The following is a 72,089-nucleotide window of genomic DNA, read 5'->3' as shown; positions in this document are numbered from 1 at the left end:
GAAATCCTATCTTCAGTGTATTAACAGCCACTTGCCTGTTCAATGGCTATGAGGCAGCCATTCTCACTCTGGGTAGTCATCCCCCACAGCCGCATACCGACTTGTCAGCCGGGGGAGGGGGCGCGGGTCTCCAGCACTCTTTCTATTTACAATCATTATTAGTCTGAGCAATAATCATCCTTCACAAGAGAATTTCACTTTTTAAAGTTTTCATTTGTATTTTACATTTTCTTTATTTCCCCGCCTTCCAAGTTTATTTTTTGGCATTCTATTCCCACCTCTGTTAATCACCAGCTGGTTGGCAGCCCCGATGGACTCAGGCACATTCTCATGTGTCTCACGTGCCCAGATGTTGGGTGATATAAGGGCAATGGCTCATTCTTGGCTGTAGCTAGTCCTTTGATCTGTACTATTATTTAAGTTTTTTGGGAATTCTGAGTATGTTCCCTAGATCTGTTCTTTTTTTTACTTAATTTGCTTTTAATCAGAATTAAAAATTGCTAGCAAAAATGTATGCTCTCTGCCACCCCTTCTCCACCAGAGTCAGTATCTTTCCTATTGCTGACTTCTCCTCTCTTCTCCCCATCTCATGCTCACTGCATCCACTTCCCTGAACTCTCCCCAGCCTCCCTCTTCCCTCCAGCCCATTCCTCTCTCCAACCTCACCCTGTCCTTCTCCTTCATCCCCCTAAGTCCACTTCATCTGAGGATCACAGTTCGTCATTCCTCCCCATATGTAACACCATGGCATATCAATTGGTAATAACATAAAATCAAAATGCTATACAATGATAAGGACAGAATATACGTCTTTAAAATTAGGAATTGAGTTAAACCTGCTCATCCTGTACCAGCTACTCCCAACCGTCTAACCCTGCTCCATCTGCCCACTACACTTGGGGGAGAATTTTCTCCCCGTTGAGGGGAGGGGGTTGGGCAGGAGCGGCCGCGGGCGGGCATGCAGCCAATCACCGCCCGCGATCAGCTGGGCGCCGCCATTTTACATGGGCAGGCCAATTAAGGTCTGCCCAGCATGACGCACACCTGGAAGCGCTGAGCACTCCCTGTGCAGGTGGGGGCAGAGCTGCCTCAGGGAGATTAGTTTAAGTTCTGAAAATTTTAATAAAGAAAAAAACAAATTTAAGACATGCTCCCGCATGTGAAAGTGTCACATGACATGTCCATGAATGTTATTAAAAATTTTTATAAAACTTTAAATGTCTTCATGAAATCTCATCCCACCGGTGGATGAGGTTCCATAAGAAATGCAAAGGCCGCCTGGGCTCTTCGCCTACCCACCAACCTTAAGGTTGGATGGGCAGCTCAGTTTATTGTTTTAATTGATATTTAAATGGCCTTAATGGGCCTTTGACAGTTCGGCGGACATGCACCCGAGTCAGCTGCGGGCTCGCCAAACTGAAAATCCGAATGACGCGCAGTGACATCGGGATGCACACCCGACGTCACCCCGTGTCATTTTACACATTGGCAACGGGCCACGCCCCCGCTCAATGACCAGAAAATTCTGGCCCCTCTTGAATCCCCATTTGAAATATCCTGGGGTACTGACCTCTATACACTAAACACTTCCTGGCCTTTGTTCTGAAAATTTCAGTGCAACATCCATCAGACAACCATGCCGTGAGTGATGTATCCTTTTTCGCAGGCCATTGCCATACACTAATTATCTCTCCTTGCTTTCATAGGCACATCTGCCAAACAGCTGACAGAGTCCATTACCCAGGACCTCCAATCAGGCTCCTAAAAAACCTCTGAAGAAGAATCTGAAGGCACCCTCCCTGAAGTCTCGTCACAACGTTCACCCACACCCTCCGCCAGCGCAGAGACACACACCTCAGTGGGACCTAGCTTTAGGCTAGCCACAGGATCACAATCTGGTGAGCACATCGCACTTTGTGACCCACAACAGGTGGAGGCAGGGACTTCCCAATCCCCGGCACTCAGAGGATTGCTGGAGGCCACAACGTTGCTGAGTTCAACTCAGATCACGAGCGTCTGGTCTCGGTCATGTCACAGTTGCTGGAGCTGCAACGGCAAGCTAGGGAACAACAGGAAGGGATGTCCGGTGCACTCCTCAGATTGCAAGGCATGATGGAGGAGTCCGTCCATCTTCAGGCTGAGATGCTAGCTCCGGCATTGCAACGCACCAAGGTCAACACTGGCAGGATGGCGGCTGCCATGGAGACCTTGGTCCAGGATGTCACTCCTGCATTGCTGTGAGGACTTAATTCCATCGCTGATGCCATAGTTGGTCTCCAACAGTGTATACGAGAAAGGAGTGCTGGACAGCATGATCTCCCTCCAGCTACCCCTTCCACTCACAGAGTCAGCCAGGGGCCCTTGGGCACCCATAGGGAGGAGGATCAGCAGGTGCACACTCCGGGGCCATCCACCCAGGTGACCCTGGGAGTGACCAGCCCATCTGACTCCCCTCTTTGTGTGACCTCCGCTGATCCAGCTTCACAGGCCGAGGAGGGTGCCACTGCCACACAGCAGGACCCAGAAAGCAGGCTGGGGCCCTCCAAGTCTCGGCCCTCCAGAGGACGCCCACTAAAGTCACCATAGACAGGGCGTCACAGTCAGCAGGCCGTCTCCACCTCTGCTGTAGATATCCGGGACACATCAAGACGTAGCGACAGGGTTAGGAAAATTAGGTAAAAGTAGTTGCACGGCATGGCCACAGGTGTTGATCACTTGTACACACTGTTCACTATTGTCAATAAACTCCTAAAATGTCTCCCTGCCTGTGGCTCCTTGTTCTGATGAGTAGTATTCTTGTCACTCAGATGTGAAAGCTTTCTGCACAAGATAAAAGATAGGTGTCTCAGTCCAGGGCCTCTTCCCTGTGCTCTGTGCAGCCTTCAGACCACAGTGATGGTCCAGCCTCACACTCCCTGGAAACATTACTGATGCCTGCACCTCGGCAGTGCTGGTCATTGCTGCCATAATGTAGTGGGCAGATGCCACAGAGTTCTCTCATTCTCTCTCTGTGCTCTCAGCACCTTTATGGTGGGGCTGGCCCCCATCACACCAGCATCTGTGACCAGTGGTGCTGTGCACCAGCTTCTGAAGGGCTGAGGTGCTGAAGGCAGACACAGCAGCAGATGCGTCTAAAGTTTCATGGCTTAGATGGCCCTGATCATGGAGCGCAAGCGAGCTGCCCTCGGCCAGATGGGAGTCAGTCATTCTCGGAGGCTATGTGAAGATCTATGGAGTGTCCTCACTGCATGTTATCATCATCCTCCTGCAATCAAGCAACTATTATGGCCTCCGTTGCATCTCCATGACAGGAGCATTCTCACAGTCAAACGTTCACAGCTGCAACGTGAGGATCTATGGGGACACCTCACTGCTTGTTATCATCATCCTCCACAAATCTGGCAGCTATGAGGGCCTTCCAAGTATGCTTGCCTCATCTAGCCAGTGAGAGAGCCTCATCCCTGTCATTGTCACCACCAAGGAACCCCTCACCTTAATCCCCGTCGGCATCCTCCTCATCGGAGGAGACATGCAGCTCCCCTATCTCCTCCTCAGCCAGCTCCTCACCCCATTGCAGCGCCAGGTTGTAAAGGGCGCAGCAGATGACAACGATGCGTGACACCCTCTGTGGACTGTATTGCAAGGCTCCACCAGACCAGTCCAGGCACCAGAACTGCCTCTTCAGCATCCCAATGGCCTGCTCCACCAAGTTGAGAGCTGCCGCATAAGCCTCATTATAGCACTGCTCTGCTGCAGTCTGAGGCCTCCACATGGATGTCATCAGCCACGGCCTCTGCATGTAGTGCTCGTCCCCAAGGAGCCAACCCTGCAGCCTCTGTGGACCCTGGAAGACTGCAGGGATCTGCGAGTGACTCAGGATGTAGGCGTCGTGCACAGTTCCTGGAAACTGTGTGCATACCTGCAGGATACGTTTCTGGTGGTCACATATCAGCTGCATGTTCAGTGAGTGGAAGCCCTTGCAGTTGATGAAGTCCACTAAGTGTAGCGATGGAGACCTGAGCACCACATGAGTGCAGTCAATCGCACCCTGCACCTGGGGGAATGCTGAGATCAGGGCAAATCCAATGGCCCTTGCATTCTGGCTGTCCCGGTCCCGGGCGAAATGCACAAAGTTGTGTGCCATGGAGAAGATGGCATCCGTGACCTCATGGATGCATTTGTGGGTGGCAGATTGTGAAATCCCACAGAGGTCACCTGTGGAGCCCTGAAAGGGACCACTGGCATAGAAATTGAGCACCGCAGTCATTTTCACAGCCACTGGTAGTGGATGCCCTCCATATCCCCTTGGTGCCAAGTCCTGCAGTAAGCGGCAGATGTGAGCCACCAGGTCCTTAGACATGCGCAGTTATCGGCGACACTCGGTCATCTGCAAGAATGGTAGACGGCGTCTATAGACCCTGGGTGTCGCTAGGCACCAAACAACCACAGCTCGTTATCACCCTGGGCAAGGTGTGCGGGAGCCCCTGCTGCCCCTTCTTCATGAGGTTTCTGCTCCTGCCTTTGCGTGGCCAGGTGCCTCAGTCGATCCCCCCTCCATCTTCTATGGTCTCTGTAGGCCATCAGGCATACAGCTAGGTCACCAGGATCCATGATCCTGACATGGTCCCCCTGCAGCATCAAAGAGAGAGAGAGAGACGTGGTTACCATGGCTGTACTTAGCACCTTTCCTGGCCCTGTGTGACCGCCACTTAATGCTTCCCAGAGAGTGCTGTTCACCCCTCGGATGGCCAGAGGTGCATGCGCTGCATGGCTGCCCTGCCAACCTGCGACATAGGGAACACTGGTCCAAACCGAGATGGTGAGATTGCAAGGGGCTGTGAGCGCCTCCAGCAGTGACTGCTACATGGCCAGCGTTGGCGAGGAGATTGTACAACATGTGCAGTCCAACTGCTCTGTGGTCCAATTAAGTGGTGGCGGCCTCGAAGTCTGTGGGTGGGGGAGGGCGGAGAGGGGGTAAGGCATGGAGCACTTGGTGGCCCTTTGGTGTCTCCACGATGCTTGTGTGGGCGGGCAGGCTAGGAGCCTGGCCCCAATCATATCACTGTGGCTGCGCTTGATCAGTCTTAGTTGCAGAGGCATGGTCAGTTTATTCAGGTGCCCCTAATGCGTGGCCACTCCCCTCGCTTACCCTGTCCCCCGCCTCAATTGCCTGTGCACGGGATGCAGCGCCAGGGCAGCACCTGGCCTCACCCCCAACTCCCCCCTCAGCAATTGCCTCCAAGCCTGGCCAGCACTTGCCCCCAGACAATGCCCCCCTCAGCAGTCACCTCCTAGGCTGGCCAGCACATGGCCCTGGACAACCCCCTCCTCAGCAGAAACCTGCAAGGCCTGGCATCAGTTTCCCCCACCTCCCCGGCGCCCCTGAGACCTGTAAACAATGGGTGAGCTGTAGAGAACGCTGCTGCTCACTCACCTCAGTTCCCCTAAAGAGAAGGCCGCCAAGTGCACATCACCTGCATGCTGTTGTGAAACACATCGGCGTGCTTTCTCGCTGATGTTAACGAACGATACGACGGGGTTCGAAGAGGATGGCCTTTTAATTATACGCTAATGTAATACAATTAGTTCCCTGCCGATCGATGGCGGGAAACACGGCCTGCTATCGGCAGCCATCGGCAGAAGATCAGAACCTGCTTTCACACCGTCGTGAAGTGGGTCCCGCCATATTTCCGCACACACCACCTATCACGCCCGCCACCAGCAGGCTTGGAAAATTCCGTCCAATGTTTTAGGCCTATGATCTTTCATCAGAATTCAGGTCACAGAGACTTGAAACATTAACTCTGTTTCTATCTCTCCACTTATGCTGCCAGACCTGCCGAGTATTTTCTGTAGTTATTCAAATTTTCAGCGACTGCAGGATTTTACTTCGCTATAAAGATGAACCCACTAGCAGAGAGTGGTGAAGTTACAACGCTGGCTTGGGATGTTCCAATATAAAACACAGATATATACAGGGGGAAATTTCTAAAGATCCACTTAGTCAACTTTGCTCACAACATCTCAAAAGTATTTTTAAGCTTTTTGAGGCTTACTGTTACTAATCAGCACAAATCAAATTGGCCCTAAACCACATTTCATAAGCATTGCAAACCTCTCCCATTGCACAGCGGGCTGAAAATTCATGTGGGACATTCTATACTTGGAAGCAGATTGCTGTACTCTCTAAAGTGCTAAGAGTGTCCAATATGCTGCAAAAATCCAGTTTTGAACATTGGATTTTGCTCACCACCGGAACACCATTGTGTAATTTGTTCTGGGAATGGTGATGCTAGGTTCTATGGCTGTGCTCTAAAGCTTCCCACAAAATCATAGATTATGAAAACCATAGGTTTTTTCTTTAGCCAAAATTATGGCAAAGCTTTGGAAATGGATATGATGCATCTCTCATAGAATATGCTATCAACTTAAGCCATCAATTTGCTCCTTGCGACATAAACATATGTGTTATTCTAAAGGAACACATGTTCAGAAGATATAATAAAACCAGCCACACAACTTGCTTGTTCATTATTACAGGAGTGGATTTGGAAGAACTGAACATGGAGTGCAGGAGTCATGTAGTTTGACCAGGAACTAATATAGGTCAGCGAGCACAAGGGTGAAATGTGAATAGGACTTGGTGCAAGTTAAAACACGGGCAACAGAATTTTGGATGGCCTCAAGTTTACCAAGGGGAGAATGTAGCAGTGCTTTAGAATAGTCAAGTCTAGAGATAACAAAGGCATGAATGAGGCCTTCAGCAGCAGATGAGCTGGGACAGGGCCAAAGCCAAGCATTGTTATCAAGATGGAAATAGGTGATCTTAGTGATGGTGCATATATGTGGTTGAAAGCTCATCTCATGGTCAAATATGACACCAAAGTTGTGGTTTAATCATAGACTGGTGGCAGGGAGAGGGGTGGAGTCAGTAGCTAGGGAACGGAATTTGGAGAGCAATCAAAAACAATGGCTTCAGTATTTAACTGGGGAAAATTTCTGCTCATCCAATACCGGATGTCGGATAAGCAGTCTGATAAATTAGCAACAGTAGAGGAATTGAGAGAGGTAATGGTGAGGCAGAACTGGGTGTTATCCTGTGAAAGCTAACACTGCTTTCAAATAATGTCACCGCATGTAGATGGGAAATAGGAGGGGATAGAGGGTTGTTCCTTAGGGGACACCCAAGTAACGATGCGGGAACAGAAAGAGAAGATATGGTAAGTGATTCTCTGGCTGTGATTAGATATATAAAAATGGAACCAGGTGAGGGCAGTCCCACCAACCTGGACGACACTAGAGAGGCCTTGGAGGAAGATGATGTGATCAGTTATACCAAAGGCTGAAGACAGGTCAAGAAGGATGAGGAGGGATAATTTACTCTTGTTACAGCCACACAGCGTGTCATTTGTGACTTTGATCAGAGCTGTTTCCGTGCTGTGGCAGGGGTAGAAACCTAATTGAAAGGGTTACACCATGGAGTTTGGGGGAAGATGGACATGAGTTTGGGAGGCAGCAACACATTCAAAGCCTGGAGAGGAAAAGAAGTTTGGAGATTTGAAGGTGGTTTTCATGGCGGTGAAGTCAGGGATTTTTTTTTTAGAAGAGGGGCAATGACACTAGATTTAAAGGAGAGAGGGGCAACACCTGAAAGAGAGAACCATTAACAATATTGGCTTACATGGGGGCCAAATGCGGAATTTGGGTGGTCAGGGTTTGGTGTGAATAGGATCAAAGGAGCATGAGGTGGGTCACATGGACAAGATGAGCTCAGAGAGGGCATAAGAGAATATAGGGGGGGAAACGAGAGAAAGGTGTGAGCTTAGGGCTAGAGCAGGGAATTAGAGGAAGTTTGGCCAAGTGGACCAGTGGAAGGAAGGAGCATAGCAGAGGCAGCTGATTGGATGGTCTCAATCTTAGTATCAAAGGAGTCCATCAGCTCCTAGAGCTCAAACTTATTGAGGTGAGGATGGGGGATACAGGGAAGAGGGATGTAAGAAGACACTTTGCAGTAAATAAAAGAAGCTGGAAGTTATCTTTACTTTCCAGGATTATCCTGGAATAGTGAGAAGTTTTAGTAGACTTGTTAAGTTTCTCATCGAGACCATTTCCTTTTAAAAGAGATATGAATTTCCCAGTGACCAACCCAAAGGATAGTACAACAGGATTTACATCTTAAGACTTCTACTGTAACAAACTAACTAAAATCAACAGAGATAAAAGCAAAAAACTGTGGATGCTGGAAATCCAAAACCAAAACAGAAACAGAAATACCTGGAAAAACTCAGCAGGTCTGGCAGCATCAGTGAAGGAGTCATGAGGACTTGAAATGTCAACTGTGCTCTCCTTCACCGATGCTGCCAGACCTGCTGAGTTTTTCCTGGTATTTCTGTTTCTGTTTTTGTAACTAAAATCAACATTGGCTAACCATTAATTAGTAGGCAACTAATACACTAAACTACAGAAAAAGTATCAAAAGGCAGAATATTTCAGGTGCTGGAAATCTGAAATAAAAACAGGCAACACTGGAAACAATCAGTAGTACTCCTCAGTAGTAAAAAGACAGTATTGAGGATAATTATCAAGAGGATCATCATGCAACTTTTGCCGTTAAGAGATGGCATGTTTACGACATTGCCCAGCGTGTGTTCAGAAAATGCTGCACCAGCAGGTGGGGCATGTGACAAACTGATATCTTGTAATGTATTTACTGTTGGAGTAGATCAGAGCATAGAAAATTATAGAAGTTTTGTGTTCAAAGGTAAAGTGATCCCTTTTCTTGGTAAAGCAGGCAAGCAAATTAATATTATTAGAGATGCGGGGCCAGCTCAATCAGTGATGGTGACAGGTGCTTCCTTCCAGAAAATTCACTATGTAAAAACGTATTGACACAGGGTATTAATGGGGGTTGTTAATCCACTCTGTTGTATAGAGTTAATTTAAAGTGTGGTTTAATTTCAATTAATTATTGTAATTGTAGGGATTGTGCCTAAACCTTATTAAAAGTGTTGATTTTCTATTAGTAAATTATCGAGCTGGTGATCAGGTGTTACCATATCCAGTGATGTCAGAAAAACCCAGTGAAGTTGTTAAAAGTGAAAATGTACAAAGGAAATCAAATGATGTACAAAAATCCATGACTTGCTGTAATCCTGTTATGGAAATTACTGTTTCTGTTAAAGATGTGCCCAAAGTGTCAAAAGCTTGAACTGCTAATGTTAAAGGGGCATCAGACTAACAACAAAGTGTTAATGGTGGCTGGAGATGAATTAAGACTGTCTGAAATAAATATGCAGGCAGAACGAAAGCAAGAGGTGTCACCACAGATAGCAGCAGTACTCAAAGCAGATGATGGAACAAAGGAAAACATTGATTTGAAACCGAAAGACTCAGTAACAACTAATACACTAATCAAAAAGCAGAATACTGCTTTTTAAATGTTTATTTTTATTTTGTTTTTATTTCAGATTTCAACCATCTGAAATAATTGATGATTTCAACCATCATTTGTAGTAAGAACAGAATTCAAGTAAAACATAAATTTTCTTTGTTAAGGATAGTTGTTTATGTCATTTCACCTATTAAACCAATTTTATTTAGAAATAAAATGAATTGCCCATCCCATCCATAAAGACCATAAAGTTTTTAAGATAAGAGCAGCTGCTGTAATGGCTGAGGGTTATGAATAGCCTTGCAAACATGCTAGTAGCAGACCATTGTTTGTGAACTCACACAGTGAGGAAGATAGCTATCTTTTAGCTATCTTCCTCACTGTAACCAGTGTTCTGTTCTTTTTCAACATCTTATCTCTCTAGTTTCTGTGTGAGTTCACAAACAATGGTCTGCTACTAGCATGTTTGCAAGGCTATTCATAACCCTCAGCCATTACAGCAGCTGCTCTTATCTTAAAAACTTTATGGTCTTTATGGATGGGATGGGCAATTCATTTTATTTCTAAATAAAATTGGTTAAATAGGTGAAATGACATAAACAACTATCCTTAACAATGAAAATTTATGTTTTACTTGAATTCTGTTCTTACTACAAATATGAGTTAATATTTAGTTGATGCGGAAACATTTGTGAATTTAATAATTTTGTTCTTCTTTTGCAGGGCATGTAATGGTTTCCCGAAGATTGTTTTAGCAGATGCAGGGTTAATTTTACAATTCCTGCTCACACCTCGGCGGTAGAGGACAATGGAAGAGGATGGGATGAGGCAGGAGAGAAAGGAGTAGGAAAGTAATTGGGGTGGGGGAGATGGTGGTGAGAAAGGCAGTGGTGAAGATGGGGAGATAATTTTATTGGGTGTGGACTGAGGCATGGACGGAAAATGCAATTTATGGGGAGTCACATTGAAAGGGGAATTGGTGGTATACAGATACCGCTGGGTGGGGGCATTAGGTTGAAACTTATCTCATGGTGCTGAGGGAGGGGATGGTGGTGGTGTTGTGAGTACTGAAATCCTGCTCACCCTGGAGTGGGGAAACAGAACCATGCTCAATGGAGGAATGGAGGTTTAAGATCAGCATCCTGGCTCAGTTTCAACAGGCAGAATCAGTGTACAAATCTTTATCAGTGTGAGGGAAGCAGATGTATTTATTTGGCTAATTGGGCAGGATTGGAAGAGTTACTTTGACAGTGGGCGGAAAGGGTTTTGGGGGGGATGGAGGGTGGGGAGGGTGGTTGGGTAGGGTGGTGGTGTATGGGCTTGTATTTTGGTGCTTCTTTCTTCTTCTATGCACTTACCTGAATATCATGTACTTCTGGGTCAATTCCTGTTAGCTTTCTTCATAACTGCATGACCAGTTGTGTTTGATGGGGATGTGCTCACTTATTAAGTAGTGCTTTTCGGCAAAGCACCAACAATGCTTTCTATCGTATTTTGATTTTTCTGTTTCTGTTTGAGGGTTACGTTGCTTCTTTGCTTTGCTGTAATAATTATGAATTTTTCATCAGGTTCCTTTAACTCCTTTAGGTTCAAGGAAGAGTGCAGGAGGGCATGCTGGGAGCAGCACCAAGCATACCCAAGAAATAAAGTGCCAGCTCGGCATGAATGCTAAACAGCAGAAGCACCAGGCGACAGACAGGGCTAAGCAATCACACAACCAACTAATCAGATCAAAGTTCTGCAATCTTGCAACACCCTATCATAAGTGGTGGTGGCAAATAAACAACTAACAAGAGGGGGAGGCTACACTAATTTCCCCATCCTTAACGATGGGGGAAGCCTAGCACATCAGACAAGATGGCTACATTTGAAACTATCTTCAGCCAGAAGTGCTGAGTAGGTGATCCATCTCAACCTCTTCTTGAGGTCCCCAGCATCTCAGATGCTAGTCTTCAACCAATTCGGTTCACTCCACGTGATATCAAGAAACAAGGGGGATGGAGTATAAAAGCAGGGAAGTCTTGCCACAACCGTACAGGGTATTGGTGAGACTTCACCTAGAGTACTTTGTACAGTTTTGGTCTCTACTTAAGGAGTATTCCTGCATTGGAAGCAGTTCAGAGAAGGTTCAGTAAGCTGATTCTTGGGATGAAGGGATTTTATTACGAGGACAGATTGAGGAGATTGGGCCCATACTCATTTATGTTTAGCAGAATGAGAGGTGATCTTATTGAAACATAAGATTCTGAGGGGACTTGAAAGGTTAGATGCTGAGAGGGTGTTTCTCCTCTTATGGAATCTAGAACTAGAGGACATAGTTTTAAATAAGGGGCCCTGCATTTAAGACAGAGGTGATGATGAATTTCTTCTCTCAGAGGGTTGTTAAACTTTGGAATTCTCTTCCCCAGGCAGCAGTGGACGCTGGGGCATTAAATATATTTAAGGCTGAGTTAGACAGATTTTTGATCTATGCGGGAGTGAAGGGCTATGAGGGTTGGCAGGAAAGCGGAGTTAAGCTCACAATCAAATCAGCCACAATTTTATTGAATGGCGAAGCTGGCTCAAGGGCGGAATGGCCTATTTCTGCTTCTGTTTCTTATGTTCTTATGAGTCAGTTAAAGGCAATGGATACATCAAAGACTCGGGGCACTGACAACTTCCTTTCTGTAGTACTGAAGAATGGTGCTGCAGAACTAGCCACACCCCTAGCCATGCTGTTTCGGTTTACCTACAACACTGGCATTTACCTGACAACGTGGAAAATGGCTCAGTTATGTCCTTCATACAAAAAGCAGGCCAAATCCAATCGGACCAACTACCACCCCTTCATTCTACTCTCAATCATCAGTTAAGTGATGAAAGTTGTCATCAACAGTGCTATCAAGTGGCACTTACTCAACAATAACCTGCTTACCAATACTCAGTTTGGCTTCCAACAGGCCACTCAGTTCCTGACCTCATTACTACCAAACATGGATGAAAGAGCAGAATTCCAGAACTGAGGTGAGAGTGACTACTTTGACATTAAGGCAACATTTGGCTGAGTGTAGCATTAAGCGGCCCTAGCAAAATTGAAGGCAATGGGAGTCAAGGGGAAAACTATCCACTGTTTGGAGTCATACATAGCACACAATAAATGGTTGTTGCTACTTTCACTAGGCAGCAGAATTATTGCATGTGTTTATGTCTGTGATTGAATTGCATTTTCTCCAAACAGTAGTATGAAATCTTGACTACAGGGCAGCTCTGGGATTGTGGGTGAAAGAATCAAAACCATGTATATTGAGCTAAAGGCGTACTCTGTGCTATCAAACCACCCTGACTTCATTTTTTAAATCATCCTATTATTATGCTTGTTGTGTTGACCAGTGATTCTGGAACCAGCTAAATAATGTAATGTCTCAAAAATTTGTCTGTTAAAAATTGTCTTACTTACATAGACTAAAGTTAATGACTTGAAGTTTCACATTTTCATTACAAACCTTCTCAGATTTGTCATGTAAATTTTGGATAGCAGCACATTTACTTTACTTGAACAACAGTTATAAATGTATACTTGTATAAATAATAAAGAGAGTTGCTGGTTGCTTCATAGAAATGGTGGAATATAGGGATTATTTCATTTGTCATGTTGGTATTCCAATAAGGAGTTTCAGCCAGTAAGAACACAAAAATGTTCTCTTCTCCAACACTATTGTTGAATGGCACTATTTGAAGAAGAATAACGGCAAAGGGGCAGGCATCGCATGATGTCCTGTCCAATATTTCTTCCTAACCAATACCACTAAAACATAGTAGCTGATCATTTTTCATATTGTTGTTTGTAAGACGTCACTGAATGCAAAGTGACTGAGACTTCCTGTTTAAAACAGTGACTACATTTCTAAAGTGATTTATTAACTGTCAAGCACTTTGGGAAGGAGAATCTCACCCAATATGTAAAAAGCCCAACAAGAGAGGGAGAACTGCTGGATCTATAGATAGTCATAGAAAATTAGCAAGAACAGATAAGAGAAGTAAGTGTGGGGAAAGATCTAGGCAATAGCAGTCACAATATAATAAGGATTAAGATAAAGAGAGAGAAAGATACAAGTAAAACAAAGACCAAAGTAATAAGTCGGGGAAAAAAAGCATGTTTAAGGAAATGTGAATGAAAGGGAAAATAAACTGGAAAGAACAAGCAAATAGAACAGCAGTTGGAAACCTTTAAAACAGTGATTAATCGAATTTGCGAGAAATACATCCAACTAAAAGGCAAGAACAACAAGCCCATGAATGACACACCATGAATGAATAAATAAATAAGGGAAAAGTTGAAACTAAAGAAAAAAGGTATAAATTAAGCAGAAAAACAACAAAGGAGGAGATAACAAAAGGTATTGCAAAAAGGAAAAAAAAAATTTTAAAAAGCACAATTAGGGAGGCAAAGGCAAACTACAAATTTAGATTATCAAGGTATATAAAGAGAAATGGTAAAATATTTCACAGACACATCAATAACAAAAGAAAGTAAAAATAGGGATGGCACCACTAAGGGATAATTATGTTAACCAATAGATAATGACAACGAAATGGTAAGAATATTAAATTATTACAATGCCTCAGTATTTATCAGGAAGACTAACATGGTGGACCTGACATTAGAGAAAGAGATGTTGAGGTATTGCATCAAGAATTCAGGGAGCTAGACAGCAGACTAAAAAGCAAGACCTCTCATGTTGTAATCTCTGGATCGTTCCCAGTGCCACGTGCTAGCGAGCTCAGAAATAGGATAATAGTGCAGATGAATACGTGGCTTAAGAGTTGGTGCAGGAGGGAGGGTTTTAGATTTCTGGATCACTGGGACTGTTTCTGGGAAAGGTGGGACCTGTACAAGCGGGACAGTCTACATCTGAACCAGAGCGGGACTAACATCCTTGCAGGCGGGTTTGCTAGTGCTGTTGGGAGGAGTTTAAACTAATTCAGCAGGGGAAGGGGACAGAGAATGTTAGCAGAATAGGGACACATCATGATACAGTAAAACAATCAAGTCAGAGGGAGTACAGCTGCATTAAGTTTCAAGGGAGTAAGGCAAGGCTGGATGGCCTCTACTTTAATGCCAGGAGTATTACAGGTAAAATGGATGAGTTAAGGGTGAGGATTGACATGTGGAATTGTGATATAGTAGCCATCACCGAGATGTGGTTGAGGGAGGGGCAGGATTAGCAACTCAACATTCCGGAATATAGAATCTTCAGGCGAGACAGGGGAGGGGGTAAAAGAGGAGGAGGCATTGCATTATTAGTTAAGGAGTCCGTTACTGCAGTAAGGAGAGATGATATCTTGGAGGGGCATTGAATGAACCTTTGTGGGTAGAGTTTAGGAATAAAAAAGGGGCAGCCACATTGTCAGGTATTTATTATAGACCCCCAGATAGTCAGCGGGAAATTGAGGAGCAAATATGTGCACAATTTGCGGAAGTGTGTAAAAACAATAACAATAGGGTAATTATATTAGGTGATTTCAACTTTCCAAACGTTAATTGGGCTAGACATAGTGTTACGGGCTTGGATGGAGTGGATTTCTTGAAATGTGTACAGGAGAGCTTTTTAGGTCAATATGTAGAGGGTCCAACAAGGGACAGCTCAGTGCTGGACCTAATTCTGGGGAATGAAGCCGGGCAGGTGGCTGAGGTGGTGGTGGGGGAGCATTTTCGTGATAGCGACCACAACATGGTACAATTTAAGCTTGTTATGGACAAATAAATAGACAAGTTTCAAAAAAATGTTTTGGATTGGGGGACAGTGGATTTTAGTAAAATAAGGCAGGATCTAGCCAAGTTAGACTGAGAACAGCTACTTGTGGGGAAATCTACAGAGGAGCAGTGGAGGGCGTTCAAAAAGGAAATGGGGAGGGTACAGGCTCAACATGTTCCCTCTAGGGTGATAGGAAGGATTATCAATCCCAGAGAACCATGGATGACCAGAGATATTCAGGATAGGATGAGAAGGGAAAGAGAGGCTTTTAGCAGCAATAAGGGGAGCAAATCAGTGGAGGCATTAGTGGAGTACAGAAAGTGCAGGGTGGAACTTAAGAATACAGGGGTGCTAGGTGGGGGCGGGGGGGGGTCAGTCCGGAAGTTGACCACCACCCGCAATTGGCACTACACCGCAATTTTACGTGGGTGGGCAATTAAGACCCACCCAGCATGGAACGCGAGTGGCAGCACTCAGTGCTGCCTGTGTGGGTGGGGGAGGAGTGTGAATGGGCCTAGCGTGAACCTCGTGCATGCATGCTAAAGAGTGCTTTAATCTCCCTAAGGCAGCTCCATGACCAGGGAATATGTTTTTAATTCAAAGTGTGAAATTTTTATTTTATCCTTATTTGCTTTAGGAAACCTCATCCTGCCCATGGATGAGGTTTCCTAAAAAGTCCAAAGGCCGCTTGGCATTTTCGCCTGCTCACCAACCGTTAGGTTGGGCGGGCAGCATAAATTTGAAATTAATTATCTTTATAATGGTCTTAACAGGCCTTTTAATTGTGAGCGGGTGCGCTGCCTACTCTGGCGCATGCCCAACGAACGAAATATTGTGGGACTATATGATAATGTCGGGACACTCGCCTGACGTCATCGTGCATCATTTTACCCTCAGCCAGGTCAGGAGCGCGCCCACCCGCCAAACTCAATATTCTGCCCACTGTCTCTGAGCTCGAAACTTAAACAGCTGTTCATCATAAGTAGGTATGAATGGCCACCATCCATTCCCCATTGTGTAGCAATGGCTTCTAACTTCAAATAATTCTGGGTGGGCAATATAAGTACTGATCATGTGGTCACATGGCTGAAACTGACCACAGATAATGAATGTTATTACCCCAAGAACCAGGCAGAAACCTGCCAGATGCAAACCAAACAGCAACAAACAGTAACAAAGGCAACATCATCTATGGCTTTAAATTAGAACCTGCAACATTGTAAGGTCTCCATGTCAGTTCCTTTTCCAGTACACCCATGCAGAAAACTGACCTCCTAGTAATAAGACTACAGGAAACTAACTCCATGACCTACTAAAAATTCACCTCTTTGAGGGAATCCTGCAACGGCTTTGACATATGCATTTGCTTTTTGAATTCACCTAGCTACACATCAAGAGTTGTAAAGAACCCTCTCTTCAGCAGGCCTGCACTGAGACGAACAGTGACTTATGATCTATTCCTTTGTTTGTAACTTGTAAAAGTGCATTATCTTCCTTAACTGTTTTTTCCTCGAATGTGCATGCGTATGTGTGAGTGGATGAATGAGCGACGGAGTGTTAGATTTTTGGGGTCAAAGTGCGAAAAAATAATCCTCTTTATTTAAATCCGCAGAAAGCATACTGCTGGTTATTCAAATTGACCATACACTCAGGGGCTAAGAAGCACTACATCTTCCTTTTCAAAACCACACTGATTACAGACAGTTAGGGAAGGGGACAGGGGTTTCAGTTCTCTTTCATCCCTGTCTGTAACACTATATAGAAAAACAAGATAGATCAAGTCCAGGAGCTATAAACAATTATCTTAACATTGGTGGTAGGAAAGGTAATGGAATCTTTACTCAAAGGTGTAATAAGAAAAATATCTAGATATTTAAAATATAATAAAGAGTAGTCAGCATGGATTTCAAAAAGGAAGGTCGTGTTTAACCAACCTTATTTAATTCTTTGAAGAGTAGAAAGAATAGATAAGATTAATGCAGTAAACGTAATACATTAGGGCTTCAAAAAAAACCTTCGCTGAGGTACCACATATAGACTTATGACTAAGGTCAAAGTATGTAGAGTCAGGGAGCAGCAGCAGCACGGATAGTAAACTGGCAACAGGACAAAAAACAGAGGGTAGGGGTTTCAGGTAGTTACTTGGATTGAAAAATGATGGGAAGTAGTATTCCACAAGGATCAGTGCTGGGACCACTTTTGTTCACCATTTGGCTAAATAATTTGGACTTGGGAATCTGAAATACAATTAATTTCAAAATTGACACTGAATTGATGGGGAGGGATGGGGTGCCTAATTGGAAGAAGAAGTGCTGTTCCTCCAGTTTGCATTGGACTTCACTGGGGCATTGCAGCAGGCCATGGACGGGCATGTGGGCATGAGAGCAGGATGGGGTGTTGAAATGGCAAGCGACAGGAAGGTCTGGGTCATGCCTTTTATTTGGAGGAAGTGAGACAAGTTTAAGGGGAAATTGTTCAGACCCCTGTTCACGGAAGAAGCGGAGAGCCCTCAGACCATCTTGGTGGGGGATGGAGGTGTAGAGGGATTGGGCATCCATGGAGAAGAGGAGGCAGTGTGGGCCAGTGAACCGGAAATTGTTGATATGACGTACGGCATCAGAGGAATCGCGGATGTAGGTGGAAAGAAACTTGTCTCACTTCCTCCAAATAAAAGGTGTGGCTATGGGTACCTGCATGGGCCCCAGTTATGCCTGTCTTTTTATGGGGTATGTGTTCCAGTCCTATTCAGCCTCCGCCCACAACTTTTTTTCGGTACATCAATGACTGTTTCAGTGTTGCTTCATGCTCTCGTCTGGACCTGGAAAAATTTATCAATTTTGCTTCCAATTTCCACCCCTCCATCACCTTCACACGATCCATCTCCAACACTTCCTTTCCCTTCCTTGTCCTCTCTGTCTCAACTTCTGGTGACAGACTATCCACCAATATTCATTACAAGTCCACCGACACCCACAACTACCTCGACTACAACTCCTCACACCCTGCTTCCTAGGACTCCATCCCATTCTCTCAGTTCCTTCGCCTCTGTTGCATCTGTTCCAATTATGCCACTTTCCAAAACGGTGCTTCTGACATGACTTCCTTCTGCCTTAACCGAGGTTTCCCACCCACTGTGGTTGACGGGGCCCTCAGCCGTGTCTGACCCATCTCTCGCGCCTATGCCCTCACATCTTCCTCTTCCCTCCCAGAACCATGATAGGATCCCCCTTGTCCTCACTTTTCCCCCCACCAGCCTCCGCATTCAAAGGATCATCCTCCGCCATTTCTGCCAACTCCAGCGTGATGCCACCACCAAACACATCTTCCCTTCACCCCACCTGTTGGCATTCCGTAGGAACCATTCCCTCCGAGACACCCTGGTCCACTCCTCCATTACCCCCAACACCTCATTCTCCTCCCAATGCAACCTCCCATGCAATCGCGGAAGGTGCAACACCTGTCCCTTTACCTCCTCCCGCCTTACTGTCCAAGGGACCAAACACTCCTTTCAAGTGAAGCAGCGCTTCACTTGCATCTCCTTTAATTTGGTCTACTGCATTCACTGCTCCCAATGCAGTCTCCTCTACATTGGAGAGACCAAACGCAGACTGGGTGAACGCTTTGCGGAACCCCTTCGTTCTGTCTGCAAGCATGACCCAGACCTTCCTGTCGCTTGCCATTTCAACACACCATCTTGCGCTCATGCCCATATGTCTGTCCTTGGCCTGCTACAATGGCCCAGTGAAGCCCAACGCAACTGGAGGAACAGCATCTCTTCTTCTGATTACGCACTTTACAGCCTTCTGGACTTAATATTGAGTTCAACAACTTCAGATCATGAACTCTCTCCTCCATCCTCACCCTTTTTTTATCCCCTTTTTTCAATATTCATTTTTATTTCTTAATTTTTATTTTTTATTCATTTATTTTCATTTTTATTCATTGTTTTATCCACGTTTTATCCTATTTTCAATCTTTTTCCCACCACTTTTCCCTCCCTCCACCCCACGAGCCATCTGTCACTTGTTCTTTCCAGAGTGCTTACCCTTGTCCTGCTATTATCACATTCTGCTTCTGACCTTAATGCCACCATCAGCACCTCCTTTAGCCAGTACCACTACCATTAACACCCCTTTGTCCTTTTGTTCATGACATCTTTGGCAAGCTGTCCTTTGCCGCACCTATCGGTGGCCTTCTATCCAGCTTCACCTGCTCCACCCTCCTTCCACAGTATAAATTTTATCACATGTTTATTTCTCTTTAGCTCTGATGAGTCATATGGATTGGAAAAGTTAATTCTGTTTTTCTCTCCACAGATGCTGTTAGACCTGCTGAGTTTTTCCAGCATTTTCTGTTTTTGTTTCAGATTTCCAGCAACCGCAGCATTTTGCTTTTATTTTGGCTCATTCCTGTGCCGTAGATTCTATGTAAATATATAAACTTATTTGTACAGCTGCTTGGCAGCACAGTAGGCACTCTCCCAGCTTTACCACAAATTATTATGGGAGACTCCTTCGTTCATTAGAGTCGCCAATACTGGTTGCATGTATTCCTTTCCCGGCGGTTTAACCACAGGATTTTCCACCTTCAACTACCCCGCCCAGTCAATCCCTTTTCCCCTCCAATATCTTTATAGATTTCCAATATTTTTTACAACTAATAATTAAAAAGCTTACAAAAACAAACACAATATCACAGAATTGTTCGAGCGCAGGAGACCTCTATCGTCTACTTCCTACCTGTAGGAAACTCGTTCGAGTTACCAACAGTCACAGATTGCAACTCTTTTCGAGTACAATCACAGTTCTTGGTTTCCGGGAGTGGGACATGAACCCACAACCCTCTGATTCAAAGGCGAGGGTGCTATGAACTGAGCCACAGCCGGCCCATCATGTCAGTACGCTCTCCGAATGAGCAAATCACTCAGTACCATTGCCCCCACCTTCTCCCCGAAACGCTGCACAGTTTTCCTATTTTTCATATCCTTGTGATATTGCTCCTAGGTTGCTCGCAGCAGAGCCCAGATTAATCTTTAATTGCTGGAGACTGCAGGATAGTGCTGGATCGTTAATGCATTTTTATTTCTCTCCATGTAAGCAATACTAATCCTTCGGGCAGGAGTTCAGCATTTCCATAACCAATCAGCAGTTAGTCTCCTGGTTTCTTTGGCCCTACAGGTCACATGGTGAATGGATCCGCCCGCTTTCCAATCTACTGTTTGTGGAGCACTTGCTGGTGACGTGTTGACGTCCAAGGGAGTAAGGAGCGGGAGATGATTGCGGGGGCCCGGTGCTTTGGGGGTTCTTTACCTGAAGGGGTATGTGCAGTGGGGTTCGCTACTGTCTTTCCAGTCCCCGACTGAGAGATTGGGGGGGGGGGTTGGTGTGGGTAAATGCTGCTGTTCGCGGCGGCCAGGGTTTGTTGCTCTGCCCTGCTCTGCTCTGGGGATGGCGTTCCTGCCGCAGCCTCGATCAGCGCGTGACCCTGTTTGCTTCCATCGGCTGCCGCTCCCCCACATTCGAAGGAGGGAGGGCATCTGCCGTTGCCGTGCCCCTTCCCCCTCCGCGCGCCGTTGCCGTGCCCCTTCCCCCTCCGCGCGCCGTTGCCGTGCCCCTTCCCCCTCCGCGCGCCGCTGCCGTTTCCATTCCCCCTCCGCGCGCCGTTGCCGTGCCCCTTCCCCCTCCGCGCGCCGTTGCCGTGCCCCTTCCCCCTCCGCGCGCCCTTCCCGTTCCCTGCACCCGGGGGTAGGGAGGGCGCGCCGCTGCCCTCCGGTTAACATTGATTCCGTGGTGGCCAAGGCCTGGGCTGGCCATATGAAGTGAGGTGCTCGCTGCCCAGGGGGAGCTGGAGTGTTTATAATCACGCCAATGAGTTGAAGGTGGATTCGGAGCTTTGCTTCAGGGAATGGATCCAGTTTTATGCCTCTCCGCCCGGGATCCATTACTGCAGGACAGTATCCAAGCGCCTATGATGTGAAGAAATCGGGATATAATATTGAGAAATATCGTATATTGTGTATTAAATACACGCGGTTCTTGAATGCACTACGTAAAATGGCTTAAATTTCAAGTAAGCACGTTTCACTGGAGCCGTTCTAACTGCCCCTAGTTTCACAAGTTTGTACAAGTCCCTTGGATGGGAACTAAATTAATTAGTTCACTAATAGTCTGGTCCCTTACTAACAAGAGAAAGAAACATCGATTTTTGTTTTTTCCCGTGCTGTGACTTGATTGAAGCACCTAGGGTATTTACCCAATCTGTGTAAGGGCTTAATGTAGGTGGTCGAGGTGATGGTCTCAGCGTTTGATGCTGAGAGCTGCTCTGCTGGAAGGCTTAGTGAGGAAATACATTTTGGTGCTGGGTCATCTATGGATCTATGTCGGCCTTGGATCAATAGTAGCACTCACATCTGATTCAAAAGGTTGTGGGTTCAAGCCCTACTGACAGAACTTGAGCACAAAATCCAAACAGACACCTCACTGGCAGACTGTCAGAGGTGCCATATTTCACGTGTGTTAAACTTGTCAGCCGCTCCTGGGTAGAACCTTCCATGGCTTTGTTTTTTCCCAGCACCATAACTTCCTGCACAATATCCAGGCTTCAGCTGACAAGTAACATTTGCACCACGCTAGAGCCAGGCAATGACCATCTCCATCAGGAGAGAATCTAACCATCGCTCCTTGACATTCAATGGCATTACCATGGCTGAATCCCCCACAACATCCTGGGGGTTACCATTGACCAGAAACTAAACTGGACTAGCCATATAAATACTGACACTGCAACAGCAGGTCAGAGGCTACAAACCCTGTGGCAAGTAACTCACTTCCTGACTCCCCAAAGCCTGTCCAACTTCTACAAGACACTGGTCAGGAGTGTGATGGAATACTTTCCACTTGCCTGGATGAGTGCAGCTTCAACAATACTCAAGAAGCTTGACACCATCCAACACAAAGCAGCCCGTTTGATTGGCACCCCGTCCATAAACATACACTCCTTCCACCACCTGCGCACAATGACGGCAGTGTGCACCATCTACAAGATACACTGCAGGACCTTACCAAGCCTCCTTAGACAGCACCCTGCAAACCCATGACCACTAACATCTAGAAGGACAAGGGCAGCAGGCACATGAGAACACCACCGCCTGGAAGTTCTGCTCCAAACCGCTCACCACCCTGACTTGGAACTATTTCGCCGCTCCTTCACTGTCGCTGGGTCAAAATCCTGGAACCCCCCCCCCCGCCCCAACAGCACTGTGGGTGTACCTACATCACATGGAGTGCAGCGGTTCAAGAAGGCAGCTTACCACCACCACCTCAAGGGCAATCTGTGATGGGCAATAATTGCTGGCCCAGCCAGTGAAGCCCACATCCTATGAACGCATAAAATAAGTTATGGAGTAGAAAGTTTAGTCTTTTGTTCTAAATGTAAAATGCCAAAATAACACCTTTTTTTATCCTAAGGATTTACCATTATTGAAAATGGTTATAGTTGGATGGACAGTGGTAGGTTAATCATTAGTTGCTTTAGCTCTCCATGAAGTCAGTACTGTTCCAGCATATTCTGTTTGCCTTTTGGATGCTTTGGTGTTTTTCACATCAAAATTAATTTTTTTTAAATATATTTTTCTTCTTGATTTTGTAGTTTGAAAGGCAAACTTGATTTGCCACCTCTTACGCTTGACAGGGAGAAGCTAGTTCCAGCAAGTGTGCCACTAGAAGGATGGCCACTTCATTTGTTCCTGTGCCTTTACCAGTAGGGAATTCCTCTTCTGGAACAGCTACAAGTAGAAGTCGTAGAAGCTCTTCACTTCAGTCTTTGGACAGTGTATCCAGTTCAAATTCGTCAAAAGGTCAAGTTGCCGATTTGCATTCTGGTGGATTTAGAAAGACAGTTACCTCTGAGCAACTAGCTTCCACAAACTTGACAAATAATAGTCCTTTACTACGAACTAAGCTCAATGGCGTAAACTCATCTATTGAATACTCTTCTAAACCTCCGGAGTCTGAGAAAGAGACTGAATCAACAAACTGGGAAGAGAGACCTGCTACACCTACTATGTTGGGATATGAAGTTATGGAAGAAAGGGCGAAGTTCACAGTAAGTCAAATTTGACTTTTGTACCTTTGTCCTAATTTGATAAATAACCTTGTTTCATTTGTGTACTTTGTTGAAGTAAGCGGTTCAGTTCATTTAAAGCTTAGCCTTTCATACTTATTCCATCTAGTTTTGGGCATTGTATTCGCTGAGTTACTGTTGTCCCTTTTCCTGCTGACTTATAAAACCTTGTTTTATTTTCTGTCTTCAAGGGTGTCCACAAAAATAATTACATTGCTCTGACTGACTTCTTATAGCTGGCTGTTCATCATACACAGCAGGCCCCCAGGGCTCCCCACCTACTTTGACCTGCAAGTGGGGCATATCAAAGAAATAGGAACTGAAAGTACTGCTTATTCAGGCAGAGCGAATGCTTGTGCAGCTATTTTGTATCTATTTCTAATTTTTTGATTTCCCATGGTTATGGAAAAGTACTGCATTAATGGATGAACTGAGTATGGGGGATTGGGGCAGCACTTTTTTTTTAAGTGTGTTGACATATTTGTCTTTTCTGGATTCTGAATTGTTTCAGGTTTTGGACCAATGGTTGAGAGGAGTTCAGGCTCATTTGACAATTGGGTGTTTGCAAGGATTAACATACAAAATTAATACTACTATTGCCTATGTAACAACAGTGATTATACTTCAAAATAATTAACTGTGGAACACTTTGGGAGATTGTGAGGGGATGAAAGGTGCTATAAAAATACATATATTTGATCTCTTTGAGAGGAAAGGAAGAAACTGCAAAATAATTTGAGCTCTAACACTTATCCCACTTAAAAATACAAAGTTGTATCTGGCACAACTACTGTTTAAGTTGCTTAGCACACATCTCATTAGAGGAACTGCTGAGAAAAGATTTTCGCTCGTTGCCAACAACTGAAAATGCCTGCAGTGGCAAAATAGATGGAGCATGTGGCAGAATGCAGTTTAACTTGTGGTCCCCAAATAATATCTGACCACAGGCAAGCTAAGTCCTCAATCTACCACATAGATCAGTGCTTCCTAAACTTTTTCCCCCCTGTGATCCCATTTTAGCGCTTGAAAATCGGTGTAACCCCAGAGTGAGAGCAGGGACTTGTTGAGCAGTTTCAACAGTTTTGAAGACTCTGACAGGGCCTCGGGACTAAAGGTTGCACATGTAACAAAGCCTCAACGCCAATCCCAGAACTGTCCCACCAGACTCTCCACTCGACAGTGGTCATTGCCGCCTGGGAACTGCGACCCTAAGTGATTGTCCTGTCACTCCAACGGGATCCCATTGTTTAGGAACCACTGATATAGACCTTCACTAGTCATTTGAAACTAAAGAAATCACACAGACGGAAATCTCATGCTTGTACAGTTTGCCCTATATTTGCTTAATTCACTCTCCTATATAAATTGTACACATCCTGCAAACCAGGACAATTGCCTATGTAAAGCTCTATACATCGAATGAACTACACAGGTAAATATAAAAGGCATATTTATGTGCGTGGAGAGAACTCTTGTGCAAACTACTCTTGCGTGAATTAACTCCACAGATTTTCATTTGAATAATAAATATTGTGATGCCAGCCCATGTGATCCTTATGTTTGTTTTAGAAGATAAAACCCTAAGTGCAGTACGAAGTATAAAGTGAATAATGTGTTTGCCTTTCATTCTGTATATGAGGCAGACTGGTATCTATCTTAATTTGAATCTCTAATAAAATTAGAGTTGACCATATTCATAGAATATAAATGGTCTGAAACATAATAGAAACAGAAAGTGCTAGAAAAACTCAGCAGCTCTGGCAGCATCATGTTTCGAGTCCAACATGACTCTTCAGAAATGAAGAGAGATAGAAATGAGATGGGTTTAATGCTGTTGAAAAAGGCGGGAGGTGGGTCTGGTGAAATAAAAGGGAAGATCAAGGATAGGTTAGGGGACAGTGGAGATTAAATACCAGAGATGTCATTGAGTAAAGCAGAAAAGGGAGTGTTAAATGGTAGTAGTAAAAAAAGAAATGCAGCATTTTTCTAAAGTAGCATTAATGGCAGAATAAAGGTCAGCTTTGTCTGAAAGCAAAAGCCTGAAAACAAGATACTCAGACTTCAACGGCGGGGAGAGAAAGAAAATTCAAAACAGAGGACAGAGTTCATGATCTGAAGTTGTTGAACACCGTTGAATTCAGAAAGCTGTAAAGTGCCGAATTGGAAGATGAGGTGCTGTTCCTCCAGCTTGCGTTGGGCTGCACTGGAACATCGCAGCAGGCCAAGGACAGAAATGTGAGCATGAAGGTGCATTGAAATGGCAAACGACTGGAAGGTCAGGGTCATGTTTGAAGAGGTGTTCTGCAAAGTGGTCACCCGATCAGCGTTTGGCGTCCCCAATGTAGAGGAGACCACATTGTAAGTAGCGAATACTGTAGACTAAATTGAAGAAACATATGACTTAGGAGCAGGAATAGGCCATTCGAGCCTGCTCTTCCATTCAATAAGATCAAGGCTGATCTGATTCTGATCTCAACTCCACTTTGCTGTCTGCTCCCCATAACCCTTGACTCCCTTATCTATTTAAAATCTGTCTAACTCAGCTTTGAAGAAATTCAATAACCCAGCCTCCACTGCTCTCAGGGAAGATAATTCTGCATTCTAACAACCCTCTGAGAGAAAAAATTCTCCTCATCTCAAACCTCTTATTCTTATTCTAGTTCTAGTCTTCTCCCCAACTGGAAACATCCTCCTGATATCTACCCTGTCAAGTCCCCTCAGGATCTTACATGTTTCAGTAAGGTCACCCCTCATTCTTCTAAACTTCAATGGGTATAGGCCCAACCTGTTCAACCTTTCTTCCTAAGATAAGCCCCTCATCCCTGGATTGAGTTGAGTGAACCATCTCTATACTGTTTCTAATGCTGTTTTTTTTTAATTTTCATGTAAGGAGACCAAAACTGTACAAAGTATTCCAGATTTGGTCTCACCAACGCCCTGTACAGCTGCAGTAAAACTTCCTTACTTTTATATTCCATTCCCCTTGCAATAAGCACCAACATTCCATTCGCCTTCCTAATCATTTGCTGTACCTGCATACTAACTACTTGGGTTGAATTTTGCCCTCGTCGGGCGGGCGGGCATTGGAGCGGCCGTGAAACTGATCGCCGCCCATGATCGGGCCCCGATCACAATTTCTCGCTTGCTGGCTAATTAATGCCCAGCCATCGTGAATCGCGTGCTGCAACACTGAGGGTGGGAACAGGAGGAGGGCGAGCGTGGAAGTTTGCACATGTGCGCGGGTGCGCACACTGAAAGCTCCCTGAAGGCACTGGGCTGCCTTAGGGAGCTGAAGGTTTAGAACAGTACAATAAAGATTTTTAAAATAAGGTGAACATGTCCCCTCATGTGACTCTGCAGCGATGTTATTAATGAGATTTAAATGTTTTTATTTTATTTTTAATTCCTGTTGGAAATCTCAAACCGCCCATGGATGAGGCTTCATAAAAATCCAAAAGCTGCTTGGTCTTTTCGTCTGCCTGCCTACAGAACGGTTGGATGGTCAGCGAAAAATCCAATTTAATTAATTGATTAAGGGCCTTAATAAGCCTATTTAATTGTCGGTGGGCACGCTGCCGCCTCATGCGTGTGCCCACCCGATGAGAGAGAAATTCTGCCCCTTGTGTTTTATGTACCAGGACACCCAGATCCCTCTGTACCACAGTTTTGCAATATATCTCCATTTAAATAGTATACTGCTTTTAAATTCTTCCAGCCAAGGTGGACAAATTCATATTTTCCCATGTTATTCTCCATCTGCCATATTTTTGCCCACTCACTTATCCTGTCTATATCACTTTGCAGACTCTCTATCTCCTCTTGACAGCTTACTTTCCCACCTATCTTGGCATCGTCAGCAAATTTAGCTGCCATACATTTGGTCCCTTCATCCAATTCATTGATGTAGATTGTAAATAGTTGAGGCCCTAGTTCTGACCCCTCTGGCGCTCCACTAGTTACAGCTTGCCATCCTGAAAAAGACGCATTTATCCCTACTACTCCCTGTTTCCTGTTAGTTAACCAATCCTTTATCCATGCCAATATGTTATGACCTGCACCATGTTCTCTTATCTTGTGTAGTAATCTTTGTGGTAATTTACCAAATGCCTTTTGGAAATCCAAGTATACCACATCTACAGGTTCCCCTTTATTTTCCTTGCTTGATACTTCCTCAGAAAACTCTAAATTAGTTAAACATGATTTCCCTTTCACAAAGCCCAAGCAGAGGTGGTAGAAATGGCAGAGGATGATCCTTTGGATGTGGAGGCTGGTGTGCTGGAAAGTGAGGACACAGAGAACTCTCATGGCTCTAGGAGCCGGGGAAAGGGGCAAGGGCAGAAGTGCAGGAAATGGTTCAGACACGGCTGAGGGCCCTGTCAACCAAAGTGAGGGGCAATCCTCGGTAGAGAAAAAAGGAAGACGTCAGAAGTGCCATGGTGGAAGGTAGCATCATCAAAACCGATGCAACAGAGACTGAGATACTGGGAGAATGGGATGGAGTCCTTGCAGGAAGCAGATTGTGAAAGTGTAGTCGAGGTAGCTGTGGGAGTCAGTGGCTTGTAAGGAATATTAGTAGATAATCTATCCCCAGAAATGAAGACAGAAAAGTCAAGGAAGGGAAGTTTTGGAGATGGACCATGTGAAGACGAGAGAAGGGTGGAATAAGGAAGCAAAATTGATTCTGCCCCCATTCTTTCTCCCCCCCCCCCCACCCCTCAAAATTCTGGATGAGAACAAGAAGCGACACCAGTATTGGCGCCACAATAGCATTCCCCTTGTCCTCACTTCCCACCCCACTAGGTTCTGTATTCAAAGGATCACCCTCTGCCATTTCCGCCACCTCAAACATGATGCCACCACCAAACACATATTCCACTCCTGTCCCTGTCAGGATTCCAAAGGGACTGTTCCTTCCACAGTACCCTGGTGCACTCCTCTATCCCTCCAACACCTCATCCCCTCCCCATGAACTTGTAACACCTGCCCCTTTACCTACTTTCTCCTCACTGTCCAAAGCCTGAAACACTCCTTTCAGTTGAAACAGTGATTTACATGTACTTCTTTCAATTTAGTTTGCTGTATTTGCTAATTACAATGTGGTCTGCTGTACACTGGGGAGACCAAACACAGACTGGGTGACTGCTTTACATTACATCTCTGCTCAGTCTGCAAGCATGACCCCGACCTTCCAGCTGTTTGCCATTCCAATTCAACATCTTGCTTTCATGCTCATATTTCTGTCCTTGATCTGCTACAATGTTCCAGTGAAGTGCAAAGCAAGCTGGAGGAACAGCACCTCATCTTCCAATTAGGCACACGACAGCTTTCTGGACTCAACATTGAGTTGAACAACTTCAGACCATGAACTCTGTCCTCTGTTTTGAGTTTTCTTTTACCTCTTCAAGTGCCTGTTTGTATCTTGTTTTCAAGTTTTTGCTTTTGGACAGAGCTGACCTTTATTCTGCTATTAACGCCTACTCTGGAAAAATGCTTTTTTTTAAACTACCATTACCACCCCCTTTGCCTTTTGTTCAATTACATCTTTGGTTTTTAATCTCTCCTGTCCTCTGACCTATCCTTGACCTTCCCTTCCATCTGACCCCCACCACCCCACCCCCTTCTCCAGCAGCATAAAACCCATCACATTTCTACCTCTCCTCAGTTCAGGAGAGGAGTCATATTGGCCTCAACTTTAACTCTGTTTCTCTCTCCACAGATCCTGCCAGACCTCTTAAGTTTTGCTAGCACTTTGTTTTTATTTCGGATCCCTAGCATCCACAGTATATTGCTTTTATTTTGTTCTGAAACATTTTCAGTTTGTTGTTTTTCTGAGATATTTGGAAAATGCACTTTTTAAATAAATTGTAGCACTGCAGGATTCAGAGTAAGTTTCGAGAGCTCCACACAATTTGGATTAATGGCCCCTGACATTGAAAGGTAAATCACAAATGTTGATTTGATATGTTTTGACAAATATTAAGAATAGAAATATAAACTGAAGTATTAAGTGTCTTAATAATCCTAACCTGTTGCTCGTGAAATTTTTAATTGGCTCTGAATACACTGTTGGTGTTTTTCTTCAAAAATACAGTGACACTTAACTATCAAACGATCCAGATAATTGCTGGCAGATAATCGAGAGTCCCCTTCATGTGATTTATTTGGATTAGATAACCACATTTCTATTATGTGCAGATAAGACCCGCTTTTTATATAAAATTTATATATTCTTTGTTGGCATCCTAACTTGTAATAATCTCCTGGGTTGAAAATGACAACAGAATCATAGCATAATACAAAGAAGAATGCCCATCAACTCTTTCAACAAGCAATCCAGTTAGCCCTACTTCTGTCTTCTATTGAAGTTTCAGAGCTGTTTCACCAGTAAGTTATACAGACATGGAGAAAACTGCTTTTCTGATTGGGTTAATAAAGTACTCAATTTTGCTAAGCAAGACTAACATCATTGTCAGTTGCAATTTGACTTTTGCAGTAGTAAGTTCCTCCTTGCACTAGTTTTTGCAAGTAATGGGAATGCAAATAACCAAAGTTCAGTTTTATCCACTTTGTTTTTCATGCATTTCAGGTGATAGTTGGGTAGATCTGTAGTGTATGCATTTTAATCTCTACGCAAGATAAGCTAGACTGAGTCAAATTTACTTCAAGCTTACTATTCTGAATTTCACCCACTAGAATTAGCTTTCTAGAGACTTTCCTCATTTTCTGTTGTTTCCATTATAGTATTCCTTTATCTTTGTTCTGTTACTTTGGTTCATATTATACTATTAGTTAAATTAACTTTGCTATTGTTTATTAAGAGATTTGAATGTCTGATCTAACTATTTATAATGCATCCATACCTTTGGCTCTAAAATTGAAACTAATACCTTTGTTTCCAAAAGAGGACTCCTAATTTTTTTTTTTATTTGCTCATTAGACCAGCTTTTATTGTCCATCCCTAATTGATAGAATTCATGCAGTGGTTTGCCTTGGGTCTACTCTTTATGAAATACATAATGACGTATAAATTCTTTCATAGCATTTATTGAAATTTGTTGATACCAGACTTTGGGATGAAGTATGGGATGTCAGAATTGTGAAAGACTGCAGAATATAGTGATAAGATAACAGGATAGGCTGATGGGTGGCAGGTGAAGTTTATTGTGGAATAATCTGAAGTAATAATATTGAAAGTAATGCAGAAAGGAAATACAGATTAACAGGTAGGATTATAACTGAAAGGAAGGAGCAGAAGGATCTTGTCATTTGCAGAAGATAAGACTAAAGCATTTGCAACAAACTTCAGCCATAAGTGCTAAGTGAATGATCCACCTTGGCCTCCTCCGGCGGTCCCCAGCATTACCGATGCAATTCAAAGAAGGTTTACAAGACTAATACCTGGAATGCGCAGGTTGTCTTATGAGGAAAGGTTGGACAGGCTAGGCTTATATCCGCTGGAGTTTGAAAGAGTAAGAGGCTATTTGATTGAAACATATAAGATCCTGAGAGGTCTTGACGGGGTGGATGTGGAGAGGATGTTTCCTCTTGTGGGAGAATCTAGAACTAGAGGTCACTGTTTAAAAACAAGGGGTCACCCATTTAAAACGGAGATGAGGTGAAACTTTTTCTGAGGGTCGTGAGTCTTTGGAATTCCTCCTGAAAAGGTGGTGGAAGCAGAGTCTTTTGATTCTTGATAAGCAAGGGGTGAAAGGTTATCAGGGGTATGTGGGATGCAGATTTGAGGTTACTCTCAGATCAGCCATGATATTAAATGGCAGAGCAGGTTCGAGAGGCCAAATGATGACCTTCTGCTCTTTTGTATGTTCAGCCAATTGGATTCACTGTACGTGATATCGAGAAATGGCTGAAGGCACTGGATGCTGTAAAGGCTATGGGCCCTGACAATATTCTGGCAATAGTACTAAAGACTTGTGCCCCAGAATTTACCATGCCACTAGCCAAGCTGTTCCAGTACAGCTACAATACTGGCATCTACCCAGCAATGTGGAAAATTGCCCAGGTATGCCCTGTACGCAAAAAGCAGGACAAATCCAACACAGCCAATAACCACCCCATCAGTTTACTCTCAATCATCAGTAAAGTGATGGAAGTGTTCATCAATAATGCTGTCAAGCGGCACTCGCTTAGCAATAACCTGTTCACAAACGCTCAGTTTGGGTTCCGTCAGTCACTCAGCTCCTGACCGCGTTACAGCTTGGTTCAAACATGGACAAAAGAGCTGAACTCCAGAGGTGAAGTGAGATTGCCTGCCCTTGATATAAAGGCAGCATTTGAATGAGTGTGGTATCAAGGAGCCCTAGCAAAACTGAAGTCGATGGGAATTGGTGGGGAAAGCTCTCCATTGGTTGGAATCATTCCTAGCACAAAGGAAGATGGTTGTGGTTGTTGGAGGTCAATCATCTCAGTTCCAGGACGTCACAGTCAACACCCTAGGAGTTACCATTGAGCAGGAACTGAACTGGACCAGCCATATAAATACTGTGGCTACAAGAGCAAGTCAGAGCCTTGGAATTCTGTGATGAGTAACTCACCTCCTGACTCTCCAAAGCCTGTCCACCATCTACTAGGCACAAGTCAGGAGTGTGATGGAATACTCTCCACTTGCCTGAATGAGTGCATCTCCAACAACACTCAAGAAGCTTGACACTATCCAGGACGAAGCAGCCTGCTTGATTGGCACCCCATTCATAAACATTCACTCCCTCCATCACTGACGTACAGTGCAGCAGTGTGTACCATCTACAAGATATGCACTGCAGGAACTCACCAAGGCTCCTTGGATAGCACCTTCCAAACCCACGACCACTATCATCTAGAAGGACAAAGGCACAAGGGAACACAACCACCTGGAAGTTTCCCTCCAAGCCATTCACCACCCTGACTTGGAAATATATCACCGTTCCTTCACCGTCGCTGGGTCAAAATCCTGGAACTCCCTTCCTTACAGCACTGTGGGTGTACCTACACCATATGAACTGCAACGGTTCAAGAAGGCAGCTCACCACCACCACCTCAAGGGTAATTAGGGTTGGGCAATGAATGCTGGCCTAGCTAGTGACGCTTATATCCCATGAATGAATAAAAAAAACTTACCATTTAAAAACATGAATCATTAAAGACAGTGTAGCTGGACAATGCTGTAACAAAGTCAAACTCAAATCCTTGATTTTAATTCTAGAAGAATTCTAGAATGAAAACGCAAGAATGTGTGTAATATTGATTTTGTACAAGACCTTAAGTTGCAGCTGGGTACAATTTTGGGACATCCTTTACTGGAAACATACAAAGTAAAGAGATTGGAGGTTACATTTACAAAGAGAGAGTTTAAAATATGTTTTTTACTACAGCTCAAGATATAATGGCAACCTGCTCAAGGCTTTCAAGATTATGAAAAATTTGGTTTAAAAGGGAATTGGATATTTGCTAGAAAAAGAGTTAATGGTTACAGGAAATGAGCAGAAGACTAGAATTAGACTAGTTTTGTGTGAAAAAACACCAGTGCAGAGTTGAAATGTCTGGCAATCTCTTTAAGAAATAGTGTTTTGATTCTATACCGCTCCAGTTCAAACATATATTTATTTTTTCTTTCTATTGCAATATGCAGACTATAAAAATATGTGTAGTTGAGGTCTGACATCATTTGGAAAATAAGCAAACTAGGTAGCAATGTCACTGTGCAGATGTATCCTGTTATGTAAATCTTTCTTAGTTTCAGTTACTGATAAGCATTTAATTTGAACAGTTAGAAAAGTATATTTTCTAGTGCCCCATGATCCACACTCTAGGTTTGTAGTTCTGTGTTTTTAATCTTTGGTTTTCATTTCAGTTGAAGACATTGTACATGTTTTCAGGCAACCAATGTTGTGTGCTAACTTGATATGGGCGTAGTGCTGCTAACTCCTACCTTTTGATTTGGGGATGTTGGGAACAGGTGGAACGACTTCGTTGAATTTGAATAGGAGTGGAGGATAAAAATCAAGACCTATAAAGCAATTTGAGAAACTTTGCAACTTTAGCATGATTGTTCATGTTCACTCAGAAATAACTTGTTTCTGGTTTTAAAAATAGTCTAATTCACAGAATCACAGTGCAGAAGAGGCCCTTCGGCCCATCGAGTCTGCACCGGCACATGAGAAACACCTACCCTACCTACCTAATCCCATTTACCAGCACTTGGCCCATAGCCTTGAATGTTATGACGTGCCAAGTGCTCATCCAGGTACTTTTTAAAGGATGTGAGGCAACCCGCCTCCACCACCCTCCCAGGCAGTGCAGTCCAGACCGTCACCACCCTCTGGGTAAAAAAAGTTTTTCCTCACATTGCCCCCTAAACCTCCTGCCCCTCACCTTGAACTTATGCCCCTTTGTGACTGACCCTTCAACTAAGGGGAACAGCTACTCCCTATCCACCCTGTCCATGCCCCTCATAATCTTGTACACCTCGATCAGGTCGCCCCTCAGTCTTCTCTGCTCCAACGAAAACAACCCAAGTCTATCCAACCTCCCTTCATAACTTAAATGTTTCATCCCAGGCAACATCCTGGTGAATCTCCTCTGCATCCCCTCCAGTGCAATCACATCCTTCCTATAATGTGGCGACCAGAACTGAACACAGTACTCCAGCTGTGGCCTCACCAAGGTTCTATACAACTTCAACATGACTTCCATACTTTTGTAATCTATGCCTCGATTGATTAAAGGCAAGCGTCCCTTTTCACCACCCCACTAACGTGCCCCTCCACCTTCAGAGATCTATGGACACCCATGCCAAGGTCCCTTTGTTCCTCAGAACTTCCTAGTGCCATGCCGTTCATTGAATACTTCCTTGTCAAATTACTCCTTCCAAAGTGTATCACCACTTTTCAGGATTAAATTCCATCTGCCACTTATCTGCCCATTTGACCGTCCCGTCTATATCTTCCTGTAGCCCAAGTTAACCACCCGACCAATCTTTGTGTCATCCGCAAACTTACTAATCCTACCCCCCACATAGTCATCTATGTCGTTTATATAAATGACAAGTAATAGGGGACCAAGCACAGATCCCTGTGGTACGCCACTGGACACTGGCTTCCAGTCACTAAAGCATCCTTCTGTCATCACCCTCTGCCTCCTACAACTAAGCCAATTTTGAATCCACCTTATCAAATTACCCTGTATCCCATGTGCATTTGCCTTCTTTATAAGTCTCCCATGTGGGACCTTGTCAAAGGCTTTGCTGAAATCCATATAAACTACATCAACTGCACTACCCTCATCTACATACCTGGTCACCTCCTCAAAAAAATTCAATCAAATTTGTTAGGCCTGACGTCCCTCTGACAAAGCCATGCTGACTATCCCTGATCAAACCTTGCCTCTCTAATTGCAGTAGGTTTTTTGTCATCTCCAGAATTCTATGACTTTATGGTTTTTAACAATAACAACTTTATTGTACCTTGAACCTGGAAAAAGTCCCAAGAATGGTTCATAGATAAATGAGGAAAATTATTGCTCTAAAAGATTAGGTCAATGAAAGTTGGTTTTTAGAGAGGTCTTAAAAGGAGGAGAGACAGAGGCTGGCAATTCCAGGGAGTGGGATCTAGATGGCTGAAGGCATGACAAATAATAATGTGACAAAGACGGATGCCAGTCAGGGGAGCATAGTTCAGTGGTGATGGGTGGTAGAGTTGGAGGAGGTTAGAACCGTAGAAAAGTTACGGTGCAGAAAGAGGCCACTCAGCCCATCGTGTCTGCACCAGCCAAAAAGAGAAAAAAGAAATGAGCCACTCATTTGAATCCCACTTTCCAGCACCTGGTTCATAGTCTTGCAGGTTACAGCACTTCAGATGCAGATCCAGCTAACTTTTAAATGAGTTGAGGATTTAAGCCTCAACCACCAACTTAGGCAGTGAATTCCAGACACCCACCACCCTCTAGGGTGAAAAGGTTTTTCCTCATGCCCCTTGTAATCCTTCCACCAATTACCTTAAATCTATGCCCCATGGTAATTGACCCCCCCAGCTAGGGGAAACGAGTCTTTCCTGTCTACCCTGTCTAGGCCCCTCATAATTTTGTACACCTCAATTAGGTCACAACTTTGGCCACCTCAGTTCTAAGAAAAAGAACCCTAGCCATTCATTCTCGTAATTCTCTTCTGCACTCCAGAGCAATTGTGTCTTTCCTGTAATGTAGTGACCTTAACTGTAAACAAAACTCCAGCTGTGGTGTAACTAGTGTTTTATACAGTTCGATCATTATATCCCTGTTTTTGTATTGGATACCTTGCCCAATAAATGAAAGAATTCCAAATCATCTTTCTGGATTGAATTCTATTTGCCACTTCTCCATCCACTCAACCAAACCATTGATATCATTCTGGAGTCGACAGCTATCTTCTTCACTATCAACTCCATTGTCAATTTTTTGTGTTAACTGCAAATTTCCCAATCATGTCTCCCACATTTAAGTCTAAATCATTAATATATACAACAAACAGCAAGGGCCCCAACACTGAGCCCTGAGGAACACCACTTGAAACTGTTTTCCATTCACAAAAATATCCATCGTCCATTACCCTTTGTTTCCTGCCACTGAGCGCATTTTGGATCCAACCTGCCACCTTCTCCTCTATCCCATGTGATCTCACTTTCCTGACCAGACAGCCATGTGGGACCTTGTCAAATGCCTTACTGAAACCCATGTAGGCAACATCCACTGCACTACCCTCATCAATCTTCCTTGTTACTTCCTCAAAAAGTCTATTAAGTTAGTAAGACACTATCTTCTCCAACAAAACCATGCCCACTATCCCTGTTAATCAGTGCCTTTCTAAGTGACAGTTAATCCTGTCTCTCAGAATTGTTTCCAATAATTTGCTCACCACCGAAGTCAGACTGACTAGCCTATAATTTTCTGGCCTATCCCTCACACCCTTTTTAAATAATGATACAATGTTCGCAGAGCTCCAATCCTCAGGGACCTTGCCTGTATCTAGTGAGGATTGGAAAAGAGCATCTGCTATTTCCTCCCTGGCTTCCTTCAACAGCCTGGGATACAATCCATCCGGCCCTGGTGATTTATCCACATTCAAGGATGCCAGTCTCTCCAGTACATCCCCTCTCACTATGCTCATCGTACCTAATGTTTCACACTCCTCCCCTTTAACTAGAATGTCTGCATCATCCCTCTCAGTAAAGACAGAGACAAAATACTCATTGAGAACCCTGCCTACACCTTCTGTATCAATCCACAAGTTACCATGTACATCTCTGTTAGGCCCTACTTTTTACTTATTTATTCTCTTGCTCTTAATATATTGGTAAAACAAATTAGGATTTTCTTTGATTCTACCTGCCACTATTTTTTCGTATTGTCTCTTTGCTCTCCTAATTTCTGTTTTTACTTCACTCCTGTACTTTCTATACTACTCTAGGTTTTCTACAGTATTAAATCTTTTGTGACTGTCATAAGCTTTCTTTTTCTGCTTTATCTTGGCCTGTATGTTTCTGGATAAGCAGGGGGCTCTAGATTTGGCAGTACCATCCTTTTTCTTTGTGGATACATGTCTATACTGCGCCTGTAGAATCTTGCCTTGGAAAGTCTCCCACTGATTTGACATAGCTTTTCCTTCTAATAGCTGTATCCAGTCCACTCTTGCCAGCTCACCTTTAACCTTATAAAATTTGTCTTCCCCCAATTTAGAACTTATACTCCTTTTCTATCTTTGTCCTTTTCCATAATGATGCTAAATCTAACCATATTATGGTCACTATCTCCAGAATGGCCCCCCACTGCTACTTCACCCACTTGCTCTGCTTCATTTCCTAAGACTAAATCTGAAATTGCGCCCCTCTCATTGTGCTTGTTACGTGCTGGCTAAAGAAGTTCTCTTGAATGCAGTTGAAGAATTTTATGCCCTCTGTGCCCTTCACGCAGTTCATATCCCAATTGATATTAATTTAGTTGAAGTCCCCAACGATTACTGTCCAGTTGTTTTTGCACTCAGAAATCTGTCTACACTTTTGCTCTTCTAACTCCCTTCCACTATTTGGGGGTCGATAGTACACTCCTAGCAGCGTGGCTGCACCTTTTCTATTTCTGAGCTCAACCCATGTGGCCTAATTTGATGCTTCATTTAGTATACCATCCCTCCTCACAGCTGTAATTGATTCTTTAAGCAATAATGTCACACAGCCACCTTTTTTATCCCCCTCCTTACCCTGCCTGAAAACTCTATATCCAGGGATGTTGAGCTGTCAGTTTAACCTCTCTTTAAACCAAGTTTCCGTTACAGCGATGATACCATGTGGCCATGTGTCTATCTGTGTCCTCAGCTCATTGGCTTTATTTACTTTGCTCCTTGCATTTACATATATAACTTTTAGCACTGCTAAATTCTTGTGTTGTACATTTTTTAACCTATGCTGCTTCTGTCTTTCAGAGTCACTCACTAATTCTCCATCTCCTGTTCCCAGCTCTGAATTTGCCCTCAAGGTCCCATCCCCTTGCCAATGTAGTTTAAACCTCCCCCCAACAGCACTAGCAAATCTCCCTGCGAGGATATTCGTCCCAGTCCTGTTCAGGTGTAGACCATCCGACTTGTACAGGTCCCACCTTCTCTAGAACTGGTCCCAATGTCTCAGAAATCTGATGCCCTCCCTCCTACACCAGCTTTCCAGCTGCATGTTTATTCGCTCAATTTTCCTATTTCTATACTCGTTTGCGCGTGGGACTGGGAGTAACCGTGAGATTACGGCTTTAGAGGACCTGCTTTTCAATTTCCTTCCTAACTCCCTAAAGTCTGCTTTCAGGACCTCATCCACTTTCCTATCTAAGTCATTGGCACCAACATGGACCACAACCTCCCCCAGAAGAACGTCCTGCAGCTGCTCCATGACATCCTTGCCCCTGGCACCAGGGAGGCAACATACCATCCTGGAGTCACGTGCACAGCCCCAAACTAATGAATCACCTGCTCTTCCCCTCTTCATTCTCCCTCTAGTACAGCAGAGCTGCCTGTGGTGCCACAAACTTGGCTCTGACTGCTCTTCTCCACAGAACCAACGCCCTCACCTTTATCCAAAATGGAAAACCGATTGGTGAGCGGGACCCCAGGGGACTCCTGCATTACCTGTCTAATTTTCTTGGACTGCCTGGTGGTCCCACATTCCCTTTCTGCCTCCAGGCTCCTAAGCTGCGGTGTGACCACCTCTCTGAACATATTATCCACGTAGCTCTCAGCCTCGCGGATGCCCCACGGTGACTCCCACCACTGCTCGAGCTCCGAAACCCAGAGCTCTAGGTTCTGCGGCTGGTGACACTTCCTGCACATGTGATCATCTGGGACACTGGTAGTATCCACAACTTCCCACATAGTACAAGACATGCATTCCACATGACCAAGCTGTCCTGCCATGGCTTCAATTTACTTCCCTTGCATTAACTTTATTTTACTTTGGTTTACTTACGCAACTTTATTTTACCTGGCCTCTACTTAACTTTATTTCCCTATTGCTTGTGTTTCTTACTTAAATGTATATAGCCCCTTCTTTTAAAAAGAATGTGTTTTTCTAATTCTCAGCTACTTGATGGAACTCCCTAATAGCAGTTTCTCACCAACCAGTGAACTTATGTTTCTCCTGTGATGTTAGGTTCTAGATGCTGCTGACTGCCTGGCTCGAGGTCCTCTCGCATTCTCCTCTAGGTGCTGCTGACTGCCTGGCTCGGGGTCCTCCTCTCGTGCTCTCCTCTAGGTTATACAGAAGGGAGGTGTAAAGCTGTGAATATAATTAGATATAAGAATTTTACATTTGATGCATTTGGAGATAGACAACCAATCCCAAAAAGGGAAAGGATGGTTTAAGCCACAATGCTTCAGATGCTCTGATTGTCTCTTTGAACTCCATTGGTGTTGTTTACTTGTACCAACATATGCAACAGAAGAAACTGAGTTGATAATCAGAAATATGTGGCCATATTGTAAGTAAGGCAAGAAAATTGTTTATTAATTTCAGCTTTTTGAGGCCTAAGAAACAGTTACAAATTAATATGAAATATGTTTGAAACTTTTTCCAGAGGTAAGGTGCAGATGTGGGAGTTCAGTATGTTTGTGTGCAAGTTGAGTGTCATTCTCCGTTGCTGGAGGTAAAGGGCAATAGTAAACTGGTTGAAGGCTGGGACAAAAGCTGAGGTGGTGGTGAAGATGTCTCCTTGGACCACCAAGGGATAATGAAGCAATGACCATGGTTACAGTATGATCCAGAAGTGATGGGGAACTGGTTTTATTGACAACGTCCCAAAAACCATCTGACTCCCAGAGGTTCTCTGTAACTAGTGTTCAAACTCCAATAAGAGACTAGGCTGAGATGGGTAGGTTCATGTTCAGGTAAGCTGTAAGGAGCAGCTGTATCAGACCTCTTGAGTCTTGTGTACAGCACAAACTGGACCTTGGGGGCGAATATGGAGAATGTTTCCTGTTTTCACTATACCTCTTCTCCCAATGACGTTAGTCTAGTTCTTGAAGGGGATGAGACTGTTATATAGTTTTAAAAATTGCTCATAGTTAAGAGAAATAACTTTTTTAGGTTCATTAATAGATTGATTTAATTTTTAAAAATCAACATACCATTTGCAGGACACCTAATTAAAATAGATATTTGAAAGCAATTTGTATATTTTCATTCGCTTATTCTTTACACTTTAGCTTTTGATTTAGGAAAATGCCAAGGTTTAACACCTTGAGTAAACATTTATTACTGCTTTTACTATTTTATAGATGTCTGTGAGTAAATGGAGTAGAACTACAGATCAACCATGATTAAATAGAACAACAGACAAGCTTGGGGCAGAACGATCTACACATGTTGCATGAGTTCAAAGTGCCCATTTGTTTTTTTTTAAAATTGAAACTTTTAGAATTGAAACAAGTTAAAGAAGCTTTTGACCTGTAGATTCAAAGTATTTTAGTAGATTTGTTTGCAGCTTGACCATGGAACTCAAGTAACAAAGTTGTTGCTTATATTCATTTTAAGCAAGAGCTTAAAAAAAAGCTAGTTGCTGACAGGAATGCGTTAGATATGCAGTGCAAAAAAACAGGCATTTGGCCCAACCAGCCCATGCTGACAAGAGACCAGTAACATTTTAAAATATTAGTTTGAAGGTGGATTCAGAGTACTATTTCATTTTTCTTTTTTTAAAAACCCAGGGCAAGAAAAAGCCATTCATCCCATCCATCAGGGCAGTCCTTCCATGGCACTTGATTGAAATGGAAGGTAGAATAATCATGGTTCTGGAGTCAGTACTACAAGTTGAGGAATACACGTTAGTTCATTGTTCTGTTTCATTCAAGAATTCTGCACCATGAGGATAAATAGAAATGGTTTGGGCATCTGTTTGCATTTGGCATGCATAATACAGTTAACAACTGTACTTTTGGATTAAACTTAATTGGAATTTTTTTTTCTGAGGGTGACATTATTATAGCTTTTGTGAACTTTGAAACTCATGTTTTAATCTAGATTCTTAATCCCCTTGTCAAGAGCCCTGTAGGTGCTTAATGTGATTACTCCAAAACTGAAACGTGCATTATTTCAGCTAATGCTCAGAGTTTGGCTTAATGGTCATGCTGGTATTCAGTACTTGGTTTCTGAGTTTTATTACTTATGGATAGGTGATATTGATGCTGGCAATCACTGATCTTCAGAAGACCATTGGTGTGATAAAGCACCAACCACGGCTATAGTATGATCCAGAAGAATGTGACCAGCATTGCATTTACCACTGTGCTGTAATTCTGCCTGTTTATCCTACATTTCTATACAAGCGGTGACCTATTAAAAGTGTTAATTTGCAGAAAAATATATACTATGATCTCAGAAAATTAGTCTGAGTTTCTAACTGTAGAAATATTGAGTTTTGAAAAACTGCAGTAGCTAGATCCTACAATGGTGACTTCAGTCTAGAAAAGAGAAGTCAACCAGAGTTCCTGCTTCTGATGTGGGTGGGATTGTATTCAAATTGCATTGCCTCTATATAATCAAATTGTCCTCCATTATTCCTGGTTTTGTAATATAGTTATTCGGTTAAGTTACCGGGCAGCATCTAGCAAGAGTTTTCATCTTTGGGACAGAAAGGGTCATTTGGAACAGGCAAAAACATTTGTCTTATTCAGAATGAAAATTAAGATCTCTTTGTCTCAGAGGTTTAGCTAGTTAACTCAGAGATTTTAACTAGTTAAGACAGTGAGACAAACAGACCAGGAAGTTTCTCAGGTTAGATTCCTTGACCCAATCTGTTTGCTGAACTTGGTCAAGGCAGCAGTAGAGATGCTGCACTTAATCTTTTTTTGAAGGTGACGTGTTTCCACAGATCCTGCTCCACATCACTGTTCATCTATCAATCCCTTCTGGAATTTGGTTGTCTGGATCTCAGCTGAGGACAGGATTGGACTTGGCTGTGTTGTCATACAGTCCGATTACCAGCTGACACTGACTGGCTTACAAACACATAGAAACAAATTACTGCAGGATGCTGGAATCCATAGAAACATACAACCATAAATCAGCATATTTAGGAATGTGGCTAGGCGAAGATTGCTAGAAAATATTGGGAGCATGGAGCCTTTGGCTGTAGGCTATTTTCCTTCTAGTTTCCTATAAGTAAAATTAAAATGGCCAAAACATTTATTTATAAAGACAGTGAACTGTTTGGCTTTAAAATGTATCCTTCTATCCTCTGCAAATGATTGTGTGAACATTATTTCCCCATTGGATTGGGTCTATCATGGAATAATCAAGTGTAGTCAGTCAATTGAAATAAAAACAAAAATACCTGGAAAAACTCAGCAGGTCTGGCAGCATCTGTGGAGAGGAGCACAGTTAAAGTTTCGAGTCCACATGACTCTTCAACAGAACTAAGGAAAAATAGAAAAGGGGTGAAATATAAGCTGGTTTAAGGGGCGGGGGTGGGACAAGAAGAGCTGGATAGAGGGCCAGTGATAGATGGAGATAGCCAAAAGATGTCACAGACAAAATAATTGGAATAGTTATTTATGCTCAATTCCACTTAAGGTTTCATGGATATCTTTTCCTGGGAATCACTGATCTCATGGCTCAGCCTTTAAGTACTTTTTTTGTCCTGAACAACCCAATCACTGCAGAAATAATTGCAAGAATAAGAACATAGGAGTAGACTGATCTCAAATCTCGTAGCAATTTGGACAACATTTATCTTAAATCCCTGTTTAAATATAAGCATGCAGTTGGCTAAGTGTATTGATTACCCTTTTTCTGTAAGCAACCTTCAACCTTGGGGGTGGGGTGGGGGGGATGCATTGGGAAGGGAAAGGCAAATTTAGAGCCATAAAAAAAATGAACGGCTTTGATAGAGTAAATAAGGATAAATTTGTTTCCAGTGACGTAAGAGTTGGTAACAAGAGGGCACAGATTTAGCTGATTTGGTCAAAAAAAAAACGAGGCAACATAAGGAACATTGTTTTCCCCTGTGAGTTGTGATCTGGAATGCACTGCCTGAAAGGGTGCTGGAAGCAGATTAGGTGATAACCTTATGAGGAAACTGGAGGAACACTTAAAGGAAGCACTTTCAGGGCACTGGAAAAAGAGCCAGGGCAGTGGGACTGATTGGATAGTTCTGTCAAAGAGGTACAGATTTGATGAGCCTAATGGCAGCCTCCTGTATCAGTGATTCTGTGATAAGTAAGTGACATGATGGTCCCATTTGTGCCATTATGATGCACGTGTTTTTAATTCTATTGGTAAGAAAATTAGCACGTTAATGTTATATAATGTATGTAATCTGCAATGCATAACCTTTGGGTGGGGAATAATTAGATATTTTGGACTTGGAAGTTTTGCATTCAGAATTATTAAAGCAATCTGAGCATGCAACATAGCCCTAAATTAAAATCAAAATGATGCTTTAACTTTGCCAAATGCATTTACAAAAAAAAATTGAGATTCGTGATAGTCTTTACTATAATCTAGGTTTTGTTGAGTTGGTCATTTTCGACATATGCATTTGAAATGAGTAAAGACAAAGGATCTATTTCGAGATGAGCTTTTCTTCAGTACAAGTTTTTTTTTTCTCCCTGCTTCTAAGGCTGCAAGATGCAAAGGTAAAAAAAACATAATGGGAGTTATGTACAGGCCTCCGAACAGTAGTCAGGATGTGGGGCACAAGATACACCAGGAGATAGAAAAGGCGTGTAAGAAAGGCAAGGTTACAGTGATTATGGGGGATTTCAATATGCAGGTAGACTGGGGAAATCTGGTTGGTAGTGGATCCAAAGAAAAGGAATTTGTAGAATGTCTACAAGATGGCTTTTTGGAGCAGCTTGTGGTGGAGCCCACTAGGGAACAGGCAATTCTAGATTTAGTGATGTGTAATGAGGCAGATTTCATAAGGGAGCTTAAGGTGAAGGAACCCTTAGGAGGAAGTGACCATAATATGATAGAATTTACCCTGCAATTTGAGAGGAAAAAGCTGGAATCAGATGTAACGGTATTACAGTTGAATAAAGGCAACTACAGAGGCATGAGGGAGGAGCTGGCCAGAATTGACTGGGAGATGAGCCTAGCAGGAAAGACAGTGGAACAGCAATGGCAGGAGTTTCTGGGAGTAATTTGGGAGACACAGCAAAAATTCATCCCTAGGAAGAAGAAGCATACTAAAGGGAGGATGAGGCAACCATGGCTGACAAGGGAAGTCAGGGACAGCATAAAAGCTAAAGAGAAAGCATACAATGCGGCGAAGAGCAGTGGGAAACCAGGGGATTGGGAAGCCTACAAAGACCAACAGAGGACAACTAAAAAAGAAATAAGGAGGGAGAAGATTAAATATGAGGGTAAACTAGCCAGTAATATAAAAGAAGATTGCAAGAGTTTTTTTAAGATATATAAAGGGTAAGAGAGAGGCAAAAGTGGACATTGGGTCGATGGAAAATGACGCTGGAGAAGTAGTAGTGGGGAACAAAGAAATGGCGGAGGAACTGAATAGGTACTTTGCGTCAGTCTTCACGGTGGAAGACACGAGTAACATCCCCAAAGTTCAAGAGAGTTGGGGGGGCAGAGGTGAGTATGGTGGCCATTACCAAGGAAAAGGTGCTAGGAAAACTGAAAGGTCTGAAGGTGGATAAATCACCTGGACCAGATGGATTACACCCCAGAGTTCTGAAGGAGATAGCTGAAGAGATAGTGGAGGCGTTAGTGGTGTTCCTTCAGGAATCACTGGAGTCAGGGAGGGTCACAGAGGACTGGAAAATCGCTAATGTAACCCCCTGTTTAAGAAGGGAGTGAGGCAAAAGACGGGAAATTACAGGCCGATTAGCCTGACCTCAGTCGTTGGTAAGATTTTAGAGTCCATTATTAAGGATGAGATTTCAAAATACTTGGAAGTGCATGTTAAAATAGGGCAAAGTCAGCATGGTTTCATCAAGGGGAGGTCATGGCTGACAAATCTGTTAGAATTCTTTGAAGAGGTAACGAGTAGGTTAGACAAAAGAGAGCCAATGGATGTTATCTACTTGGACTTCCAGAAGGCCTTTGACAAGGTGCCGCACAAGAGGCTGCTCAGTAAGATAAGAGCCCATGGTGTTAGAGGCAAGGTACTAGCATGGATAGAAGATTGGCTGTCTGGCAGGAGGCAGAGAGTGGGGATAAGGGGGTCCTTCTCAGGATGGCAGCCGGTGGAGTTCCGCAGGGGTCAGTGTTGGGACCACAACTTTCCACTTTATACATTAATGATCTAGATGAAGGAACTGAGGGCATCCTGGCTAAGTTTGCAGATGATACAAAGATAGGTAGAGGGACAGGTAGTATTGAGGAGGTGTGGAGGTTGCAGAAGGATTTGGACAGGTTAGAAGAATGGGCAAAGAAGTGGTAGATGGAATACAGCGTGGGGAAGTGTGAGGTCATGCACTTTGGTAGGAAGAATAGAGGCATAGACTATTTTCTAAATGGGGACAGAATTCAGAAATCTGGAGTGCAAAGGGACTTGGGAGTCCTAGCCCAGGATTCTGTTAAGGTTAACTTGCAGGTTGAGTCGGTAGTTAGGAAGGCCAATGCAATGTTGGCATTTATTTCGAGAGGACTAGAATATAAAAGCAGGGATGTGCTGCTGAGGCTTTATAAGGCTCTGGTCAGACCATATTTAGAATATTGTGAGCAATTTTGGGCCCCGTATCGCAGGAAGGATGTGCTGGCCCTGGAGAGGGTCCAGAGGAGGTTCACGAGAACGATCCCAGGAATGAAAGACTTAACATATGAGGAACGTTTGAGGACTATGGGTCTATACTCGATGGAGTTTAGAAGGATATGGGGGGATCTGATTGAAACTTACAGAATACTGAAAGGGCTGGATAGAGTGGATGTGGGGAAGATGTTTCCATTAGTAGGAGAGACTAGGACCCGAGGGCACATCCTCAGAGTAAAGGGGAGACCTTTTAAACAGAGATGAGGAGAAACTTCTTTAGCCAGAGAGTGGTGAATCTATGGAATTCATTGCCACAGAAGGCTGTGGAGGCCAGGTCATTGAGTGTATTTAAGACCGGGATAGATAGGTTCTTGATTGGTAAGGGGATCAAAGGTTATGGGGAGAAGGCGGGAGAATGGGGTTGAGAAACTTATCAGCCATGATTGAATGGCAGAGGAGACTCGATGGACCGAATGGCCTAATTTCTGCTCCTGTGTCTTATGGTCTTATGTGGCTCCAAAGTTTATGATGATCTTCTAGTATATCACTCAGGTGACTTTCGTTTCACCCTCAGAAGTGAGTAAACAAGCTACTTGAAGTGGAACACGCCCAATCCAGACTCTGTCATCCAAAATTCAGATGTGCACTTTGTAGAGCAGGAACTCTCATTTGTTCAGTTCCTTTTCTGCTGCGTTTTTCCAGTTTAGATCAGTTTAACAGAGAACACGAGATTGAAAAAAAAATGGTTTTCTTTGGAAATGAAGTTCAATTTCCATTTTCAATTCAGCTACAGTTTTTATTGAATATCTAAATACTTAACAGTTTAATTGAACAATTTTTAAAAATGTACAGTTCTGTTACAATTTTGCATACACACTATAATGTCATCTTGTTAATCATAGGTTTACAAGATACTTGTGAAAAATCATCTAGATGAGAACTGGGTGGTTTTTAGGCGATATACAGACTTTTCACGCCTGAATGACAAGGTTTGTAATATTTTATTCCTCAAATCGGTAGACTAATAGAAAAACTATTTTGAAGTAGCACTAAAAACATAAACAACATTGCAAGTTCAGATTTAATGTAAACATGGAGATGAAATATTTCTGCATATGTGCATACTCTCAAAATTGTATTTCTCACCTACAAAACATTTATTTCATCCTGAATAGATGGCATATGAAATACCTGGGTACATGTCAAAGAAAAATCCTAAAATGCAAACTTTGTCTTGAAGCTGTGCTAGTGAGGTTCTTTTTTTCTATATAAAGATTCAAATATTGATAGCTCTTTAGGTAAATACACCGTCTGGTATGTTACTGAGCCATACAAACCAGGGTAAGCCTGCATCTAATTCCTTATTCTGATGAGTTGAGTTATAGGGGCATTATGATTTGCATTGCAACAAGTCACCATCCTCAGGAAGGAAAGGAGAAAAATGTTTCTAATTTTTGCTTGTACAACTGAACTATAATGTAGTGATACTGTCCTTTTTATATGTGATCAAGTCGACAGGATTGTTGCATCACAGACAAGCTGAGAAGGGAAGAAAGAATAACTGCCCTCGACATCAAGGCACTTTTCAACAGAATATAGCACTTTGGATACCTAGAAAAAATGAGGTCAATGGGTGTCATAAAAAACAATTTATTAGCTGGAGTCATACCTGCCACAAAGGCAGATTGTTGTGGTTTTCAGAGACTATTACATCCCAAGGCATCACTGCAGAAGTTCCTTTTATCCTTGGTACAAAAATCTTTACTAATTTTTGGCAGAGGGAAGGTCATTGCTGAAATAATTAGAGTGAGGCTGTTTATTGATTCTACTATGTTCAGCTCCATTCACAATTTGATAAAGAAACAACCTGCCCTAGCCTACAGCAGGACCTGGATAGCATCTAGGATTGGACTAACAAGTGGCAGATTGCATTCACACTACAAAAATTGCAGATGATAGTGCTGAGAACCCCACCTTGTGATTTGGGGGGACAGGGGAGGTGATCAGCACCATTGACATGAAGTTTAACTGTACCAGCTGTATCCACATTGGTTACAGGAACACCCAGAGCTGGATTATACTTGGCTCACCATTTGCACTTCAAAGCCTGTTAGTCATCTACAACATTCAGGTCAGGAATAATGGAATAACTACCACTAAATTGGATGAGTGTTGCTATAACATTCAAGAAACTAAGCATTATGCAAGACAGAGCGGTTTATTTTATGGGTGCCACTGCACTCTGGCTACAGTATCTATAATCTAGAGGGTGCAACACAGCAAAACTCAGTTACTTCCCTCTCCTGCGCACCCTCTATCACCAAGAACAAGACTGGCACTGTCATTGGATCATAATCTCCTTCAGTTTTGACTAGTATGTAAATGATATTCCCACATCATTAATGGCTCAATAGCCTGAAATTCTCTTCCCAATGCTACTTTGGGAGTGCCATTACAATCAGAGCTGCATGGAACACCTGGAATGTAGGATTAATCTCAACCTGGGAGAGGAGTACTTGCGTTTCCAGTCTGTCCCTGTGCACGGTTCACAATTGTGACTGTATATTGTTGTTCGTAGGTGACCTGAGGGAATGTAATGAATACAGAAACATCCATGTTACCCAGGATTGTGTTGCAGCCAACACATTCCTTGATCCAACTGTGATTCTTCTGCCCTTGGTCTTGATGTAATCAGTTCTGTGATTCTGGGGATTACATTGCTCTTAGAAAGTTACTCTGTTTTTAAAGATAAATTCTTTTTCAACTGTTTACAAAAGGTATTGCAAGATATATATTTAATGCTGGTTGCATCCTGAAATCTGAAATTACTAGTGATAGAGCTGTTAAATAGCTTCATGTGAAATTATTTTAATGGATATGTTTTACAGTTAACATGGCTAAACATAAATATTCAGATATTTAATGCTTCATTGGATATGTTAGCATATTTTACAAGCCCCAGACATGAGAAGCAGTGCAAGGAAAGTGCTTAATGTGCAGTCGAACCACGAAGTCGGTAATGCAGGGTTTGTGTTTAAGATTTTTTTTCTATTCGTTCACGGGATGTGACGCTGCTGGCTAGGCCATCATTTGTTGCCCATCCCTAATTGCCCTTGAGAAGGCGGTGGTGAGCTGCCACCTTGAACTGCTGCAGTCCATGTGTTGTAGGAACACCCACAGTGCTGTTGGGAAGGGAGTTCCAGGATTTTGACCCAGCAGCAGTAAAGGAACGGTGATGTAGTTCCAAGTCAGGATGGTGCATGACTTGGAAGGTGACCTTTCAGGTGGTACTGTTCCTATGAGTCTGCTGCCCTTGTCCTTTTAGGTGGTAGAGGTTGTCAGTTTGGAAGGTGCTATCAAAGGAGCCTTGGTGAGTTGCTGTATGTATATTGTGGATGGTACACACTGCTGCCACTGTGCGACAGTGGTGGAGGTAGTGAATGTTGAAGGTGGTGGATGGGGCGACGATCAAGCGGGCTGCTTTGTTCTGGATGGTATCGAGCTTCCTGAGTGTTGTGGGAACTGCACTCATCCAGGCAAGTGGGGAGTATTCCATCACACTCATGACTTGTACCTTGTAGATGTTGGACAGGCTTGGGGAGTCAGGAGGCAGAATTCCCAGCCTCCTCCTCTTGTAGCCAAAATATTTATATGGCTTCTCTAGTTAAGTTTCTGGTCAATGGTAATCTCAGGATGTTGATAGCTGGGGTTTCCGTGATGGTAATGTCAAGGAGAGATTGTTGGAGATGAGACACTTTCAGGAAGAGGAGTGAAGAGTCGGACCTGCGGAAGATACTCAGAGCGGGGAGAAGAGCTTCTGATAGTTCAGGAGTGTGCTGAGTTTGGGAAGAAAAAGTGAATGGTGATGTCACAGGAAAGCTGTAAGTTGATTGGCTGGCTAGGAAGTAACTGCTCTTAGGGAGGGTGTGGAAATTGCTGGAAATTAGAAAACATAAAGTTTTAAATAATTGTTAAATAGCTGGAGCATGTTAAATAGTAGTTGGATTTATCAGTACTGGTAAGGTTTATCACAGTTGTAAGGTTTATTAAGTTAAGACTGAGTAAAATAAAATAAAGTTGATACAAGTAAACCAAAATCAAATAACTTTACTTCACTTAGGTTAACTTTAAGACATGGTAAGGCAGCTCGGTTGCATGAAATGGGTGTCCTGTAGTATGTGGGAAATCGTGGGCGCTACCAGTGACCTAGGCAACTACATGTGCAGGAAGTATCACCAGCTGCAGAAACTCCAGGTTTCGGAGCTTGAGCAGCAGCTGGAGTCACTGCGGCACATTCACAAGGCTGAGAGCTACGTGGATAGCACATTCAGAGACGTGGTCACCCCGCAGGCTAAGAACATGGAGGCAGAAAGGGAATGTGTGACAGCCAGGCAGCCCAAGAGAGGCTGGCGATAGTGCAGAAGTCTCCTGAGGTCCAGCTCGCTAATCAGTTTTCCATTTTGGATACTGGTGAAGGCATTGGTTTCTCGGAAGAGTTCAGACAGAACCAACTTCATGGCGCCATAGGTGGCTCAGCTGTACAGGAGGGGAGGAAGAAGAAAGAAAGAGCAGGAGTGATAGGGGATTCATTAGTTAGGAGAACAGACAGATACTTCTGTGGTCTCAGACGTGATTCCAGGATAGCATGTTGCCTCCCTGATGCCAGGGTCATGGATATCACCAAGCTGCTACAGAGCATTCTGGAGGGTGAGGGTGTGCAGCCAGAGATTGTGGTCCACATTAGTACCAATGGTATTGGCAGAAAAGGGGATGAGGTCCTGCAGGCTGAGTTTAGGGAGTTAGGAAAGAGATTAATGAGTAGGACTTCAAAGGTAGTTATCTCCAGATTACTCCCAAGGCCATGTGCTCATGAGTATAGAAATAGGAGAATACACCAGATGCATGTGTGGCTAGAAGGTTGATGCAGGAGGGAAGGCTTCAGATTTCTAGGGCATTGGAACCGGTTCTGGGGAAGGTAGAATCTGTACACCTGAACAGAACCGGGAAAATGTTCTTGCCGAAAGATTTGCTAGTGTTGGGGAAGGTTTAAGCTAGATTGGCAGGCGGATGGGAACCTGAGGGCAGATTCTGATAGGACACATTCAGAGCAGGGAGCAGGAGACAAAATTAGTGAGTGACTCTGCAAGACAGAAGAAGCAAAGGTTAAAAAGTGTGCAGCACAGGAATTTGGCAGTGTTAAAAGGTATATATTTAAAATGCAAATTTATAGCAAACAAAGCTGATGAATGAGGGCACAGATACATGGCCGCATGATATCATGGCTATAATGGAAACTTGGCTTAAAGAGGGGCAAAATTGGCAGCTCAACATCCCTGGACGTAGGATGTTCAGACAGGATAGAGAGGGGCCTAGAAAACGTGGGGGTTTATTGATTAAACTATAGCTGTGAGGAGAGATTATATACTAAATAGATCATCAAATGAGGCCATATGGGTTGAGAAATAAAAAAGGGGCAGCAACACTACTCGGAGTGTACTATAGATCCCCAAATAGTGGGTGGACAATAGAAAAGCAAATATGTAGGCAAATTTAAAGATAAGGGGTCGCTCATTTAAGTCATAGAGGAGACATTTTTTCTGAGGATTGAGAGTCTTTGGAACTCTCTTCCTCAAAAGGCGGTGGAAGCAGAGTCTGAATATTTTTAAGACAGAGCTAGATTGATTCTTGATTAACAAGGGGGTGAAAGGTTATTGGGGGAGGCAGGAATGTGGGTTTGAGGTTACCTTCAGATCAGCCATGATCTCATTGAGTGGCAGAGCAGGCTCGAGGGGCCGAGTGGCCTACTCCTTCTAATTTGTATGTGTGAGTGCAAAAACAACAGGGCAGTAATAGTTGGGGACTTCAACTACCCTAATATCAACTGGGGTATGACCAGTGTGAAGGGCACAAAATTCTTAAATTGCATTCAAGAGAACTCTTTTTAGCCAGCATGTAACAAGCCCAATGAGGGGGAGCACAATTCTAGATTTAGTCTTAAGAAATGAAGCAGAGCAAGTGGATGAAGTAGCAGTAGGGGACCATTTTGGAGATAGTGACCATAATGTGGTTAGATTTAGCATAATTATGGAAAAGGATAAAGATAGAACAGGAGTAAAAGTTCTAAATTGGGGAAAGACAAATTTTATGAAGCCAAGAGTTGATTTGGCAAAAGTGGACTGGTTACAGCTACTTGGAGGGAAATTAGGGTCAGTCCAGTGAGCGGCATTTATAAGTGAGATTCTAAGGGCACTGTTTAGACATGTCCCCACAAAGAAAAAGGGTGGTACTGCCAAATCTAGAGCCCCCTGGCTATCTAGAAGCATAGAGGGTAAGACAAAGCAGAAAAAGAGAACTAATGACAGTCACAAAAAAACTTCTAAATGTTAGAAAGCCTAGAGGAGTATAGAAAATACAGGGGTGAAGTAAATAATGAAATTGGAAAAGCAAGGAGAGGATATGAAAAAATATTGACAGATAAAATCAAGGAAAAACCCAAAGATGTTTCATCAGTACATTAAAAGCAAGAGGATAACTAAGGAAAGGGGAGGGCTTATCAGGGATGTACAAAGTAACTTGTGCATTGAGACAGAAGATGTGGACAGGGTTCTTGATGATCACTTTGTCTTCACAAAGAAAAGGGATGATGCAGATATTCTAGTTAATAACAAGTGTGAAATATTAAACGCAATAAGCAAAACGAAAGACTAAGTACTGGAAGGACTGACATCCTTGAAGGTGGATAAATCACTGGCGCTGGATGGATTGTATCCCAGGCTGTTAAAGGAAGCCAGGGAGGAAATAGATGCCCTGAGGATCATTTTTCAATCCTCACTAAAGACAGGCGAGGTGCCAGAGGATTGGAGGTCTGCGAATGTTGTACCATTGTTTAAAAAGGGTACGAGGGATAGGCCAAATAACCATAGGATGGTCAGTCTGACTTCAGTGATGGGCAAATTATTAGAATGAATTCTGAGAGCCAGGGTAAACTGTCACTTAAGAAAGGTACAGATTAATCGGGGATAGTCAGCATGGTTTTGTTAAGCGAAAGTCGCGTCTTATTAACTTAATTGAATTTTTTGAGGAAGTAGCGAGGAGGATTGAGGACAATGCAGTGGATGTGGTCTACATGGATTTTAGTAAGGAATTTGACAAGGTCTCCCATGGTAGACTGGTCATAAAAGTAAAAGCCCATGGGATACAGGGGAACATGGTGGGTTATCCAAAATTGGCTCGGTGACAAAGGGTAATGATCGATGGATGTTTTAGCGAATGGAAAGTGGTTTCCAGTGGCATTCCACAGGGCTCAGTGTTTGTGGTATATATTAGTGATTTGGACTTAAATGTGGGAGGCATGATTGGGAAATTTGCAGATGACACAAAAATTGACCCTATAGTTGATAGTGAAGAGAATAGCTGTGGACTGATATCAATGGTTTGGTTCATTGGGCGAAAAGTGGCAAATGGAATTCAATTTGGAGAAGTGTGAGGTTATGCATTTTGGGAGGGCAAACAACGCAAGGGAATACTCAATAAACGGGAGGATATTGAGAGGGGTAGAGGAAGTGAGAGACCTTGATGTGCATGTCCAGGGATCCCTGAAGGTGGCAGGACAGTTAGATAAGATGGTAGAAAAGGCATATGGAATGCTCTTCTTTATGGCATGAGGTATAGAATACAAAAGCAGGGATTAATGTTGGAACTGTATTAAATGCTGGTTAGGCCAAAGCTGGAGTTTTGCATATAGTTCTGGTCACCACATTACAGGAAGGACATGATTGCTGTGGAGAGAGTATGCAAGAGATTTACAAGAATGATGCCAGGGCTCGAAAATTTCAGCCATGAGAAAAGATTAGGTAGGCTAGGGTTGTTTCTCCTAGAACAAAGGAGGCTGAGTGGTGACTTGATTGAGGTATACAAAATTGAGGGACTTAGATAGAGTTGACAGAGAAGACTTGTTTCCCCTAGCAGAGAGGTCAGTTACCAGGGGGCACAGATTTAAGGTATTGGTAGAAGGATTAGAGGGGATATTAGGGAAAACTTTTACACCCAGTTGGTTTGGGGGAGACGGTGGGGTAGGTGTCTGGAATTTGCTGCCTGCATTAGTGGTGAAGGCAGAAACCCTAATCCCCTAATCTCATTTAAACAGTACCTGGATCTGCACCTTTAGTGTTGTAACTTGCGAGGCTACGGACTGGGTACTGGAAGGTGGGATTGGCGTGGGCGGCTAGTTTTTTTCAGCTGTACACGATGGGCTGAACGGTTTCTTTCTGTGCCGTAACTTTTCTGTGCTTCTATGGTCATTGCCCAGCACTTGTGTGGTGTGAATGTTAATTGCCACTTATCAGCCTGAGCCTGAATATTGTCCAGGTTGTGCTGCATATGGACACGGACTGCTTCAGCATCTGAGGAGTCGCGGAATGGTGCTGAACATCGTGCAGTCATCGCTCTGACCTTTATGATGGAGGGAAGGTCATTGATGAAACAGTTGAAAATGGTTGGGCCTAGGGCACTAACCTGAGGAACTCCTGCAGCAATGTCCCAGGACTGAGATAATTGACCTCCAACAATTGCAATCATCTTCCTTTGTGCTATGTATGACTCCAACCGTGGAGTTTTCCCTCTGATTTCCATTGACTTCAATTTTGCTGGGGCTTCTTGACGCCACACTCGGTCAAATGCTGCCTTGATGTCAAGATCAGTCTCTCTCACCTCACCTCAGGAGTTCAGCTCTTTTGTCTATATTTGGACCAAGGCTGTAATGAAGTCAGGAGTTGAGTGGCCCTGGCAGAACCCAAACTGAGCATCAGTGAGCAGGTTATTGCTGAGTAAATGCTGCTCGATAGCACTGTTAATGATATTTTCCATCACTTTGCTGATACAATGCAATAAGTGCTTTTTATCAAACTAGGCTGTATATTTACCCACTGAGCTAGATGAACAGGGATGGGCAATAAACGTGACCTTGCCAGCATTGCCCACCCGCTGGAAAGAAATATTTTTCAAGTCAGATGATCGTATTAATGATGCACTAAAGTTTTTTGTGCCCTAGATTTTCAAAATTATCCTCTAGGCCAAAGGAAATAAATTGTTTCCTTGCAAATGATCAGGAAGGCAAATGGAATGTTGTTGTCTATTGCAAGGGGAATGGAATATAAAAGTAGGGAAGTTTTGCTACAATTGTACAAGGAGTTGGTGAGACCACACCTGGATACAGTTTTGGTCGTCTTACTTGAGAAAGGATATAATAACATTAGAAGCAGTTCAGAGAAGATTCACTTGACTGATTCCTGGGATGAAGGGCTTATTTTATGAGGAAAGGTTGGACAGGTTGGGCCTGCATCCATCAGAGTTTAGAGGAATGAGAGAGGATCTTATTGAAACCTATAAGATCCCAAGGGGAATTTACAGGGTGGACGCTGAGAGGATGCTTCCCTTTTTTCACTCTTTAATGGGATGTGGGCATTGTTGGCTCAGCCAGCATTCATTGTCCATCTCTAATTGCCCTTGAGAAGCTGGTGGTGAACCACCTTCTTGAACTGCTTCGTTCCGTATGGTGTAGGTACACCCATGGTGCTGTTAGGAAGTGAGTTCCAGGATTTTGACCCAACAACCGTGATAGAGACTAGCTCTAGGGGAACACAGTTTAAAAATAAGGGGTCTCCCATTTAAGATGAAAGTGAAGAGAAATCTTTTTCCGAGCGCCGTTGGTCTTTGGAATTCTCTTCTCCAGAAAGCACATGGACTGCAGCAGTTCAAGAAGGCAGTTCATCACCACCTTGTCGAGGGCATTTAGAGATGAGCAATAAATGCTGGCCTAGCCAACGATTCCCACATCCCATGAATGAATTAAAAACAGCAGCGGAGGCAGGGTCATTGAATACTTTTAAGGCCAAGTTAGATAGATTCTTGATTGACAAGGGAGTTGAAGGGTATGGGGGTATGCAGGAAAATGGAGTTAGGGCCACAATCAGATCAGCCATGATCTTATCAAATGGCTCCTCCTAATTTGTATGTTTGTATTAATGGCTTCTTTTGACTACATTTCTAATTTTATTAAGTGATGTGACCTTACTCTTTATCTGGCTCTAATTTGGAAGTTAATTTCAATTGTTAATACCTTTAACAAAATTACAAGTTAAATAAAGATTGAAATGTAATGCTAAGCGCCACAGTATTTGGTTTTATTATGAATCAAATTGCTTTAAACCAGAATTATCAATTTGACAATTTCATCGTTTAGTAGAAAGTATTATGGAGTAGTTTCACTCATTAGAACAAAGTTATCCCTTCTCAAGAGATTATCTTGTTTATAAGTAGAAGTTTTAATGATAGAAATCTATAAAAGTCAGCTTGTGTAATGAAAAAAGACGTTTTTTTGTTTAAGGTACATTACATTACGTGCTTAGATGTTGCTATTTGTGCAATGAGTTATATTTGTATCCATATAACTTGGATTAAAGAATAAAGTTCATAATATTTATATATTCATACCATCCTTACATTTTAGGATTTCATTTTTTGGGCGTGCATGGATGCAGATTTTAGATTCGCTTTAGATCTTATATGACCAAGAAATGTAAGGCTGTTCTACTAGCAAGGATATGTTGCTGCCAATAAATTCCATTTCAACCAATAAAACAAAAACTAACATTCTTTAAATTTCTTCCAGCTGAAGGAGATGTTTCCTGGCTTTCGTCTTGCACTTCCCCCCAAACGTTGGTTCAAGGATAATTATGACCCTAACTTTCTAGAAGACCGACAATTAGGACTGCAGGCATTTCTGCAAAATCTTGTAGCGCACAAAGATATTGCCAACAGGTATGTAAGCTTTCCATGCATCATGCCTGATGTGTATAACTTGTCCTACATTACAACAGTGACTACATTGAAAAAATTGTTGGCTTTAAAGCACTTTAGGGTGTTCTGAGGTTTTGAAAGGTGATAAGGAAATGCAAGTTTTTTTTTATAATAGTTAATTGGGAATTGCTTTAACAGAGCCATTGGCTAGCACAAACCTTTCATTCTTCATAGAACAATGATTGGGCAAAAGAAATATTTTAACTACTCAGTGGTTTAATTTAGTATTGTTTCGAAAACCTATCCGCAATCCAGCTATTTTAGTATTAAATGGTTTCAAAAGACCATCAATAGGAATGCTTATGACAGCTGAGCGCAATAAAAAGAGCCAAGAGACCAGGTTTAGCAGGTAGTCCTACCAGATACAATACCAGTCTTGCAAAGCAATATTTTAAGATGCCCAGGACCACTTGGAAGTGCAAACATACGAACATGATGGGCAGGATAGACCAGCTGGCCCATCAAGCCTGCCCCACACCATGTTGGCTGGACTATCATAGCTAAAGTCTTCTTCCCGCCCTAGCAGCCATATTATTCCTTATTATGCAAAAAAAACAGGGAATGGGGTAAAAATACTCTGTGAAATTCCTCCCTAACTAATACAGATAATCAAAACCTAGCGATCACATGAATCAAAAGACTCTTGCTTTCTATATAATGCAATTTCTGCCCCAGGTGGGAACTGGTCCATTTTGAAGATATACACCCTGAGCCAGCAATGCATTCTAGAGTTGCTGCATTTCTAGGAAGAATAACTGCCTAGCATCCAGTCTATTCTTGTTCATACATAGTTAAAACTTATGTCATCTGGTCCCCTCAATCTGTTAAACTGGAATAATCAATTGCGATAAGTTTTTGATTTTAATATTATAAATTATCTTCCATTCCTACCCCACAGTCCTCATTTTAAAAAAATAGCTGTTTGGACAGTGGAGCTCTGAATGTGTATTCAAGAACATTTGCAAGGCTGGTTTGATGCTGAGTTTATTGATAACAGCGAATTGGCAACACTGATAGGCTTTTTTATTAGTTTGTTGTGATTAAACAGTTACAGATTGGTTTTGTTTTCTTGAAGTAGGTATTTACTGAGTAATCAGAAGATTAATTTCTTCCACTTTGTCACCAGGAAAATATAACTGAAGATGCCTTCCTGTAGTAGGACCATTCTTTTATAAGATTCTCTCCCAAAAATATTCTACAGACACGTATCTGTGTTTTTGAAGGGAACAACAATTCCCTTAAATAATACTAATATGAATATTTACCCCCATGAATGCAGCAGTGTTTGGAGCCTGATGAGCCTGGCATAATAAACACGCATGGCATGTTCTGGTAGTTTATTATAAACCCAGTGCCAATGTTGCTTGTATCGCCATAGTATTTGATTCAAGTTCTAACAGAGGCTAACATTTTAATTTGAGTTTAGCCGCTTTTTGTTTAGTTATAGCATTTTTATCTGTTGTGACAAAATTGAGGCAACCTTAGTTTTCTTTCAGCCCTAAGAATATTTCAGGTCCAGTTATAAGGTATGAATGCAACTCACTTTTGCATTCTGTACTTGCCAAAGAAAGTTTATGGAAATGGAAATGAGATGCTTTGCAGTAAATTAACTTGCACTAAGCTATAAATATGGTTTTAAGTAGATCGATATACTTGCAATTTTATGTGATTCCTTAATTGTTTGCTCATGTGATATTCTAAGTAAGTAGAAATGTTAACATTTCTGCATGTGTTCTTAATGGCTAAACATAAATTGGAATTTTTGATGAACTTCAGAATGAAAAAAGTAATTTGTGCTAAGAAAGCAAAGTTGTACAGAATGTCAACTCCATTGAAATGGAGAATATCAAGAGGGAAAAATGGCAATACTAAGTGAAAATGTAAATGAAAGTCATTTTTGATGAAACAGCATTTAAGAGGAGTCCATTTGAAGAAATTGGGCTCTCAATATTCCTTTTGAGGTTACCATTCCGTTTAAATTAATGCTGAATACCATGGGACTTGTCTTCCAATTTGTTTATACTATACAAATGTGTGGACCTTCTTGGAAATTGATCTGCAATAAAATCCATCTTCTCAACTAAAGTAACCTTGTCTTTTCAGCACTTCAGTGAGAGAGTTTTTATGTCTGGATGATCCACCAGGCCCCTTTGACAGCCTAGAAGAGAGTAGGGTAAGTTTTTAGTTTAATTTTCTAGGCAGTAAAATGAATACAGCAAAAGAACAAATGGTTTCTGTGCACAGTCGTGTCATTGTTTTTATTGACATTAGAACATTTGCTAAAGAAAGCAGGAATGCTAGGCATGGATTAAATTAATTAATACAATAGGTTCCAATGCAATTTAGTGTTGAATACGTCTACACAAGATGACCTTTTATGTTGTCAAACATTGCCAGATTTTAGTTGGCTAATAGTTTGAGATGTTGCTAGACGCGTTACTGAGCCTGTACCAGTATTCAATCTTTTATTTATAATTCCCCCTAAAATATTTTTTAGATGCTGCATGAGCTAGATGAAAATATTTTTTGGAGGAATAATCTTTATTTTGGATCTGTAAATCTTTCTTTCCATGCACAGTCAACAGGAAAGAGGTCTTACAAACTTTTGTCACAGAATTGTTACGGTGCAGAGCTGAGTGGTGTTGATTTCTATTGGTTTTGATCATGCCTTTGTATCTAAATCATTGGGATAGATTATTGGTATTCAATTTACAAAATTTTATGCAATTCAGAACTTGCTGTTCTTTATGCTGTTTTCTATATTTGAAAGTGTAAACAAATTTAGTCAAGAATTTGAAGAATGCTTAATTGGTTTCAATGTGACCTTTAATTTTGTTAATTTGGTATTTCCTTTCACATAATCTACATCCTCCTATAACTACAAAGGGTACCTCTTCATTCCCACATCCTTTGTAGAAATGTATGTAGCCTAGTTGAGTTTAATAGATTCTAAGGGCACTATGTGCTGGGCAAGCATGAGAATGTCGTGATGTTATAATTAAGTGGTGCCACCTGCAGATTTTCATCAATTAATTTTTCCTGAAGTAAGTTTTCTTTGCTCCTTGTATTGGGTGCTTCATTGTCAAGGTTTGGGAAGTGTTCCCAAGCCAAGCATATGGAAGAAATTTGTGCTGTAGACCAAATGGTTAAAGCTAACAATAATCCTCTGCTCTTAGGCAGACATACAGAGAACATATGAAGCAGATACAACCACCAGAGCATTGACATATAACATAGAAATTGGAATTCACACATAACAATTTCCTGAGAAATCCACTAACTCTGGGGAGAAATCAAAGAGAATATAGCATTTTTCCCTTTTCCCCACCATGGTCTTCATGCTGAGAAAGGAATGTCTGAACAATGTCTTCTGTGTCTTTGCTGAATCAGTAAGACATGATCACATCTATAACTGGACAAACCAGAACTTCACTGGAATTAGTTCATCTGTTTTTATTCTGTCTAGCAGTAGGCAGTGGGAGGAAAGGTTTTAAGTCTTGGGTAAATGAGTTTGTTTGCCAACCGAGCTCTAACTGCACGCCTTCCTATGTTCTCTTCAGTTGCTGCTTGCAATCAATAACGGGAGAGACTGATGTAAAAATAAAGTGATGGTTTATTGAGACATAGGGCAGAGCACCAGATCATACGTGCTCACTCAAACCTCCAGAACTAGATTTACAGTCCCCAGTTGCCCGCGCTGTACAGTGATTCATCAGTGCTGTCACATGGTCAGTACACTTCTCTTAAAGGGACAGGGTACCTCACTTTACCACAAAAAGATTCAACCAAATTGATGGGGGAAAGAAAAAATGTAACTGGTGCCTTTCAGGACCTCCAAACATCCCAAAACACTTCATAGCCAATGAAGTACTTTTGAAGTCTAGTTACTGTTGTACTGCGGGAAACATGACAGCCAATTTGCACACTGCATGGTCCCACAAGAAGTGATGAAGTCAATTTTTCTTTGAAATAGTGCTACGGGATCTTTTGCATAGAGCAGACGGGGACTCAGTTTAATGTCTCATCCGAGAAACGGCATCTCCAAATGTAACTTGTGCCCACTGACCTATGTTGTCTTGCAATGGCGTAGTGGTATTGGCACTGGGCTAGTAATGCAGAGACCCAGGATAATGCTCTGGGAACCCAGGTTCGAATCCCGCCACGGCAGATGGTGGAATTTAAGTTCAGTAAAAATCTGGAATTAAAAGTCTAATGTCGATTGTCGTAAAAACCCATCTGGTTCCTTCCTTTAGGGAAGGAAATCTGCTGTCCTGGCCTACATGTGACTCCAGACCCACGGCAATGTGGTTGACTCTTAAATGCTCTCCGAATAAGGGCAATTCGGGATGGGCAATAAATGCTTGCCGAGCCAACAATGCCCACATCCCATGAACGAATAAAAAAAAAATTCAGGAACATCTTGGATTTTAAAATTCTGATGTGTTTTCAAATCCTGCCAAAGCTTTGTCCCTCCCTATTTCTAACCTCCTCCAGCACTACAACTCTTAGATCAGAATTCTCTAATTCTGACCTCTTGTGTATCCTCGATTTCCCACCATCAACAGCTGCTTAGGTCCTAAACTCGTATTCTTTCCCTCAACCCCTCTTCCATTAAGATGGTCCTTAAATATATCAATGATTTGGATGAGGGAACCAAATATTTTCAAGTTTGCTGACAACCCAAAACTAGGTGAGAATGAGAATGGTGAGGAAGATGTTAAGAGGCTTCAAGGCAATTCAGACAAGTGGGCAAATACATGGCAGATGCAGGATAACATGGATAAGTGTGAATTTATCCACCTTGGTAGGAAAAACAGAATGACAGAGCTTTATTTAAATGGGAAATGTTGATGTACAAAGGGAGCTGGGTGTCCTTGTACACCAGTCACTGAAAGAAAGCATGCAGGTGCAGCAAGCAGTTAAGAAGGCAAATGGTATGTTGGCCTTCATTGCGAGAGGACTTGAGTACAAGAGCAAGGATGTCTTACTGCAACTATACAGGGCCTTGGTGAGACAACACCTGGAGTATTGTGCGCAGTTTTGGCCTCACCTAAGAAAGGATATACTTGCCATAGAGAGAGTGCAGCAAAGGTTCATCAGACTGATTCCTGGGATGGCAAGATTGTCGTATGAGGAGAGATTGGGACGACCAGGCCTGTATTCACTGGAGTTTAGAAGAATGAGAGGGGATCTCATTGAAATGTATAAAATTCTGACAGGGCTGGACAGACTGGATTCAGGGATGATGTTTCCTCTGGCTGGGGGTGGGGGGGATGTCTAGAAGAAGGGGTCACAATCTCAGGATACCGGGTAGATCATTTAGGACTGAGATGAGAAGAACCTGTGGAATTCTCCACCATAAAGGCCAAGTCACTGAATATATTTAAGAAGGAAATAAATAGATTTCTAGACTAAATGCATCAAGGGGTATGGGGAGAGTGTGGGAGTATGGTGTTGAGATAGAGGATCAGCCATGATCATATTGAATGGCAGAGCAAGCTCAAAGGGCCGAATGACCTTCTCCTGCTCCTATTTTTCTATGTTTCTAAATCCTACTCCTTTATTGTCCTAATGTGCTCAGCACAATGGTGTGAGACTTGAATGCAAAGCCTTCTAACTCTGAGACAAGATTGCTACTGCTAAACTACTTCCAAACTTAAAATTGACCAAGTCCAGTGAGACTCTGGCATTTTTTGAATTGTATATCACACTCAGCCTAGACGTTATACATCAGCTCAGTTATATGTTCCACCCCATTCCTTATACAGGTCCAATTGGCTTATTGCTTTATTTGTCCACGCTAAAGCTCTCATCCATGTCACCTTCACCTCCAGGCTGAATTCTGTTATTGTGCTGCTAGTTTGAATTCCCCATAGCTGATGATAGATACTTTGATTAGTCCATCCATTGCATCTATTAATAGAACTTATACAATTGAATAAGTGTGTGCAATAGTCATATTTTGAGGTTTTTTTAGTTCCACATATTCTAAAATATCTCCAGTATCTGTTTAACATGAATCCAACTGAACTAGTTTTGCTCTAATGTTGTAGATGATGTTGCAGTCTTTCATGATAAGAACATAGAAATAAGAGCAGGAGTAGGCCATTCAGCCCCTCAAGCTTACTCCACCAGTTCATAAGATCATGGCTGATCAGATTGTGGCCTTAACTCCCACTTTCCTGCCTGTCCCCCATAACCATTAACTCCCTTGTCAGTCAAAATTCTGTCAGAGACAGCTTGGATATATTCAATGACCCAGTCTCCACTGCTCTCTGCGGGAGAGATTTCCAGACACTAACAGCCCTCAGAGAAGAAATTCCTCCTCATCTCCAGTAGATGTAGTGTACTGGATTTCCAAAAGACATTCAATTAGGTGCCATAAAAATCTTAATTGGGAGATCCCTTATTTTAAAACTGTGCTCCCTGGTCTAGATTCCCCACAAGGCGAAACATCCTTTCAGCATCTACACTGTCATGCCCCCTCAGAATCTGATCTTTCAATAAGATCACTTCTAATTCTTCTAAACTTCAGTGAATATGGGTCTCAGCTGCTCAATTTCCTCTCTTAAGCCAACCCCTTCATCCCAGGATTCAACCTAGTGAATCTTCTCTGAATTGACTTCAATGCAAGTGTGTCCTCCTCAAGTAAGGTGACCAAAACAGCACACAGTACTCGTGTGGCCTTAACAATGCCCTGTACAGTTGTAGCAAAATTTCCCTGCTTTTATACTCCATTCCCCCCTTGCAATTAAGCTCAACATTCTGTATACCGCCTTATTTACTTGCTGTACCTGCTGACTTATGATTCACGTACAAGGAGACTCTGGTCCCTCTGTACTGCAGCATTCTGCAGTCTCTCTTCACTGAAATAACACTCTGCTTTTCAGTTCTTGCCAAAGTGGACAACCTCACATTTTCTCGCATTACACGCCATCTGCCAAATTTTTGCCCACTCACTTAACCTATTTATATCCCTTTGCAGACTCTTTGTATTCTCCTCACAACTTGATTTCCTACCTATCTTCATATTGTCAGCAAATTAGCTACAATAGCCGGTCCCTTCATCTAAGTCATTATATTAGATCGTAAGTAGTTGAGGCTACTGCACTAATAGCTGCGCTACTTCACTAGTTACAGTTTGCCAACCTGAAAAAAACCCATTTATCCTGACTCTGTTACCTCTGTAGCCTGTTTTCAATCCATGCTGACATGTCACCCACCCCCGGCCCGGTGCTCTTATCTTGTGTAGTAACCTTTTTTATGGCCTTGAATGCCTTTTGGATATCCAGTACACTACATCTACTGGTTCCCCTTTATCCACCCTGTTTGTTATATCCTCAAAGAATTCATAAATTTTTCAAACACGATCTCCATTTCACAAAACCATGTTGAATCTGCCTGATTGTGTTATGTTTCTAAATGTCCTGCTACGACCTTTTTAATAATGGGTTCTAACATTTTCCCAATGACAGATGTTAGGCTAACTAGCCTATGGTTTCCTGCTTTCTGTTTCCCTTTTTTTAAAACTGAGGTGTTATATTTGTAGTTTTCCAATCTGCTGGGACCTTTCCAGTGTTAGAATCAGGAATTCAGTCCTCATTTGACCACAACAGGTCCTTTTGAAAAGGATACTTGCCAATTCAGTGAGTGTTTGACTGTTTATACCTTGTGATCATAAAATACATAATCAGACAGGCTTTCTTGAGTTTTAATAAAGAAAAGAGGATAGTTTTTATTGTACTTAACCCAGTCTAATTTAAATAATAAAATACACTCAGACTTTCATGTGCACACACACACAAATGGACTACAGAGTGGGGAAGGATAGATAAAGCAATTTAGAGTCTGGTAAAAATGAAAGGGGTAAACAGTTTGTTGTGGTTGGTATCTTGGCTGGCTTTGAGCTGAATTAGTAGCCCTGTTGCTTTCCCTTGTTGAGGTGATTTAAAGATGTAGAAGGACAATTTGTTCTTTTGGAGACTAGTGAGAGGTTGAGTCCCTTTAAGAAGTCTCTGCAGCATCTGAGTAGTTACAACTGGCAAACTGAATGCTTGCAAGTTAGGTTGGAGAGAGAGGAGTGATCCCACTCGGGTCATCTTCCTTCAGTGTCTCGGCTGCTTGCCCCACTGCAGAGAAAGCACGTGCTCAAAACGTACAAAGTTGTTGGCTTGCCACATGACTGTCCCTCGCCAACTGACCAGTAATTCAAACATGGTTAGGGCTAGTGTGTTCTGATTGTAGCTTGATTAAATCATGCCTGGGAATCCCTCTCTTAGCCAGCGTCCCATTGTCCCATTCCCCTGAGGTCATTTTCTTTGGGTTTTTGCAGACATGGGGTTCCCATCTCAATGGGCTGGAATGTGGAAGGTACAGTGATGCAAGTTATGTGGCCACCTATGGCTGTTTTAAAAGTTCAATTCAGGTTTCCAGCTGGTGGATTCAAAATAATTATTTGATGTAATGCATGTTTTCATGACACCAGAATCTAGGGAATTTTAGAAGGTTACAACCAATGCCCCTGCAGCCTGTTCTTTTAAGACCATAGTATGCAGGCTGTCAGGTCCATGGGGACTTGTTAGCCTCGAGTTCCATTATTATTCCCATTACTTTTTCCCTAGTGATAGTGATTGTCCAAAGTTCCTCCCTCCCTTTTGCCTCTAGATTTTCAATTATTTTTGGATGCCTTTTGTGTCTTCTACTCCGAAGATAGATACAAAATACATGTTCAAAGCCTCTTCCATTTCCTTGTTTTCCATTATTCCCCAGTTCCCCTCCTCTAAGGGACCAGTGCTCACTTTGGCTACTCTTTTTGTTTTTATTTTCTTGTTGAAGCTTTTACTGTCAGCTTTTATATTTCTTACTAGTTTTCTCTTGGACTGCAATTTATCTCCATTACTTTTGAGTCATCCTTTGCTGGTTTCTAAAAAAATTCCCAATATTCTTCCCCACCACTAGCCAATTTGTGTTTTAATCATGAGAGGATTATCTGGTGGTGTTCCATTTTAATCGAAGAGATTGGAAAATTATATCCAGTTGTATCACTGATTTCCACATAAGATGTTAACCTTGTTATACACAAATTAATGTATCTGTTGTTCAAACATTTTTTAATGTGAGTTCAGATTTCTTTCAAGGATAATGATACTACTGGTATTAATTTGGACTTGTAGACTTAGAAAACCTAATTGTAGATCACCATATTTGTGATTTAACCGAAGCCTTCAGCGTTAGCTAAATTCAGTAGGGTCAAGAAATGCAAGCCAAAGCCGGAGCCTGTTACATTGTGTACATGCTTATAAAGTCCTAAACCATGTCCTTTTGCACGGATGATTGTATGCATTTATTAATTTCATATGGTGCAAAGATCTAAGGTAAACCAGTAAAGATTTTTTTTTAAAAGTCTGATTAAGGATATCCTATACAGTTGATATTTTGCCAGAGTCAGATTGTGGCTCATTTGTGGATACTTCCTCGGTACCTTTCAGTCAGTTTCCAATTGATACTACATGTGCAAGTGCAAAATACTGCAGTTGCTGGAAACCTGAAATAAAAACAGAAAATGGTGGAAATATTCACTAGGTTGGGCAGCACCTGTAGGGACAGAAACAGAGTTAATCTTTCAGGTCAATGAACTTTCATCAGAACTGTTAACTCTCTGATTCTACTTGCTCTCCACAGATGCTGTCTAACCTGATGAGCTTTTTCTGTTTTTATTCCATATGCAAGGCTGTTTGTTGCATGAAGCAATCCTCCCACTTTAGTAAATGTGACTGGTTAGTCTAAATTTAATTAAAATGCTGTGTGCTTGAAATATTGGTTCCAACACTTGGTGTTGATGTCCTGATGCAGGGACATCCCCATCCCCTTTTGCTTTGTTTTGGTATACCTCTGTACTAAATGATAACAAATATAATGGGTTGCATAGCTATTAGAACTTTCTTTAGCCTTTGAATTATATGAATCATGCACACATTATGGATTCACCCTTGCAAGATAATGCTGTTCTGAGGCTGGGGACTTACTATCCATTTGATTACTGAATATGGAATCAACTCAAAACAAACTGGGGCAGTTACCTGAGACTTTAAACAGCATGGGGGTAAGCGATGATGTGTAACATCTAATTGCAGAGTCATAACAATATTATGATTATATTCAACACATGGTTCCCTTAGCTACAAAGTAAGGACTGTACTCTTACAGTAGTTGACAGATTTAGATAGATTACTCATTGGAGATCAACTTCATTTCTTTTATTTATTATTTCTTCTATTGATGCAGTAATGGTAAAAATATCTAAGATGTTGGAACTGCACATGGTTGGTTAATGTCTGGAAAAGAGAGGGGTTACTAATATGGGTATAATCCCGTCGGAAGCTGGTTGGCCTGACCTGTTGTATGTTTCCAACATGCTCCATTTTTATCTGCACTTGAAAGTCTTATTGTGTTTTTGAAAGTTGAAATACATTTATACCATAGTTATATTCAAGGCCTAGTCTCATTGTTTGATATACAATGACAATGAAAAATCTAGTGTAAAACATTTAGTTATGATTTTCCACCACAGGCTTTCTGTGAAACATTGGAAGAAACTAACTACAGACTGCAAAAGGAACTTGCTGAAAAACAGAAGGAAGTTGAGGCTTTGAAGAAATTACTGGAAGAAAAACATCTTCATATAGACATTTTAGAAAGTAGAGTAAGGTATTTGGCTGTGCAATTTACTTGTGGACTTCTTTTGATTTGCTAAAATCAACACCCTAAGTATCGTGTTGTCTAATCGGTGACTGAATTTTAATGATTCACTCATTACAAAGGCGGTTACCACAAGGCTATGTTCCATTGAGTTAAATGATTTAATTGCCTCCTCCCTTTGAGATACTTAGAATGACTGTGTCGTATGAGAGTTGCGGTGGGGACAATATGTTTGAGACAAGATCTAATCAGTCAATGGACTGAGCTGTATCCAGCAAGATTAGAAGGAAAATCAGAGGGGGATTGCACTTTATAGTTCTTGGTCTCTTCCAGCAACTGTCCAAAAGGGGCTTTGGTGGTGATTTTGGAGCAGTATTCACATGGCCTCTTGGCTGAAAAGTTACACGCAAAAATTGCCAAAAAAACTTTAAATAAACACAACTTTCAAAATGGGGCCAGCACCTGAAATACTTTAAATAGCAAATTAATACTGCAAAATAGATATTACTAAAGCTAAAGATAGGTTTATGCCTCTTGGATTCATTCCCTGCCTAGCTTCAGCTTTCCTGATCTGGCCATTGAATGTCAGGTAGGTTGTTCAACCATAAATGTTACCAATGCTGAACCTGTCCTCGTGTAGCATTGTCACAGCAGGGCAAAGCTCTCTGTCAAAAATTTAAAGACCATTTTATCAGTTTCTGTTGTGAGTTTGAAGATTGCCATTTCTTGTTGCAGGACATTTCAAACCTCTCCTTTTCTTGACACTAAGACTAATAGAGCCACAAAATGTAGCGTGAAAATATGCATGCTGTAAAGCTAGTGAGTTAGTATAATTTTTGTATTAAAATGTTGCTTGGTATTCTTGACTGTCTTGTAGGGAAATGTCCTTGGAACAGGAGAAAACACGCAGACCCTCTGGGCAGGAGAGTGAATGTAGTGGAGAAGTTGAGTCTTCTGCAGTAGAAGCTGACCAAGCTGTATTAGAGGATAACAGGTAGATTTGAAGCCACATAGACTGAGTCGTAGGGGGAAATGCTCAATGTTTTAAGAATATAATAAATACATGTCCAATTTCTTTACCTATTTTGTTAATACTCTGAAAACTGGGTCTGGAGATGTGCAGCTTCAAGTACTTAATTTTATCCATTAGTTTTTTTTTATACACATGAAATACGAAAAGGAGTAGGCCATTCCGTCCCTTGAGCCTGCTTCGCCATTTGATAAGATCATGGCTGGTCTAATTGCACCTCAACTCTACCTACCTGTCTGCCCCCATAACCCTTGATTCCCCTGTCGATCAAAAATCTCAGCCTTGAATATAGTCAATGACCCAGCCTCTACTGTTCTCTTGGGAAGAAAATTCCACAGACTAATGACACTCTGAGAAAAAAAACCAATAAGATATACATATACATTTGTGTAATTTGTATCTGACTGGCAGAAAGGCTCGAGGGCCTACTCCTGCACAAATGCCTGTAGGCCTCTCTTCATTTTTTTTTCTTTTCTGCACTTCTAGTGTCATCTACCTTTTCCACTGAGGCAGAAACATTATTAATTTAACAATTTTGTCATGCCTCTTATTCTCTATTTAATTTTTGAGAGATTCACTTTCTTTGCTATCTCTTTCTTGGTTTACTTTGCTATAACCATTTATACCAGCTGCAAGATTTTTTTCCATGCTCCAGGAAAATGACAAACAATAAATATGGTGCCTTTTGTTCCTTTTTCTAATCCACCCAGTCCCCATTCATGCCTGCTTCTTTCAGTCTTCCTTTTATTTGCATTCTCCCTCTGTTTAATACTGGTCCCACAAACTTTTGTAGACCATAGTGCATCATGATGGAAATACCCTATTTGCCTTTCAGGGGTATAGGTCCTGTAATCTATTTGAACAGATTATGCTGTTGATCAGCTAATTTCTCCCATGTTTTTTTTCCATACAATCCCTTCCTCATCGTCTAAAAGTTAGCCTTGTTTAAATTGAGAATCTTAGCTTCTGACATCTCTTTCAGTCCCTCAAGCTCAAATGGAATTCACCATCATCTTATCACTGTTGATGCTTCTCAGTACCAGCTTGTCTGGTTTTGTTTTGTTTCTACCTCATAACTACCCTTTTCTGCTTTAAGAAACTATATTAAAGTATGTAATAATTCTAATTCTTTTCCAATTTATATGCAGCTTTACACCTTCCATTATTAACACCATTTGTTCTTATAGGCCTTGCTGATCTGTGTAACTATCTTAATGCAGTTTCTAATGTACATAATCTCAGCCTGGACGGCAATTAATTTAACATACTTAGCAACATCATTCAAGGACCATAAAGACACTTGGTAATGGAGGGGAAAGAAAATGTCCCATGAATGGTGGGGGAGCTGCTTTTCTGCTCTATTTCTCCACATTACAACAGTGAGTACACAAAGTATGTAATTGGCTGTATAACACTTTCAGATCTCCTGAGGTTGCAAATGATGCCATACCAATGCCACTGCTGTCCTCCTTTCTCAGAGGTGTTTTGGGAAAGCACTTTAGGGAATACCGCGCCCCCCCACCCCCGGGAATTTTTTTAAAAGCAGCATTAACACTAGGAATAATTTAAGACTAGAATAAGCTTTGGTGTGTAGTCTAAGGTAGTTTGATGAAAAGATAGAGCTGGAGATCATACAAAGGCCTGTGTAAATGGGGAACAGCAGTAACGTGAGATTCAGCACTACAACTTGCACTCCTTTCTGCTCCAATCCGCTTAACCCATTTTAAAAAAAATCTTGCTTAATTGATTTGCTGTTGATCTCAATTTTATTTTAAAAAGTATAAATGTGAGACATTTAATTTTATATTACTTTCACGTTTTTAGTTCTGGAATGGAGTCTGATAAAGAACAAGCTGGAGCCTCCTGGAATAGCCCTGTAACTGAAATATCTCCACCTGTGGAGGAAGCCCAAGCTGCAGAAGAAGACTGATAGAACACCCAACATTAGCATTTGTTAGTGCTGACAATTATTCTTGGTAATATATTGCAATAGCTGTAGCTGGAATACAGCTCAAAGCTATGAATCAACATGGTTTCTACAATTTGTGTATGTTTTTAGAATTCATTGTTCCTGAAATAGCCATGGGAATTGCCCTGTCTAAAAATAAATATTTCAATATATTTTGTGCCTGATGCAACAAAGTAGATTCTATTTCAAAAAAACAGCTTTAGTAGGCTCTGAATTTTGCAAATTTGTGTGCTTACTTGTAGTACTTGCAGACTATTTCTCTGCAGATGAATTGGGCTGATTCTATGGTGAAGCCATTCAATTTTATTTGTACAATAATTTTTTCTGTAAGCTGCATTCAGTTTCCATCCAGAAATATATACATGGATAGTTTGGTTAAAATGCATTACTGTAAATTCAAGTACGAAGACCATTTCACTAATCAAGCTGTAGTTACCTAGCAACATCAAAGCCAATTTTTTTCCTGATGTTAACTAAACTGAACTTTAAATATTCCACATTATGTTTACTTTTTAATGTCATTGGGTTTCTCCAAAAAAAATAATGGTTTGATTGGGCATCACTGTGGCTCAGGTGAAAGCGATTAAGCCTTGTTTAAGCTGCACAAATTGTTTTATCTAATTGGCAGCACTTAATCTTATTTAGTTTTGTTCCCAAAATTTGTCTGTTAAACAGATTTTTGTTTAGATCAGAAGCCAAAATGTACCTGTTAATTTTGTCAGTTTTACAACTAGCTGAAGTCATAATCACAGTGGGGTTTTTGCTGTCCTGTAGAGTATGACACAGTAATTTACAGTTTATGACCAATTGTGACTGTTCACTAAGCCATGGCGTAGACTATGCATTTGAATTTTGTCAAGTTTCATTGGCAAAAGATATTTTAGTTTTTGAGATGCCTTTTTATGTTATTACAATCAAAATTGCATGTCTTGATTGCTCCAAGTGCCTTGTTTTTCTAGATTTGCAAGAGATGTAACATGTCAGTTTTTACTTCACATATATCTGTTACTGATAGTCTGTAGCATGTGTTTGGGTTATGATGTTTGGATGATGTAGGTTTTTTGAATATTTATACCAGAACTGCCTGATTTCATATTAGGAATCTTTTAATTTATGCTAGTAATTCTAAGTTCTGTAGCCCCTAAAGATGAAAGTTAACAGATTGGATGCTTTTAACTTTCCGCTTGCATTAATGTTTGGTCATGTGTAGGTATATATTTGTGTGATGTGCCAAATTTATGGAGATTTTATGCATGACTTAAATTGCAGCATATTACCACGGGGCTACCCCATCACATCAAGAACTTTTGTGTAGAAAGAAATAAAACTTTCTGAAAAGGGGAAACTTATGGGATTTAATTTGCATGGTTGCATTTGTGGAAAAATGTTTTTTATAAATAAAGTTTTTTCCCATTTATCATTCAGTACTGTGATTTTCTTGATATTTCAAAATCCTTGTACTTGGATGCGAAAAGTAGTGATTTGATTTGTATAATTTGTGTATTTTCTTCTGGATAGGACCATTAAGCGACAGAGCTCCAATCAGTTGTTATTATAGATGATCATTTAACCTAAATCCACTCTTCTGTTATTGTGAACAATGCTAAGAACTTGGCTAAATATATTTCACATTTCTGTAATGACTAGTTTTAAATATTTGTTGACAGTCTCTTAGGTGCCAAATTTATGGCTGGAAAAGTACTGATTAAGATGTAGTCCACAAAGCTGCAGTTGACTTAAGGCTTTTAAGTTCTTTTAAAGGTTAAGAAGGAGCTAGTCCCTAATGTGTAGAGATGTTGGTATGTTAACTCAATGTGAAAAAACTTAACCTTCAGTCTGAGTTTCCATTGCAAAATTTTTCATATTTTGCACTATAACCTCCTTGTTTTTGTACGGTAAGCCTCTTTTTATAAAGCCTAGTTTGCATACATCTTATTAACCACTTTCACAACTTTTTCTGCCACCTTTAATGATATGTGCACCTGTACACCCCCTTTAGAATTTTACATTGCCTCTCCTTGTTCTTCCTTCCAGAAGTATATCACTTCACACTTCTCTGCGTTAAAATTTATCTGCCAC

The 72,089-nt window shown here is 42.1% G+C and overlaps 1 protein-coding gene across 4 annotated transcripts; it reads left to right on the top strand.

Annotated features, from left to right (window-relative positions):
- Positions 1-20,276: 20,276 nt before the first annotated feature.
- snx16 (sorting nexin 16) lies at positions 20,277-71,434 on the top strand. 4 transcript variants are annotated; one of them, XM_078540661.1, is made up of 9 exons: positions 20,282-20,443; positions 22,593-22,634; positions 22,774-23,229; positions 46,359-46,445; positions 56,126-56,274; positions 58,417-58,486; positions 66,884-67,020; positions 67,889-68,005; positions 69,866-71,434. In XM_078540661.1, the coding sequence occupies exons 3-9, from the start codon at positions 22,852-22,854 to the stop codon at positions 69,969-69,971; spliced, it is 1,044 nt and encodes a 347-aa protein (XP_078396787.1). In that variant the 5' UTR covers positions 20,282-20,443; positions 22,593-22,634; positions 22,774-22,851; the 3' UTR covers positions 69,972-71,434. The 4 variants fall into 4 exon arrangements, with proteins under 4 accessions (XP_078396789.1, XP_078396787.1, XP_078396786.1 ...); XM_078540660.1 differs by lacking the exon at positions 22,593-22,634; XM_078540662.1 differs by lacking the exon at positions 22,593-22,634 and having other exon boundaries at positions 20,302-20,384.
- The last annotated feature ends 655 nt before the right edge of the window (positions 71,435-72,089 follow it).

The sequence above is a fragment of the Cetorhinus maximus genome, chromosome 4, assembly GCF_964194155.1.
Source record: "Cetorhinus maximus chromosome 4, sCetMax3.hap1.1, whole genome shotgun sequence".
In the NCBI taxonomy this organism is placed as follows: Eukaryota; Metazoa; Chordata; class Chondrichthyes; order Lamniformes; family Cetorhinidae; genus Cetorhinus; species Cetorhinus maximus.
Note: the sequence above shows the minus strand (reverse complement) of the source record. Positions and strands in the feature narration are given on the sequence as shown.

Bases quoted from the DNA above. Each gene is read 5' to 3' on its own strand.
- snx16 (XM_078540660.1), top strand. From the start codon at position 22,852: ATGGCCACTTCATTTGTTCCTGTGCCTTTACCAGTAGGGAATTCCTCT. The intron at 23,230-46,358 runs GTAAGTCAAATT...TGTTAATCATAG, and splicing joins AAGAAAGGGCGAAGTTCACA to GTTTACAAGATACTTGTGAA. The intron at 58,487-66,883 runs GTAAGTTTTTAG...TTTCCACCACAG, and splicing joins ACAGCCTAGAAGAGAGTAGG to GCTTTCTGTGAAACATTGGA.